General features: G+C 25.6%; 2 protein-coding genes across 2 annotated transcripts; one reads left to right on the forward strand and one right to left on the reverse strand.

The window, feature by feature from the left end:
• Positions 1-6,991: 6,991 nt before the first annotated feature.
• Positions 6,992-9,264, forward strand: LOC132917286 (protein THEM6-like). The gene has a single exon (XM_060977960.1). The coding sequence runs from the start codon at positions 7,397-7,399 to the stop codon at positions 8,183-8,185; it is 789 nt and encodes a 262-aa protein (XP_060833943.1). The 5' UTR covers positions 6,992-7,396; the 3' UTR covers positions 8,186-9,264.
• A 19,611-nt stretch (positions 9,265-28,875) lies between these two features.
• On the reverse strand, positions 28,876-40,563 carry LOC132918706 (sialin-like). Its single transcript, XM_060980128.1, has 4 exons — positions 39,992-40,563; positions 31,708-32,058; positions 29,572-29,930; positions 28,876-29,090 (listed from the first exon to the last, which is right to left on the reverse strand). The coding sequence occupies exons 1-4, from the start codon at positions 40,561-40,563 to the stop codon at positions 28,876-28,878; spliced, it is 1,497 nt and encodes a 498-aa protein (XP_060836111.1).
• Between the last annotated feature and the right edge of the window lie 20,385 nt (positions 40,564-60,948).

Raw genomic sequence — 60,948 nt, forward strand, 5'->3', positions numbered from 1 at the left:
GAGTTTCCTATATATTTAGGAAAGTCAAGAAACTGTACATTAAAATAATACTTTTAAAACCTCTTTTATCTGTAAAATGAATAAATTACACAAACGTTTATTTTTTAACAAGAGTATTGATGGATTTAAATCGAAATTCGAAGGAGTAGTTTTTAAGTTATTAAACATTATGTTTTTAGTAAAAGTTTTTAGTAACAGTTTTACATAAAAAATATAATATAGTGTATAATAGTGTATTAACTACTTGTTATTGTGCATTTGATGTACACATAGTTTATTTAAATAAAAATATGCACGCTGAAATAGTGAATTAATTTGTTATTGAATAACAAATATAATAATAATAAAATATTGTATTGGTAAGCATAAGGGCGTAGATTTTATTAACGATGTTTTGAATTTTGATCCTCCTCGTTATAGAACGATTGTTTCGTAAGTTCAAACTAATTGGAAGAATTAGATTACCTACTTTAGTTAGTTAGTGGTTACCTAACTCCGCATCATTAACAACGGTAAACACAATAAAAATTAATGATTAAGATTGCCATAATAATGTAGTAATATAGATGTAAATTATTAAAAATTAAAAAAAGATCATTATTGTTAAGTATAATTTTTCATCCGGAGCCGCCAAATGTACCGAGGTTGATCCTCTAAAGATTGTTTTATTTTATTTATGAGACTCCAGCTTTAAATAAATTACTTTGAAGAGACTAAGTCCATGCAACTAGCAAGATTCTCTCGATTACGGCCTAACATGTTCATTATTACGAAGGTTGTAATGTTGAAATAAATGTATTTATAAATATTTATCCATGTATGAACTATTATTAAATATTTATTATTGTTTAAAATAAGTAGTGTTAGTGTTAGTGTCGGTTTAAAATCATGGTTGTTATTATTACGATGAAATATATATATATATATATATATATATATATATGTATATTGTATATAACACGAAACAAAAGTTATCAATGCAAAAATAACTTAGCAATTCGGGTAATGTGATGACTGATGACTAATGTATATCTTTTAAAAAAAAATGTATATTATTTTGAAAATCTTGCGTTGTCTATAGTAAATTATATTACTTCAACTTTTATATTTTAAAAGTAAGTCACAGAATATCGAGTACTGACTATTTTGGCAAATTATATTGAGAAAGTTAGATAATGTATTGGAAATACTGAATATTAATAATGATAAAATCTCGTTCAATGAATAATTCAGAGCAAAACTGTTAGAATTAATTTAGGACAATTGAAATGTTTTTAAATAGGTAATCATAAAAAAAAATGTTAGGCAAGATAATAAATTTGCATAAAAACATAAAAAAATTTAATATAATCTCACTAGTTCATTATAGGTATTTGATTGGCACATCATAAATTATAACTTAAGAATTTAAACTAAAAATCTATACACGATATAATATAGATATATTTTACATGTTGGGGCAATTGATTTAATGTATCCATGTAGGACTCTCATTAATTCAAAATAACTAACGTTTTTGAAAATATTATTTTTAAATATAATTTTTAGCCGTTACAAAACAACATTTTTATAAAAAAAAATATTTTTATTTCTCATTTTGAAGCAAAATATTATTTGAAGTATTTTGACCAGTAAATATCAAATTTTGGACAAGTAGTTTATTAGTTATATAATTACGTTATAACTTAAAAGTATTTAAAGTTTATATAAACGAAATAGTAGATCAACATTTGCGGTACTTTGTACCACTTCACTCCGCTCATAAAAACTTTAAATACTTATAACTAGAGAGCGGATTATTATGTTTTAAAATATTTTTACTGAGGTTTTGTAATATAATTTTGACGAGGGTTTTTCGATGTTTCATTTAACAATAAATCTGTATAATATAACATAATTTTATTTCACATAAAAATGCATAGTTAGACGTTAGAGAATATTTTATACATGATGACAATATATTATAGGAATATTTTTTCTATTCGAACAATAAAACTCAAGAACCAGTAATGTTTTAATATATACGTACATCTTAACTCTGTATTGATATTGATGGTTTTTAATTTTTGTGTATTATTTAATATATGAAAATACAAAAATCAAATAGGCATCAGAATAACCTTAAAATAAATATGTGATAAAAATATTATTATACATATTTTTTAAGTATTAAAAAATAAAATAATATTCAAGTTGAATACAATGAAATAATTACATTTTTATCATCGTGATAACTTTACAAATAATAATTAGATAACCTAATTTTTTGAAAGTTAAAAATTTTTATTGGCTTTTAAATAGGAATATGCACAAACACTTATAAAAATAAATAGTTTAAAAAAAATACTTTCTAAATCCAATATAAATGATTTTATATAGAAAATCTTAGTTTTAAAAACAAATTATTTTATTTGACTTGTTTATTTTGTTGGTATTACTTAACCTAAATATAACTATGTTGGTCAACGTTTAAATTTTAAACATATATTCAGTGTAAAAAAGGGTAAAATTATGAATCATTTGATATACAGTAGCATTTAAGTGTTAGTGTAATGGATGATGTTAATTTAAATTTAATGATAAATCATTATATACGATGAAAAACTATTCTGAGCTAAGATGATCTAACTTTTGGGTGAACAGGGCTACAAAACAATTATCTATTTTAATAATGTTGAAATTTTAACAAATATTCATATTTTTTTCCCGATTATTTTAATAAGTAGGGATTGAGAATTTTCAATTTTTTCCCTCAAGTAGCTACCATTTTTTAAAGGAAACCTTCATCAAACTATCAAAGTTGTCGACCAGTATTTTTTTTTCTAAAAGAAAAAGTGTCTCAAACACAACAAAGTAAAAAAAAAAAACATCAATATTTGTAGAATCAATATATAAGAACCACTACGCTTAGAATCTAAAACAATTTAAAGCAAATGGAAATTTTTCATTACCTTTTTAATTTTTAATACACAGCTAATATTAACAGGATTATTGTGTTATATATTTTCTTTCATGATAATCCGCGGTTAAATATCCTGTTGAAAGATGAAGATAAAATTATTTTGAATTTGTGTAATATAGAAGTATTTATGCATGTTGTCAACAATTATTTGGTTTTTGTTTGATTTTTATAAAACATGTGATCACATGTTATATGAAGTTTTTAATTTGAGGGGAGTTATACATTTATTGGTTTTACAATATTATGTTTTTTTTGTATCTATCAGCATTTGGAACCGTAAAAATGCTTTTAATTATAAAATCGATGTTACTAGATTATTAATTTTTAAAACCAGAAACGTTATTTTATTGTAAAAGCATATTAAATTTAAGAGTTAAAGAATATTAAAAAAATACATCTTTATTTTTCTATATTTTTACTACATAAAATCGTCTTATTTTAATATTTATTAGAAATTACAAATATAGTCTCTACTTTTATAACTCATACACATTCAAATTTCGAAGTACCTACTCGAAAAAATATTCTGCTTTGAAATAAAATATTGTATGTTTTTATAGTTACTATAAAAAAATTATAGCTATAAAAATGGTTAAAACTGTAATATTATGTAATATAATAAAATTTTCTTTTTTAATATCAGTATTTAAAAAAAATGATTGTCTTACTTATACGTTAACAAAACATAATTAATTTTATATACGTATTATTCTAAAATAACATTGTTTGGTAGTTTACCTATAAGTTTATAATCAAAATAACAAGGCAACTGATAAAATAGAACCTTTTACTTTTTTTTTAAATTTTTGGGTTTAAATGTTATGAACTAATTTGATAGGTACTGTTTATTAAATAGTAATATTTGCTTATATATATAACACATAAAACATTTTTAATATAAATGATCGTGTTAGATTTAAATTTTTCTATTATGTAATTAAAATTAATTTTTCATAATGTTTATTTTAATTAATGATATTCTGTCATGTAATTGTTCATAAGTTAATATTTTAATATCTTCAGAACTACATTTGATGTGTTCCATAAATAATTACTTAAAATTTAATGAATCAATAGTGAGCTAATGGTTCCTAAAACATAATTTAGTGGTTCACAATATTGTTTTATTAAATTTTAGTGAACACCTATAAATTAATTAATTTGTTAGACAACTCTGCACTTACGATGTATAACTTTAAGTTTGAAGAATAAAACTACAAAACGCGAGGACAAATAAAGGGAAATACAAAAATATTATTGTATACCTATTACCAATATATAATATAATATAATGTTAAAATAATAAATAATATTAGGGAAGATTCGATATCAAAATTCGATTCAGTATTTGTCTAATACACACAGAATATAAAAATGTAGACGTGTTTTTACCAAATGTATCAATTGATCTAATGAAGCGATAAGAAATCTGAAAACAAGGTTTGATAAACAGATTTGAATTTGTTACTAAGTCTACGTGGAATCGATTTTCCCACATTTTTTTGCTTATTTTTTTTCAAAAATTGAAATATGACAATTTTTATTTATACTTTTTTAATAAAACTTTTTGTTGGATTTAAGTTGATAAAATCAAAAATGTGGGATAGTTGATGTCTAGTAGACTTAACGATCAATTCAAATCTGTTTTCAGATTTATTATTACTTCATTAGATCAAACAGTACATTTGACAAAGAACACGTCTACATTTTTATGTTTCATGTTTCGCGTGTATTAAATAGAGACAGAAAAATTCGGTATATCGAATCCTCTTAAATTATTATAATACAGTATTATATATTTTCTTTAGATAATTTCTTTAAAATCTTAGATATTTAACTTATTAAAAAGCAAGTCTTGCTATTTGTAATATATTACGCTGCAGTATGTATATTTTCATAGTCAGTAGCTAAATTAATGATTCATTTAAATGCAACGTAGCAAAATCAAATTTAATTAACTATTATTAGGTAAATATAAACAGTTATTTGCATTTTTGCTACAGGTATCAGGTATAACATTATTGTTTTGCATTATAATACACTACAAAGTTATAAATATTTCAATAAGGTATTCGAGAAAATTAGTATAAATTAATAATATTTAGAACAATTCGTGAAATTACAACTTAAAATACATAATATTTGGAAAATACAACATTCGATTTAAAAAAAAACTTCATTTTATTTTTTATTAAGTTTAAGGGGAATGGAATAATGTTAGAAGATTTGTTTTTAACACAATATTATGTATTTTGTTTTTAAAGACAAAAAAAGAAAAAACATTTTATACATTTTAAACTGAATAAAGACATTGTTATTGTGAAATTCAAATATTTAAACTTAAAACAGTTTTAACTGGAATTTATGTTTAATTCCGATTCATAACGTCAATTAATAATTGGTTTTAGTATTTATACTTATATATCTACAACATAGCCAATGTTAATTAATATTAAGTATGTTAAATGAGTAGTTTTGATTACGAATTAATTTTAAATTTAATATTTGTTTGTATTAAAATATTAAATTCATATTTGTACTTCATAAATCAGTTGTGCTTATATAGTTATGTATAGTTACGTACAGCAAAATTTTATTTAGCTTAAGTTTTGAATTTAATTTTAAATGATTAAAACCAAAAAAATAAATTTACTTAAGTTTACTATACTTATTAATTGTTAATTTTGAAAACAACTATTAAATATTATATGATTATTTAAATACATAATGCTATTGAAGAATCAAAGAATAGAAATATTGTAGATAAGTATAATACTGCTAGTGAGTAGATACTATTGCTGTTAAATTACTAATTGTTCTAATCAAATAAAAATAATTTTACTAAACAAAATAATTTCTATGCTATTAATAAACATTTTTTAATGTAATTACATATTATATACAGGATGATTTTTTTATCAAACAACACTCATTATTTCAAAAAGTATTAATGTTTTTGAAAATATTTTTTTACATAGTTTCAAATTGTTAAAAAACAACGTTTTTATTAAAAATTTATATTTTTAAATATTTTTATCCTTATAATTTTTAAGTTTTTTACTTTTTTGAATGACAACATAGTGTTTTAATTTCAAATTCCAAAGCAGAATAATTTTCTGAGTATTTTGATACATACAATTTGAATTTAGGGCGAGTAGTTTATGATTTATACGTATTTAAAGTTTAGTTGCGCGGAGTGGAGTGGTACGGGGTTACCCCGCAAAATGTTTGTCCACTACTCCGCTTGTCAATACCAATGTGATATTGGTTCAGATCATTTTGATTCTATTAACTGGTCGATTCCATAAAACATGTTTCTTTATTGATGAGTTTATATTTATATGTATGTTTAAAATTAAATTAAAATAAAGTAAAGAAACTACCTATTTTTGATTGTACTTGAGAATCTACTAATGTCATTTTCATATTAACCTGAAATTAAAATCCCTATTCAATTAATATAATAATATGTATATGATTTTTAATTATTTAAAATTAAATTTAATAACGATGTGTGTATATTGTACTTATAACTTTTGGAACAACTGAAAAGTATCGTTTTCACCATATTATTTTTGAATCACCGATTGGCGGTGGCTTCAACTCTAAATGGTAAGTAGTGCCACCGCAGTTTTGCAGAGGGGGGACGGGCGGAAAAAAATTAAAAAAAATACGCACACAAAACGTTTTATAAATCATAATGCAATATTCACCTCCGACTTGTCAATAAACATATAAAAAAAAGGCAACGTTCTGGGTAAATTGATATTCGGCTGGCGTACGAGTGTTTTTTCTACTTACTAATTTCGATCGTCACACGATCGTCTTCTGTCGGATCCAAACGGGGACTCATACGCACACAATGCGATACATGTTTAGAGAATATTTTTGCATTTTAATTCGTGTGATCCACGATCGTCGGTTTCCACTCAAGTCACGCGTCGTCTCTGAACTGAGCGATGGTTGTAATAATAATAATAATAATAATAATAATTTTATACTTATTTATGAACTCTAAGTGAATATATTTTTTTCGGCATTCCGTCGTCCGCGTCCGGTATGACCGGTATTATCTAGTCGTATTATGATATTATAGTTGTGTAACACTACAAACATTTCTTTTACCCGTACAATAATTATCGCGATTCGGTTTACCACGCACGCGCGTTCGCGTCTCCCGCGCATAAACTCGTCCGGTGGGGCGTAGAAACAACACGAAATCGCAGCGCCTCTGCCGCCGAGTCCGTCCGATTATTGTCGTCGGCCGCACGCGCGAATTCCACTCAGTATCGCGCGGAATTCCCGTTCACCGCTTCTGGTCGATGCTATCCCCGGATTCCCGTGACGCAAAAACAGCAGCAGCAGCAGCAGCAGCAGCATAATAGGTATATACAGGTATAGCTGTGCGGGACGGCCGCCAACACCACGCGGGTGATGATGTCTTCGTTGCTGTCGTCCACGACGGCGGTGCCGGCCACTTCGACGGCCTCGGCCGCCGCAGCCGCGACCGGGACGGGCCCCACGGCAACGGTGATCGCGCTGACGGCGGCTTGCGCGGCGCTGTCGCTCATTTTGGTGGCCATGTGCCTGTTGGACCTGCCGTACTTCTTCCGGTCGCTGTTCAGCTACGTGTCGGCCACGTGCTTCAAGAAGAAGCTCCGGGCCACCGACACGGCCGTCTACTCGTCCGTGTGCCTGACCTCCGACCTGGACGTGTACCTGACCCACATGAACAACGCCCGGTACCTGCGCGAGATCGACCTGGCCCGCATCGAGTTCCTGCTGCGCACCGGCATATGGCGCGAGCTCCGGCGCCGCGGCGGCCTCATATTCACCATCGCCAACAGCGTCCGGTACCGGAGGTTCGTGCGCACGTTCAGCCGGTACGAGATCCGCACCAGGATCGTGTACTGGGACGACGTGTCCATATTCTTCGAGTTCCGGTTCGTGTCCAAGGCCGACGGCTTCGTCCGGGCCATCGTGTACAACCGGCAACAGGTGGTCGACTGCAGCGCGGACGAGCTGATGCGCACCGTCGTCGGGGTCGGTGGCGGCGGCGGCGGCGGTGGCGGCGGTGGCGATGCGACCGCGGACGCCAAGACGGCGGCCGAGGGCGCGTTCCGGCGGCCCGAGTGTCCCATCGAGATACACCACTGGATACAGTCCAACCTCATGTCCAGTGCCAGTCTCAAGGCCGAGATTGGCGACGGCGACCCGCTGTAACGCGTTTGCCGTTCGCGGGGGGGGGGGCGGTCTAGTCCCGCCGCCCGGCCACGGTACGCCGCCGCGGGGTAGAGCAATAATATACACGTTCGGGCGCATTTTCCCCAGACCCAACAGAGACGCGGTAATTCCGCGTGACGTCTGTGGAAGACACCGCGTCACGCGAGCAGGTCGGCTCAGCGGTCTCCCGAAGACGCGTGTCCGTATGTATTTATTACCGCTTGTCGGCATCAGATGAGTATACGCCCGAGAGTGCACTACCCATTACTATGTTATTATCAGTATACATTCGAGTTGATACGAAAGGTGATATTATTTATGTTGTAATAAACAACTTTTTTCCATTCGATACTATTTTTCACGTCCAAATTTATCGTGTTATAATAATTAGATACTCATCCCGATATTCGATACGATTGTTTTCCCGTCATTTTTTCCCGTTCAATCTCGAATTCTCCTTCGCCGCGGGTATCTCTTTTTCAAAATAATTTTTACACCCAAACGCGCGTCCATTCATTTTTACACCGTAACGTGTTTTCAGAAAATAATGCGTCCAAACGTGTTACGCCCATACGGGGCGATAAACTGCTGCTGCACCTGCATCCAGCGATGTACACCTCGATGGATCTCTCGCATGCAGCGCGATTGTATATTGATTGTTATCGCCGCTTTGAATGCGGAATCGATTGGTTTTTGTTGTTTTTTTTTTTGTTTTTAAATATTTTAAAGTCGTTATCGACTGCTTGGAGAGAGGTTCACGCACGTATATTGTATAAAAGATAAAACAATTACGAAAAGATCACATGACCGTTCGTATACCAATCGGGACCGCATTATAATGTCATATACCTATGATGATTAATATAATATTACATGTTATTATACTCGTCTGTTTTTTGTACGTTCTAGTCTCATTTTCTGCCTTTTATGTACTTAATACCATTTTGATTATGTTCAAGTACGCTTGTATATTATATTATGATAATAATATGAAAATAACGACCTCCATTTACCAAGCGATGTGTATTTGACGTTAATATAGACAATAAAATATATATAATTTTATTTTTACAAACCTACGAGTATTGAGTTTTATTTATTTAATTACCTTGTGCATTGTATTTTTACTGTCTAACTTTACTGTATAGGTACCATGATTGACTTGTTTTATATATCGTAAAGAAAGTATACTTTTGTTATTTGTTTTATTTTATACAGCATCAAACTAAAATATATATCCTACCACGATGGGTTGCGAACAAAACAATGAACCGTACTATTAACTTCAATTAAAGTCGTTTTAAAGGTAAAGTAACTTCAAAAGTCAAGTATTATTATTTGCTCCGTAAATTAATTACCGTTGATTCTAAATGCATAACTTTGGGGACATTTATTTTTCAAAATAACCTTTGGCTTATAAAATAAATCTAATTTTGAACATTATTTATCTAGACCGTCGTAATTCGGCAAAGTCCAGTCCAACACAATAACTTCTCATTGAAGTTGTGATGCATTTAGGTACATTTTGTAGTTCTGTGTTAAAAATGTTTTATTGTTTATTGTCCATAATTTAGCGAACTACGAATTCTTCGTTTGATCTAACCGACATATTATCATGTATTTAGTACCTACCTATCTAGTTAGTAATTTATTAACGGTATTCATCTATATATATTATGATATTTTATCAATCATTGTTATTATATTTTACACTACTACTATGCATTAATGTGATATTCATATCACTATAACTGCTAATAAATAAAAATATTTTCTATATTGATATTAGTTATCAACATTTAAAATCCAATTTAAGTAAATATTTTACGAATCTGTCTGCCTATACTTTATAAGTATGAATTATATACCAATTATATACCAATGTATGTAACAATTTAAATTAAATTGTTTGAAATATTAGAATTATTGTACAACAAATGTTCACAGATAATAGCATTATCATCATTGCTGTTACTATTTATGAACATTCCATACAAATTCCATCTCTAATTTCTAAACTGTTAATTTATTTTACTTCTCCATTTCCATTGTTATTCTATAACGACATTAGGTAAGTACGTGTACTTTATCATTATTGGCATCATCGAACAATTGATATGCAACACTGTCAAACACGTTCTAGAATATATTTTTAATGTTTTAGGCGTGTATAAACTATGAATACCTCTATACAGGATTTAATTAAAAAATAATTCAACAGCCTTTTTAACAGTCTTAATGCCACATTGTAAGTTTTTATGTTGTATTTTAACGAAAAGATTCATGCTTTTATTAAAATAATAATTATTTAGTGAAAAACAAATTACAATATTATTGTGATGCCGCAAAACTATTTTTGACTGCGAGTTCTGATATATTTTAGAAAAGGTTTTATCTTTATACAATAGATATTTATGAGATTAAACATTTTTTTAAATATAGGTTCCAGCTTAATACTAAGGTTTTTACAGACAAATATTTAGACATATTAACTAATATTCCTATAATTGTATCTGTATTCTGTACAAAATATAAATCGTATTACTTACAAATTATAATATCGTATAATACGTCGAGTACCACTTACGTCAATAACAAGTAACAACTAATATAGTCTCAAAGTACTTATGACGTATAATTTTATAATACTATCATAAAATATAAAATTTTAAAATTGTGTAATTAAATTATCTATAAAAACCCAAATTAAAAAAAGTTTATGTATTATATTATGTTTACTGAATATCTATTTTGTCATAGTAATAAAAGATAGATTAAAAGTGTTCATAATAATATCAATTATAATATCAATGTACTTATATTGTAAAAGATATAATTAGAATTTGTTAAAAACCTTGCATATACCTCCTAATGATTTCCACAAATTTTTATGTTTTTAATATTAACATATCATCGACAATATATTAGCAGTGTGTAAATAAATATAGCTAAATCAAGTAGAATTAGTAATAAATCAGTAAATCAGCGTTTCTCAGTGTGGCTCGTGAGTCAATTTTTGGTGGGTCACGAACAATTTTTTGAATTATGATATCAATGCTGTTATTAACCATAATAAAAAACAAGCACACATTTCGCATACACCTCATTATTAAGAGTACATTTGTAAAAATATATTGATTATAAACCTATAAAATACTAAATATATAATAAAAATGTATACATATTTATATAATACAAATTTTGTTTTTTATAACTACTTTTTAAAAAGTGAAACCATGTGGGTCTCGAAAGATTTTTCGGGAAAAATTTAGATCGCAGTACTAAAAAGATTGAGAACCACTGCAGTAAATCATTGAAACATGGTGAATTGTAGCGTATCTATTAACAATATATTTTTAATTTTGGTTTATTCCTATAGATATAACTTTTACATTTTTAACACTATCTAATTATAACAATAATTGTTAGGAAGTGTAATAGGAATATGACTCACCTTTAGATATTCAATTTTTATTTGTTTCATTTCCATATAATAAAATTTTAATTATTATTGAATTATAATATTGTAAAATAACTTAAAAGTTAGAATATTAAATATATTTAATAATACTTATTAATTAATAACAAAATATTTAGTAGATACAGTACTTGTATTTTCTATGTAATTAAAGAGGATTTTAATTATTTTCTATTTCTTTTCAAATCAAATTAAAAGTGTGAATTCAAAAATCTCTTGTGTCTTTACCAAAACATCTTAACACAATTAAGACTTTGGATCGAATAAAGAATCTGTTAACACTAGACATAGTTGAGTTAAAGTTGTAGGATTTTATTTAATTACATTTATTATATTCTAAAACTTTATCCAGTATTATACTTTAAATATTTCAATACACGACAGCAGCACTTCTTTATCTAAAATTTCTATAATGGTTTTAAAATGTAATAACCAAATTATAATCTTATTTAAATTATATATTTACATATCTATTGGAGAAAGAAATTAAGTTTGTTGAGTTTGACCAAATTTTTAACTAAAAATCGAATAAATCTCTGAAATATCAACTATGATAAACAATTAATCATAAAAACAAATTAAACTACAAAACTTAAATCAGAATTTATTATTACCACTATTAGACACGTTGTAAATAATTGAAACATTCTAGTTGTCTATAGAGAATAACAGATATTTTATTTTAACAATAAAACTAGGTAGTATAATTTATAATGTTAAAAAGTATTACAATTATTAATAGCAGCATATAACATTATGATTTATGAATAATACATGTCATCATGTCAATATCGAAGTGTAGAACTAAACGTGATCAATCGTTAAATATAATGGTGTTTTTTGTTTGCGGATTTACAATTATTAAAGTAAATAATATAGTTATACTATATGACACATTTTGTATAAAACGTGAATAATAAATATGCATGAGACATGCATTTGAAATACCTATAGAGTATAGGTTCGAGGAAAGTATCCCATTTTCAATCTGTTTATTATTTTATTGTTGATGATCATGTCACATCAACGAAATAATAGAAAACATATAAAAATAATTTCTGTTGCAATTTCACGACTTGCGAGAACCGAATCAATATGGCAGACCTATTATTTAATTTTAATGCTCGTTCCGTGTACGCGTTTAGTTGCGGGACACTGATAGGCAAACCGCAGACTTCGACAATGCGTTGTGTGGTTTTTAAAAATTATTGTCATCTAAAGTTGTGTGTCGAACGGATACAAACGCAAATTAATAAGTCATCAAAACAGCCTTTTGAAATTCTAATGTAATCATTGACTGTTTTGAATAATCAATTATTATGATTTGTGTTCTGCATATACTATTAAATAATAAATAGTAGCTGTGGATTGTTCTACGGTCGAAGCGCATAATTTTTTTTAAAATTATTCAAACAAATGTTTTTTTCTTATAATACACACATTTTTTTTTTCAATTAATAGTAAATATATACGTTTTATTCAGAATTGACTAAATTTAAACTATATCCCAATTTAATAAAATACACCCTGCACGTTCCACAATGTAAAAATAATTGTTTAAAAAAAATATATATTTTATGAAAATCTTGTTGATTGCTTAGGTATATGTATAGTCTAATTTTGAAAAATATTTGGACAAACAAAATGTTGTAAGCAAATGAATAATTATGGATTAGTGTATTGAATAATATTATGAGTATAAATATAGACTAAATAAAAAATAAAACTGAATTACAATTTATAATACATTGATCATTTTAATGTTGTACCTATTATTAAACTATTATTACGTTTGTTGACTTTTTTATGATATGTATATGATTTCTTTTCTTAAAAGTTTTATTTTGTTGAGTTTTTAGTATCAACCTATAAAGTGTAAATAGCAGTTCAGCTTTAAAGTGAACTAAATAATTTAATTAGTTCACGATGAAGTAGATATAATAAGAGTCAGCTTTCGATCGACTAAATTGTTAATAACAAATTGCCTTTTATTAAACTTATGGAATTTCTCGGACCGTAAAAATATATATTGTCTGAATGTTTTTAAAATAAAGATAAAACAATTAATAATCCCTTGAAAAAAAATTTACACTTTAATTTATATAAAATAGTTTTCGTTACTTGATAATGATAATTTTAAATCTAACTGGGTTGTAATTAGGTACTAGTAAAGCATTGAATGTGAAGTTAAAATTAGTAATAATTAATGATAATATTAATCTATACTAATAAAATCGTTCCGTTAGTTTTGCAGTTTTTTAAGTATAATATACATATTATGCACACAGTGTAACACTGAGATATAATAATTTTAAATTAAAATTAAATTTAAATGTGTCAAAATATTGTGGTACACCCAGTATATATATAGAAAAAGCAACATAATAAACCCTAGCTATTATTATTTTAAAAATATGAATAATTTAAATACTAATGATCTTAATGGAAGTTGAAGGGCAAAAACATAATAGCAGCTTTTAATCGACGATATAATTAACAGTCTCTTGTTATGCCTAAATATAAAGCTTAAATTTGGACTACTTTTAAATTATTCCTATGTGCCCTATGCCTGTCATTAAGCAATTGATGCAAATTTGAAACAACTATTTTACGCTAGTATCAATTTTTTTTTATTATACTTAATAATATCAAATACTTTCATTATAATCTGAAATTTTAGTATATATAGTTTTCAGATAAAAATTCAGTAAAGTCATAAGAGAAGACAAAATTAAGATAAATTACATCCGCGCGTTAGTGATGTATGTTATTTTAAGGGTGATGAAAATGACGGTGTAAATATTTTCACCGATCGAGGACATAGAACAAAGGCGCTCTTGATAAATAATTTCAAAAACTTTTATTTATTTAATTAAGTATTCCAACCCGACTAATCCATCCAACGCTTAAAAGTTACATAAACTTAAAAGTTAGTTACATTAACTGCTTTTGGTGAGATATTGAATACTATGAATTTTTCTACGACTTATGATTTCCATTTATCATATTCAGCTTTAATTCGCAGATAACCAGGCAATGCGTATGATATACTGTACATCAGTGGTTCCCAATACAAAGGTGATAGAGAGCCCCTTGAAATCCACTGGTCAAATTTAGGGGGTTAACAGTCGTGTTTGATCGAATGAAGAAGCTACGGCCAATCGTTTATGATGTCAAAGACGCATATGCGTAATAGGATATAATAGTGTTATGTAAAAATATAAGATATTTATAATATGTTAAATAAATAAACATATTGTACAAAATAATAATTGATTAAAAAAATGTGTGTACAATTATTAAAATAAATCATAAATAAATGATGGTTTTATCCATTTTCAAGGTTTAAACAAAATTGTAACGATTACTTTGCAAGAAGCGAGGAACTTCCATTTTATCGAACATAAAAAAAGGAAACTCGTTCAATTCAAGTTTTAGCAAGGGATTCACGGTTAAATGCTAATCGGGAAACACTGCTGTTTTGTATACAATATACATTATATCATTACATATTATGCTGTGTATAGTGTGTTCTGAAGACGCCCGAATTATTTCGTAACACATGGTTGGAATAAAATTCATCGAGGTGGAATATATTTTTATCATTAACTTATTAGTAAACTAAACTTAAATCGAGAATATTGTGAAAGTAATAAAATAGTACTTTACGAAACAAACATTACGTCTCGGTATGTATATATATATAATATACTTAGTATCAGTGTAAGAGTGTAACAAATATGTTACATAATTTATATTTTGGATCGTTAGCAATTGGTTCACGTTCAACGAAAAGTATTAGATAAACTATATTACTTAAATTAATGTTATTGTTTTTATGTTTAATGAAAGTTAATCATTTTTATTTTAAGACACGTTATGTCATAAACAGAATTTTAGTTTAAAGAATTCAACGCACTTGTCATTGAATACTAATCAATATATATATATATTATATACAGCATCTTTAGTAATCAATTTAACCGTAGGTATTACGTAATAATAGTTTATAAAATAAAATGTTAAAAATTAGTTGTACCATTTACATATTGTTAAGTATAATCTTCTAGATAGTATAATAAACAAATATAATATCATGTTATAAGTATATTAGTCCATGAAAAAAATTGCGAATCTTCACAAATGATTTGAGTACCTATTATTTATTTGATATGAATAATAATCAAATTATTGTACATACGTATATGTAATGTTTAAATAACATAAAAATGTGTCATTTTTAATTTTAAATAAATCCATTGTACACAAAATATCGCAATTTGTATTTTGTAGTTATCATAAAGTGTAAAACTTCGTCTATATCGTTTGTGTTTATTATAATTAATAACCGTAAGCCCGAAACGAGTTTAGAAAAAAAGTATTTAGATTTATTATTATGATATAATCAAAAATGTATTAAATTAAGTTATTAAAAAAAAAAAAAACATACAGACAGAACTCTCATTATATTTATATTTTTTTACACGTCTCACTGTTTTAATCTCTAAAATTAAATAGTCAATGATCCAGTAATCGTGGGTAAGAAACACATATATTATTAATAGGTGATAATATTATTATTATACTCATAAATTAAAAAATAAATGATAAATACCTATACCTAATTTATTTTAATGTAGATAAAATATTGCAGATGAATAGAACTCTTTCTCGCAAAAATTGTTTACAAGCAGTTTTTCATTGATGATATTTTTTTTAAACTTGTAAATTGTATAATTTGTTTTTAATATTTAACGGAATAAAATATGTTTCTTATAAATAATAAATTAAATGAGATAATATTCAGCCAAAAAATCGGACTATAGGACATTAAAAAAAATAAAATAACAATAACAATTATATAATTTGGTAGTTATATAGAACAATATAATATCTGTAATTTGTTAACAATTGAATTTTAAACGCTGAGACCATATTAATGTTTAAAGATAAGTTTTTTCATCTCATATATTATACACCTAACTGTATTTAGAAAACAATAAATTATTGTTATTGTTCGACGCCCAATTAACAACGTCAGTGTCTCACATTTACAGTATTGTAAATGTTCGTATAATAATACAAAAAGAATATACAATATTCTGTTTAATTTTTAATTTTTAAATATGAAAATTAAATTACATATTTTTGTTGATGTTACTATTACTACCATACAATCTTCGGAAATGAATTTCATCAAATCTAATAATTAAGAAGTCGACTAACGGACGAATGTAAAAACATATTATGTGTGGTTTTTGGAGTCAACGGTTAAATACTAGTATTACTTGTATTAAATACTTATTTGTTTACTAACATAATACAACAAATACATTTAAATTAATAGATTTTTTTTTTTTAATTTTTCTTATTTATATACTTAAATAATGTTTTTTTAATTTAATGACACGCAAGAAAAAAAACAAAAATGATGTAATTTTTGGCACATCACGTTAGGAAAATATGCCACCTCAGCCCTATACAGTAATAATGTAATATCTATGTTTTCGACGATGAAGCTGTGCACTAAATAAAATGATAGATATGAAAAAAATTATGATTTACTATTGATATCAACTAACTATAGAGAATATTAGAGGTAGCACACCAAGAATTTTAAATTGTTATGATCCATTAATATAGTGTTACCACTTATTGAATAAATCATATACGTAATATAATGTTCGTACATTACCATTGTTAATGTTATAAATTGTAATAGTAGCTAGTTTACAAGATGCATATTATATAGTACAGTTTTTTTTTATTATAGGTATATGTGTGTTTTAAGATACCTCCGTAGATATACAGAAGAGAGAGTTGTGTTAAAATTACCTTTTAGATTCCGAACGTTTACCGTTATTTTTTTATCTAACTTTTTAGATCATAAAAAATGTTTTAGATTTGATCTAGATGGTAGGTACTTTAGTTTAACCTTTTAAAGTTAAAATGTGTGCAATTCATAGTACTTTCCCTAATACTGTGAAAAAATAACAAAACAACAGTGTGAATATAGGAATATTTGTTGTAATATACCAATTATTAAACAAAGATAATTTGGTTTTTTTATTAGAAATTAATAGTCATTAAAATGTATTCATAGTATTATTTATAAACATTTCTAATTATTGATATCTCATAAATAGCTATTTCCACTACGGAAATAAGAAGTAACACTTCGTTATTATTTATTATTATAGTATATTATAGGATCGATGGTTATACGGATTCCGGATTCGTTATCTGTGATGTTTTTTTATCGTTAGTTTGAGTATCATTATACTTAATTAGAGAGACGATGGCCACGACCGGTGAAACAGTTTGGTTCAATTATAAATGATAAATTACTTGCGTCTATATACAACCGTTATTTACATAGTATATAATATCTAGAAACATTATTTTTCAGTTATTTTCCTCCCTTTAACTTGATATTCAAACATAGAATTCGACTTTGAATTTTTTACTTACAAAAGGGTACCAGATTTTAGAACATGATACAATGTAAGATACCTATGTAGCTATGTATATTATAAACAAAAATCAAATTATACTAAATAACTTATATCTTATACCTTTCTAATCAATTACCATAATACAGTTAAATATACTAAATCGAATTAAACTTAATCCTTACTTAATAAACCATATTTTATGATTTTCAATCACGAAGATCTATTTGATGATGGTGCTAATAGATGGGGTACAACAGGTCACTGAATATCTTCAATGATATGTTATAAGATATAATTTAAAAACTAGTTGTCCGAGTTACGATTTTGGTACATCAACATTTTTAAAAAAAATATTCAATATATTCACTGTACAGAGGTCCCAATTTGAAAGATAGAAGTTTGCTTTTCTACAGTTTTATTAATTCCGTTGCAACTATTGTAGCAGAGGGTTTTTGGATTTCGGTTTTAAATATCACCTCAATATTCGATTTCGAAGTGTAATATATCGTTAATGCACTAACGTAATATGTATTACTTGCGCGTCTTGTAGCAACGGCTAAATGTATGTGGTTCAGTGTTTTTGACAGACATAATATTGTAATTAATATTATATAATAGGTATATACTATATGTATATGATATAAATATTATTTATTACTCACAGCTTGTATTTCGTCGTGGTGATACTTAATTAGTTTTGAAGATGGAGATGAATATTATTATTGCACTAGTCATCCATTTCCCCGATGACAATATTTTTATAATCGAAACTGCGTGTGTGTCGGGAATACATTTTAGTTCACTGCATATTATTATAAATTAAGTGTACTACGTTAAGGAATAAAATACGGGTAGATCGTATATCGAGTAAATATATAAAGTAAAGAAATACAAATGTAAGAAATAGGTAAATTTAGAAAGTAAAAATTACTATATAATTTAATTTTTATAGTTTTTTATTGTATTTCTTGTGGTTCCTACCTATGTTAGATATGGTAGAATTTAATGTTATATTAAATTTAAAGGGGATGAAAACATCGTTGGATATTTGGAAAACATATTTTAAACGGAGAATATAATAGAATAAATCACATTTCATTTAAAATAAGGTATGTTCTAAAAAAAAAATATATATATACTATAAATGATTTTTAAAACTTTTATAATTTGTATTTTAAATTGTTTGACCTAATTTGTTCAAAACAATATTTTTCATTAGTTAAAAGCTAACATATTATTAGTTTATTACTGAAATACATAATAATATAGTGACAAAGTCTAAAAAGTAAAAATGATATTACATCCGAGTCTTTATTTCTCAACTATTAATAAATTAAGTAATGAATACTTATTACTATTATATTACTATGTTTATCGTAAATCATATGATTTTGAGAATTTTAGTAATTTGTAAACAATTTTTAACTTGTATGTATATTAACTTATACGTAAAATTGATTTAAATACTTATTTTTATTAAAAAGGTTTTTATATTCGTCTTGCTAAAAACTAATAATAATTTAAAAGAAGAAAAATAAATTATTTGTATAGTATAACTTAAAAGTTACAGCTATTTTCAAAAATGTAGTTTGAACATAATTATATAATATATTTTGAAGTCAATTATTTATTAACAGTAATACAATTCAACTATAACGGGTATCTCATTAAAAAATAAAATAAAACTTTTTACAACCTAACTTAAATTTCTACTTAAATAGTTATTTTATTCAAAAGCATTATTACGCATACTTAAAATTCTAAACGATAATTAAATAAAAAACTACGTCTTATAGTTAATATATTTAAAAAAAATAAACTTGTGATTTGATTAGGTACCTACCTACCTATACCTTACTAAAATTAAAATATATTAATTTTTATAATTTTATTTATTAGCAATTATTGGTTTCAGTCACGTTGAAAATACTGAAAATTTATATCCCATTTATTAGTAAAAAAATTTTAATTCACGGATGGCATACTTGTCGTGCTGCAGATGAAAAAAATATGTGTAGACTGTAAACAAATAATGAGATCTATCTTCCGATCCACAGATATATTTATCTTACGTCGTTCGGAGACTTACTACATTTCGTAATGCGAAGCATATTAAAAAATATTTAAATACCTATTATATAATATAATAATATGTTTACAAAAATAACACTCGAATTGTAGCCTTTCCATATTATTGCCGGTATATACATCATAAATATTAGTAAGAAGTAAATTGTTTATAAGGAATCAAATATATTTAACAGTATAATGTTTTTAATATTAATATTATAACATCTAATTTCGAATGTCATTTATACATTTAAAAACTTTTAAAATTGATTTTTTATTACAAAACTGTTTGCATTTATAGTAATAACTAAGTATAATTATTTTATGCTTCTCAAAGTCATAACAATGCATAATTAAGATTTTGTTAAATATAGCTACCCTACCGTAAAATTTTACCGTTTTATTCACTTCTTTATACATTTTTTGAACTTATTTCCGAAAGAAAAAAAAACTACTCGTTATCTTTAAGTCAATGACTCCATAGAATAAACTAAAATTATGACATCATGATATCATAGGTACATATTACATGTTATAGAGTTTGTATAAATAGATATTCTTGAAATTTTCAATATGCACACGTAAACGCAGAGTATTTTTTTTCCAACAATTTGCACATGTTGGTGTGATGTTATACACACGTTAATTGTAAATATAAAGTCAATACAAATGTTTCGGGATGTTAACGATTCGCTCAGAAACTTGTTTATAAAACGTTCCAGTGACACAAGGACACAGGTGTGCCGCTTCCGTATTCAATTAAAAAAAAAAATTTATATAATAGAAACAATGTATAATATAGACGCCTAACAGCCTATAAGATGAATTATACGAGGATGTCCTTCATGAGTGGACCTTCAATCGGAAATCGAAAATTTACAACTTACGACACGCTGAATACGAATAATAAGTCCGATATATGCTACAAACTTCAAACTGTTTACTTAAGCAAAAGGTAAATATTAATATACTTTTGGAACGCATTTTGTTTGCGATCATCCGGTTATAATATTGTGAGTAGAATGTAAAAATTAAATCAAAGACACAACAATATCGTAAACCAATTGTGACAATTACTTGTCTTATTGCTTTAAAATTACAATTTTTTTTTTAAAACAAATTCTATTAAGCCGATAGCTTTGGAGACAAGAGATCACATAACATTGACTTATTGTGTAATAATCGATTTTTATACATAGATAATGATTTATACATTAGTTTACAAGTAAATGTGATTTTATATATATTTTAATCACGTCACTCAGTAACTAAGTACGTACGCATTTATTTTATATGTAAAAAAAAAAAAAATAAGTAAATTTATGGTGATTACGTGAGTAAATCAATAGTTTATACACATTTATATGTACACTTAAATTTATGATTCTGCACAAATTTTTATGGAGACGAAGTATCGTCAGTACTTTCAGTTCATTTTAAACCTAAAAATAAGCAAATCGTTAAAAGTGTAGTTTTCGTATTATGTGAAAAAAGAATTCACAGGTTTAATACCTATAAAATATTTTGTAAAGATCTTATATGTTTTACATTGAGAAGATTTAAAATTATAGGTTTGCTAAACTGATATTATAATTGCACAATAATAAATAGTTGGTTAACCGTGATATTGTATGCATATTATTAAGCTACCTATAAATTGTATGGAAATCAACCAAATAAGTTTTATTATGTCGACAGGTCAGATATAATTTTATTTACTGTTTTAAACGATAATGCATAGAATGGGATTATATTATTATACTTACTGCATGTATGTGCATAAGAAATCTAATTGCAAAGGTGGGGTGGGGCTTATTTCCAGAGTGATTAAGAAGATAAATTATTTTTGGTTGTAAGCCCGGTTCAATAACTCCTCAATTACTGGTTAGATCTGCCTGTGATTAGATTAGAAAATAGTATTTTTATTTTTAAACTCGTTTCATACTCATTTAAGGGATATTTTTATTGTATTTACGTATTTTATAGCCTGGAGTTATCTATTTTATGTAAAGTTTCATTTGTTCGATATATTTTCTATAAGTCTATCACTTCGAATCATTACTTCAAGAATTTATTTTTGTTTACATTGTAAATTATATTTTTCATGGTGTCAAGGCGTAAAAATAATAATTGATTGATTGATTGATATAATTTTGTTTTGTGCAATGGATTTTGCTGTTGTGAAAACAAAACTTTCGGATAAATATAATTTAAATTTAAATTGTACACATTAATGAAATTTTCGTTTTTGATATATTCTTTTGAACCATGATTTATTTTCATATGGCTTAAGTTATATAACATAACTTACATAACTCATATTGTAAATATTATGATTATGGATAAAATAAACTTATATTTTTTTAGGAAAATTTATAAACTTTATTTTATATTAAACCTTCGTTGTATATCATATGATAATATCTCATGCTTATCGATTATCAAAAGTTCATGAATTTGATTTTGCTGAAAAGTATAAGATTAATGTAAATTATTATTAGGTATAATAACGAGAGCAAACAAAAGTAATCGAAATATCGCTCAAAAAACCACATGAAATCGCGTATATATTATATATATATATATATGTATTTTCTGGTATGTAAATAGTTATTAATCTTCACGGTTTGATAAATTTGCTGAATCGTTCATTGCCGTACGAGTTTTCATCGTATGATTGGTCAGTTTGACACATGTGTTTATTTTTTTTTTTTTAATGTTCGCTTACGAAGATCTTTGAATACTATTTAACGTCGTGCACGTCATAACATGTGAATGGTAGGTATAAATATTATCATCTACCTATGTGTAGCAAAGTTGACAGTTTTTCGTCCTATTTTTGAGAGGTAAGAAAAAATATATATTGTTGATGACAAAAAAAAACCAGTTAAGATGTAGCGCGTTGAAGTATAATCATTTATACCGATGATTGATTGAATAAAAATATAATATATTTTAAAAATCGATTTCAAACTAGGAATATCAATTTGAGTGGGCTCTGGGAAAGTTATTTTTCTCACAAAGTAAACAGTGTTAAAATAAAGTGACAAGAGCAGACGTTGTAGAGAGTACAAAGGAGATGAATTGTTGTTTATATGTATATTATATATATATATATATATACATTTTATTCGTTTATACGCATACGGCCCGGAAGTTTCATGATAATTGTTCTTTACTCCACTACATCGTACTCAGCTGTGAATTTAAACAGCCGTCGAGTTTCTCACTTTTAAATAATAATAATTAACCCTTTAATATTTCCGTAATCTTTGTGACCAAAGCTTAGACGCTGACGCATAATGAAAAACAAATATAGATGTATTTTCACAAAAATCGCGATATTGCATATATTATTTAAAAGGTCGTAAGTTCTTGTCAGATTTAAGATAGTATTTGGAAAGAAAACTGAAAATGACGATTATTATGACTATATCAAAAAAAGATATTATTATGAAATGTAATTTTAGTGTTATAAGCTGAAAAACTATCTCCACTAAGAATCTTTTTCGTATACGTTCCGATATATTATAGAATTCAAATTTAATACATCCATAATAATTATTACCCACCCGACACTAAGCGCTAAGCGGTATCCACTTGCCCATCTTTTTTTGTTTATTTAATAATGAATTTAGTAGAGTTATGATTTTTGAATATTTTTGAAATACTTAGACAATATTCTCAAATTCTTGAAATTGTTTGTATTACTTGAGTTGTATGTCCTTTAGTTATTAAATAAGAAATAGTTTTTTAGTTATTAAAATTTTCATATTAGAGATTAATTCCTTAAAAATGGTTTTACAAAAATATCAAATTGATGTTATATACTAGACCTTATATTTATTACAGATACTTGGACCATTTTTATAAATTATAAATGTTAATAGGTTAATATTAATTACTAATATTTTTAAACCACTATATAGTTTATTATATTCCAAACTTTCATTATCATGGTTCTATTATCATTAGTACAAAATGTTGAATAGCTCAAAAATCATTCGTTCAAAATTTAATATTTTTATTCGAAAAATAACCAGAAGTTACATGGCACTCTTTGAGTAGTAAAACAAAATCTTAAGAATTTTAAAAAAGGTCTTTAAGTACATTTAAAATTTATAAAACTTAGATTTAGAATTACTGAAATATTGAAGAAAAAAGATGGGCGAGCGCCAAGCATGCTAGGTGAATCACTCTTATTTATTATAATATATGTATTTATAATTTAACTAAACAAATTATTTTATTTACTTAATACCTATTATACGAATCGATTGATACTTTTATCTTATAAAAAATATAGAATCACAACAATTATTGTTGAATTTTCACCAGAATTATGTATTAAAATTCTTTTAATATGCCATGCACAAATCATATAGGTAGATACATTTTTATATTTTTATGTACCCTTCAACTGTTTGATATATTGACGTGCAAACGATGTAATTATAATATTTTGGTGCAGCTAAATAGACGATGTGCAAACGATCTATGTGCCCGTTGATTATATATAAATGTATATTATAAACAATAAACATTACATAATAATATTCTCGTTGCGAATAATAGGGCGACGTGTGGTGTACGATGATGGATTGGATTTATGCAATTTCACCCCTCCGCAGGTCATTTCCATCATGATTTCGGATCTATATGTGTATAGTGTTATCATCATTGCTGCGTGTCTCATGAACTGACAAAATTCAGACGTAGGACATCTACTGATATGACGCGTGGGTGCTCGCGGCGATCCTTTCTCTATAGCAGTGGGATCAGTTGGTCGGATGCCGGTATACTGCAAATAGCTACGACGACGGTCGACGACACAATATTATAATATAATATCGTGATCACGATTCGTGACACATACCATTGAGATTACAATATGTACTCATGGACATCTCTTTAACAGATTACTATTCACTATACATAATATTGTACGTACATACAAATATACAATATTTAATATTATAATATTATACTATTTTATATTAAACGCATTTTGTAGATATAATGAACGGACAACTATTATACTACCTATCTATTATAATATTTACAAACAGCGTTGAATCCTTGAATTATAATATATATATTATTGAATCGACGTCGTTTATAAATGGCTCATACAACGTACATAGGTATATACAGTGGTAAATATGGCAATATTTAAAACCAATATAACTATACTTCAGTAGTTAAGTACTTAAGTACAATGATTAATGCTATAGTTCTAAAAGATACTTAAAGCGGTTTAAAGTAAAAGGAAGTATTAGAAAGTCTTTAAAAATAACTTATAAACAAATTGAACTTTTTTAAATATTAAGTATTTATTAATTATTGTGATTTGTAATATTAAATAAAATACTACAATTATTCTAATGTCAACTGCTATTTTGATATATTATAAAGTGCAATAAATGAATCACTAATAAGCAATAAAATATAAACAGGTAGGCAAGTAGTTACAGTTTTTTTTGTTGACATTTATTGAAACGAAAAAACAGACAATTATCCATGTATATAAATAGCTAAAAAGAGTTATACTATTCTGATAATTTTATCGTAAAAAGAAAATGATAACATAAAAATTTGGTGAAAATTTCAAATATTTAAGGTAATTCGTTTTTGAGTTACCTATACCAAAAAAATAAAATCGATTTTGTGTAAAAAATCTGTTTTTACTTATTTTTTTTTCGATTAAAAAATAAAGTATTGGGCATTTTTGTTAGTTTTGACCCCCTCCCCTCCAAGGACCAACTAGATCCATTTTTTTTACCAAAAACCACCCCCATTTTTTTAAAAATCGAAGCATTTTTACTACTCCAAAAGATGATGACAGACAGAAAAAAAACACACATCATTGTAAAATCAATACATGCATCGCTCCCCTCAGAATCAAGTATAGTCTCATAAAGTTTCATCACGAACATTTATATATTAACGTAATAAGTACTCTCTTTTTAAGCTCAAAAATTACTTTTGTTGATATAATTGCTTAGAGAAGCTACATTTAAAAAAAATGTATATCTCAGTGGTAAATTAATATTAAACCAAATGACCGTAAAAGTAAATTAAGGAAAAAATACATTATTTTAAATGGTCACGTCGACAAACATGGAGTGAAATAAAAAGATAATGGTATACTGACTACTGGTAGTAATATCTATTAGTTTTTATTGAATAGTGAAAAAATGTGTTTTATATTTCATGTTTTATTTATAATCAAATGTTAATTTTTCAAGTGTAGTAATTTTATGTGTTTGCACTTAAGTTGTTTAAATGATCAATTCATCTAGTAGGTATTTATTTCAAAAATAACATTTTTATACAAATCACTTCAATTTGCATATATATTATTGTATTTTTCACTAATATAATTTATTATTCGTGTTTACAATACAATGATAATGATTAATGGGTAAAATAAAAAGTATATTATTATGCTGAATATTTTATTTAAAAAATGATTTGACAAATATATTGATTTTAGATAATGTAATTTGGTATAATATTTATATTGTACAAAAACTAGGAAGTTACGTTATTACTAATTAGTAATTTGTAGTATTTTATAGACTACTTGTCTATTTATCGTGTATACAGAATACAAATACACAAAAATTGTTGTGTGTAATACATCTACTACATCTATTACTTCACTCATAATATAAAATAAAATAAATGTTCATTTGACTTCTTTATTATTATTTTTTGGTTTTTATTGACATGATGACCTAGCTAAAATATGTATTTTGTAATGTAAATATATACTTTGTTATTATTATAATCATTTGATTAAATTATTGTACTGTAAAAGTCCTATCCTTCTCTTTTTAATAAAAATAAAGTAGAAGGATATAAATGGAAAGTTTTAAACTTCATAATTATTTTCTCATAATGTTATAAGAACTATCTTTTCTTTAAAATTATAATCAAAAAATGATAATACTATTAAACATTACGCCTAAAAATGTATTGAATTATGCAACACAATGGTCATGTATAGATAAAAATCAGTATGACTGATGCTGTATAGCTAGATCATAATAATATTTTAATAATAATAAAATACGTATTTTACATATAATAATAGCTACTGTCTAAACCTGTATTTATTTGTGTGCTATAAACATAGTTACTTTTATATTTTAGAATAGTCATATGAAATACAGACAAGATTTAAGTATGGCCGAGTTAAAGACATAAAATGTGCTTGGCTTTTTTCCATTTTACTACAAAATATATTATTTTCTTATTAAGATAATAAACATACTATGTATATACTATGTAATATATTATACTATTTGTGAAAAGAAAATTAAAATATAAAAGTTTGTATGACTTGTATTTTTGTGTTTTAAATATCAAGAATATAAGTACTCGTAGTCTTATTTAAATATTACGAGTATATTTATGATTATTTTTACTATAAAAAAAAATTTAAAAAAATTAGCTACTTATTTTTTCAAAGAATATTTATAATTACAATAATTATATGTATATTAATGTGGATTTTTTGTATAAATTATTATTTATATAAAATTGTTTGTTTTATAATTTTAGTATACAAATATATAATTAAAATATTACTATAGTTATGTCAAATAAATGACTCAATAAGATAATTAGAATAATATTATATCTGTAATATAATTAACTACAGCATTATACTACATAATATACAACTAATTTGCCAAAAATTAATTACACATAAGAGATAATATAAATTAAAGAAACTTTAAGACATGGATAAATATTTCTGACTCAAATGTGAGCATATATAATTGGAACATAACTGTTAACATAACTTATAGATAAATTCAATTTTAAAGAATAATTGTATGATGATATTTGATATTAAACAATTATGCTTAATAATGTTAAAAGAAAATAAAATTTTAAAAATATCGCAATGGTTTATTGCAAATACGATATAAGTTAATGTTCTTACACCGATGTGAAATAACGTGATTTAGAGGGGTGTTATATTATTGCGAAAACTACCTGAAATCTGAATAACTGTTATTCGATAAAGGTGGACTGCCAAAAACGAAAAGAATAATTGGGTACCCATCCTGGAAATGTTCCAATACATTTGCGGTTAGGTATATAATGATATTAAAGTTTTATTTTTCATTACAAGCAACGTGTTTTTTTTTCTGATAGTTTTGACTTCCATCGTTTTGGCATTCACCCAATGTTTACAAAAGTTCCTTAAAAATTGTTCCAAGTAGCATATATTATTAATGTGTATTAAGCTGTAAGCAAATATGATCGCCACCAACGTTTTTTGACGATAAAGTTATTCGTGCAACAAATTAAGTTCAAATGTAACATGACTGTTGTTAGCGTATATTTATTATTGTAGTTTAATTGTAAAAATGATGGTAAAGATATTATTGCGATCACAGAATTTAAAAAGAAGTGATTAATGTTCTAATTTAAGTATTAGTATACGGTTTGATTTTATACGCAGTCTTGTATTTATAATAATATGCTAGGTACCTACGTAATGAAAATGATAAAATAATAATTACATCACAATCAATCCATTAGAAAAACTTTTTTTTTTAATAAAAATTAATTTTTTAAAATTATTTTTAGATACTCGAAGATTTTTTTCATATGCAGATGGTATATCGTCGTGAACATCGTGGTCCACACGGATGATTATTTTGCGTTTACGGATGTACGTATCTTTGATCCCAGCATTGTTTTTGTGAGGAGCCAAACAAAAGAAATAGTATGCTACACGCAATTGATAAGATGATAGTCCCCTGAAATGTTATGCTCCAATTCATAGTGTTTGCAAATATATTTCGAACCAACACTAAATCAATTATATTGCCCATGGAGTAAAAAACATCACACATGGCTATTAGACTTCCTACATAACCTGAAATTTAATAATAAAAATACAATGCATTTTTTAAAAAAAAAGTGATTAATGATTTTAAAATATAATAATCATATTTTTTAACATGAGTGTGTGAAGTACGTGTGACACAGTACGTGTGTGTACGTGTGTAAGAAAAAAAGACGTAGACAAAAAAAAAATAATGAAACCATGTGATTACTTTTTTGAGTAAAACGTTTATTTTGTAATTATTTGTGAATAATTGATCAGTTTAATCGTGTATCATAATAGGTTAATATCAATTAGAATTGAAGATTTTAAAAAATTAAAGTTAAAATTAAATGGTGGTTATTAATTTATTATCCTGAATATTTAAAAAAGCAATTACGGTTAAATAGTTTTTTATGGAAAAGATAATAAATTTAAGTTTATAGTTATTATATTATATAATACATATAGGTTACGGAGAGATCTTTAGAATAATGTGTATAATTCAATAATATTGTGTTATAGAACAAACCAGGACACAAGTCTAGAGAATTTATTCGAATGCTGCTTCGTTCGAAGCCCAATAATATCACAGTCATTCTTATAAATGTTCTGGCCAACGACACGTCACATTCTGCAAACATGACACCCAAGAGCATTATCGGTGATCCTATTAACACAATTCCAACATACAGCTTTCTGACCTTTATTTTCGTATTCGTGTCGACATTCGTCATCGACGCGGCCGAGATTCCTGCGATTACAGACGTAACCCAACTGATTAGCCAAGACACAGATACTTGTATGCCGGTTTTCACAGCATCGCCGCCTAGGACATTGGCACCGTAAATCGGTAATCCGGTAGTGATAAAGCTGTATAAAAATCCGAGTCTAAAAAAATAAACGTGCTTGAAAAATATAATGCAATAATTTATTAACATACGATAGCAGTGATACATTTTACAATAGTATAATAACTGTGTACCTATCTACGATGTATGTTGTATGTATGTTGTTGTTGTTTTAAATATGCATAATACAAACGTACAAAAGGATTCGATTCCGTCTGTGTTTTCTATTAAATTAGATCTATCTTTTATCGACTATATCAAATATTTTAGTCGTCTGTTACAACTTTTGAAAACATATTATTTCAATGCTCAATAAAGTTAACTTGAAAAAAACTTCGCAAAAATTGAATTCCTAAACTCTACAAAATAAAGATTTATATTTTAAATATAAAGCATTTTTCAATCGTGAATAATAATGGAGTGAAAAATAAATTGAAAAATGTAAGAAATTCTTTTTTAAGTAAATTTAATGACAAATTTAAAACGAAATTTTATCGAATGAATAGGTTAGCCGATACAATTGCCAAAAGATTGATAATTTTAACGATAAACAAATAACTAATATTCGTTTTGTGCTTTATTGACATGTGCATGTACGTCTGTGAGTGATCCAATATTTCTTTTATACATAGTCACACACACTAATGATCTTTTTCTTCCGCGATTTTATCTACATTGTGCTTTCTGCGCACCATTTAAACGACCCACATACACACATTTAGAAAACTACCCATATTGAACTCCTTAAAAATGGTCGGTTTCGAATCCCTTTAAAATGTATTACATTACTATTTCAGTTAGATAGAAAAATGTTGTCTTTATCTTAAACATGACTAGTATTTTAATTAAGTAAGCCATTATTTTTAAACTTTTTATATATTATTTATCATTTTTTTAAATTTTAACCAAAAAAGTGTAAACATACATTGAAATATACACAGGATTTACCATGTATATTTATATTTTATTTTTTAATAATGAATTAAAAAAAACTTTTTATTATACTCAAGGGCCATATTTTTTATTATTTTGATTTTTATATAATTTAATAAGTTTTTTGTGGCAATGTCACTTTTTTCTTATGAGTATATCACTATGTTTTTTTTATAAATTGTCAACCAGAACATTTTTTTGGAAATATTAATGTATCTAAACCGAAAATCGGACGAGTAGTTTTTGAGTTTTCAATTTTGTTCATCAAGAATATTAATTATACAATTACTGATCTATGATATTGAAAATGCTAGTTATTAATACTAATCTATTAACATTTTATATTTTGTAAAAAATTTCTGAGTATAAAAACACTGAACAAATATTTAATCTATTTTATAGATATATTATATTATACATTTTTTAAACCATTTACTTATAAGTTTATTATTTTTAATAACTCATAGATAATTCATTAAAATTTTGATTTAGATAGTCAATATTTTTCAAAAAATGTACGTGCATAATAGTTTATAGTGAAAAGTTGGTTGTTATTTGAAAAAAAGTTTGTTTGGCAACAAAACACTCCTTAAAGTTTATAAAAACCTAAGTAATTGAAAATAATTAATCGGTATTTATATTAAAAAAAAAAAAAAAAAAAAAAATCAAGAATAGTTAATAATATTTGGAGGATAACAATATACGACGTACACAGTAGAATACAAATCGAAAACCGAATACGCAGGAATATTAAGACTTGACTTACGTATCCTGTATCCTTTACTTATACTATCCGACTTATTCGATATCTAATATTTTATTTAATAAAAACGTAACGATATAATAATATAATATCAAGTAACAATAAATGTGACGTCCCGTACCCGAATGATGCGTTTAGTAGACTGATGAACGGCATTGATCGTATGATCACGGTCCACGCCGTCGAGATGAACGACACGGACTTAGGGAGGTCGCTGAAGTCGTTAATGTATGGTGTCAGATGAATCATGGTCCCCCACACGGCGGCCCAGATGAATCCGATGACGGACAGTGTTATAAAGCTGCCGTCGAGCGATACGTTAGGTATGACTATTCCGCTGTATAAGTGACCGAAGAAGCCGCCAAACACTGTGCCGGAGAACATGAACGTCGTGTATAGGATTCTGTTGGTTTTTGGTACGATTTTGCCGGCTAATATCCCGCCACACGAGCCGGTCGGCCCGAACGCACACCTGAACATCGAAACCGGTGATTGTACATCACAATATATAACAGTGATCGCGTCGATCGAGAAATTAAAACAACGTAATATCAGAGTGATCTTAACGACAAAAGAAAATAATTTCGAAGTGAATATTGTGCATAAATATTATCCACATATTATTGTAAATCTTATTGTTATACTGCGTTGTCCTTATCTTATAAGTAGTTGATTTCTATTTTCTACGCAATCGTAAAATCCAGTTTGACTGTCGATATTATATAAATTGTTTTTGTTTTTTTTTTCCATCGTAAATCAACTAATATCTTGGAAAATATAAGGAATTATATTTAATTACCTTTTTTTATTTTTTTTATGATTTATTTATCGAAATTGAAAATTCCATGTAATTCCTGGGTTATTGCCAAGTTTGTGAAAAATTAATCACCCTGTATAATCGATTTAATGCTGTTAGATGTGGGAGGTCGTATTATCGTTTTAAGGAGATTATTTAGATAGACATAATAGTCTTATGTGAGTTAATGACTATAGGTTGGATTAGATTGTGAGTGAGCTATATATTTGTTTCTTCCAACATCATAACGTTTTTGGCTGCAACGAAATTATTTCTCTACGATACCAGTTTTGTGTACACTGATATTATTTTTTGGACTAACGTTGAAACGTTAGATTGTTTCAGATTGGAATCGCTACTTATTGCTTGGCGACATTAAATATTATCGTACTATATGTACACTGCTAAAATGCTTGGGCAATGAAGAGTAATACTCTGGAGAATCTAGTGTATTTAAAAGGAACGAGAAAGTAAATCAGCAAAAAATGTACAAATATTTGTGCGTAATGTATTTAAGTATAATAGGTTAGGTATACATAAAGTGAATATTTTATGATTATACATTGGAAAGGATTCATATTTCATTTAATTACTAAAACAATTATTTATAGAACATGAGTTTTAATTAATTTAGTAAAATAGAATAACATAGACACATAAAATTCATATTATGTAAATTAATTAGGTACAATGTTAAGGTTAATGTGATTAAGTAGAAATGGTAAAATAATATTGTTACCAAAATGTATAAAAGATGAACCTAACTTTCAAATTTAAATCCAGAGGTTATATTTTCTTTCAGACTATATTTTAGATTTTCGTAAATATTATATCTGTTTAGGTACTTTCTTGAAAAGTTTTTAATCGCCTAATTTAAAATTGGGATTTTACTTGTTTGTTCTAATCGTCTACTATTTTAGTTAATATATTCTTTTTAATCATAAAACAAAAAAAGTGTAACAATAGAAATTTTAACAAGGGGGTATTATATTTAAAAATCTTTTAAAATAAAATTGTCTAATCGGTTCCCTTAACTGTAAACCAAATAAATTATTATGACTATTAGTTTAATTAGATAAATAACCATACAAAATGTACACATCATATGCTGGTTTAGTTAAGGGGCCGCTAAAACAACATTTGTTTTCTCTGTTTATCTCCCGCATAATATGGGAACAAAGATATTTCGTATTTCTATGATTATGACTCTGGTTAAATTCAGGGCAAAGGCACTTATCATGTATTTGATAAAGAAGAATATTTCCTGTGCATTGACCGGATAGATTTTTAATATTTACATTTTTGAATAAGTTATTATTGGTTAAAAATAATCAAAATTATTTTAAATTAAATCAGGCTTATATTTATAAAAATGTAAATATTAAAAATCTTTCCAGTATTCCGGCCAATGCACAGGAAATATTTTTTATAAAATATATGATAAGTGCCTTTGGCTTAAACTGAACCAGAGAGTCGTAATCGTGAAGATACGAAATATCTTTGTCCTATACTATGTGGTGGGAGATAGTCAGAGAAAAGAAAATGTTGGTGTAGCGGCCCCAATAGATTTCATTATTTTATAACCGCATGAGCTATTTTATCGTTGGTGACTAGTGTTGAACGAAAATGGTAAATATGTAATAAGAAAACTGCATAAAATTTGCACTGTGATTATCAAACGATGGCCCATTTAGGAATTGAGTACATTACACAGTACTAGTAAAATGCTCGAATAATAAAAATAAAAGTCGAGATGTAAACGTCGTTGTTTCAAAGTTTTAAGATTAAGAATTTATAAAAGAAAGAAAAGCTGTGTGGTTTACGTTTGAAAAAATCTACTGATTTGCGTGTACGTGGGAAGGATTGTTGTAAAAAGTTAAATATATAAATAAGTTGTCAGAATAAAGATAGACATATTATTGTAAAGTAACATAATATTTTTTTTCTTTAACTTGATTGGAATCGATATTTATGTTCAACAACCATTGTATAATTCAAACCTCAACTAAATTTTGTATATTATTTTAACATTATTAAAGTTATGAAGAAATGCAATTGAGAATTTTTTAATTTAGTATCAAACAATACTTTAGATTTTAATTTTGTACAATACACTTAACTCAAAGCAAATAAGAATTAAAGGAATTACGTAGATATTATATTATATTCAATAGGCAGTATACAAAATATATTTATACTTAGAATGGATTTATCTTGGAAATTTGTACTAAAGTATATTATATTCATAAAAATTATTTTCACTTTTTGCTTATTATAAATGTTTCATTAACTTGTATTTTTTTTTTCGTAAAATAGTATGTTGAAGAATATATAAAATAAAAATTTAATATGTATGCAGTAAAATTACATAATTTTGTAAAAAAGGAAAGATAAAATCACATTACTTGCGTATAATTATATTACGAAATACTTATTTTTGAATATTTTAATATAAAATAGGTAATTATATATAATTATAATAGGTAGTAATAAAAGTTATTTCCAACTTAATTTGATATTTTTAAAATAAAAATTTAATTTTGATTCCTATATTTATGTGAGCATTGTTGGTAAATAATAACTACAATCTGTTTTCATACAGTAAAAATAAAACCAAATTGTTAATTGGTTATTTTACATTTTTTACACAAATTATCTATTTTTAGTACATAAATATTTTTTTTTTACATTAGTTTATCGTTATCTTTATCCATATCTACACTAAACTTTGAAAATTTAAACATGAGTATAATAAGTATGTAATATAACAAGTTATAACCCAAATAAATCACAATTTTTATGAGTATTTCACATGCAATTACTTTAGATACTTACATGTAAAAAAAATTGTTTTACTAAAATAAAAAAACACTCACAATTTTTATGTTACATAATATTGTTAATGTTTCTACTATCAACTATTTTTTGATTAAAAATAATAAAACATATTATAATATACACCGAGTTTAATGGTACTAGAAAATATATTGTATTAAATGTCAATTAATTTATTAATAATATTATTATGAATAGTAATTATTTTATTTTTAAATAAAAACTTAATTAATTTACAATATGGTATTCAAGATTTTCGATGAAGTATAATTATACAGATTATGCACTAATTGTTGTTTATTTTTCTAGTACATTAAGCCGAAAATTTCAAATAAACAAACGTTTTGATCACAACTTTCTAAATTTTTCATTGATACTATTAAATAATTAAATTTATTATGTAAATAAAAAAATGATGATTATTTAAAATTATATTTAAGTAAGTACAGTATAATATACGAGATAAACAAAATAAAATAGAGATACACTATGTTTAATATATATTTAAATTCGTCGACGATAATTTCATTCGTTTCCACATATTAGCTTTATTTTATTGCATATAATTGTGTTTCAAAAATTATTTTGAATTTAGATCAATAGTTTAACTATATTATTAAATAATTTATCTCATATACAAAAATTATATTATTATATTATAATTGGTTTACAATAATTTAAAAAACCTACGAATGATTAATCCATAACTAATAGAGTTGAGTCATTCGACGCATGTTACAATTTTAAATTGTATTCATTATACTATTTGATGGGCTACAAGAAATTTAAATAGAAAACAATACAAAATGCAATGTTATAAATAACATTACATTCATCAAAAAGTTTTATTAGATAAGCAAGAGTATTTAATCGAGACAAGTATATTTGTCAAATATAATTAAAATTTATGAATACTATAAAAAGAGCATAGGGCTAAAAGTTCAAGGAAAATGAAAATAAAGTAAAACTCTTAATAATACTTGTTTATATTTTAAAACTATTAGTGATTTAATCACTCAAAAAACAGAATATAAATATATTATAAAAAATCATACTTTTGAATTTACAGGGTTATGAATACATTCATAAAATATAGCCAAACGTAATGCAGAATTTAGAAAATGTCCAAACGTCCAAACACATTAAAATTTTTAAAAGCTTGCACAAACACATACAACCCATATCTCACTATAATTTTTATAGTATTTGAGGAAACGATGACTGAGAATTCAATAAATATTTTCACTCACTCAATAATGTATCATAATACGATACGTGATATTTTTATACAAAGGTATTCGTTGTAAGAGAAGCGAAATATTCACTCGGAATCAATAAAAAAAAAGCCGACTAACTGGGATAAAGGATTACGAAAAAAACAACATTTTCGAAACAGCCGCTATAGCTATTTCGGCAATAGCGCTTTTTCGAAATATGGTAACGACTGTAGATTTTCAGTCGAAAAATGCAAGAGGACACGTCGTACGGTGGCGGTGGCGAAGTCGGGTGTAAATAGGATGTTGATATTATGCTGTTTTATAAGATCGAATATACAGCGTGGAAAATGTCACGTTAATAATATTATAATACGTTATGACATTGTAATACAATGCGTACACCTAATAATAAACTGAAGGTGTCTGCGGGCGCCTCGGGATCGTGCTTGGCGGTCTTATCCAACAGCGCCAACGGGACCGTATTGAATTCATCGTTCGTCGCAGTATTCCGTAACGAAAATTTTTCAACCGAAAATAATTACGTTATTATATTATTATCATTATTGCCGTTGTTGTTGTTCGTATATATAGCCCGTATGGGTAATAGAATACGTATCGCGCGACGTTAAGATTGGTGTAGGTAACGTAACTCGTAGTTGAATAGCATCGTAAAATCTTATTAAATTTGTGTTTGTTCAACCGTTCGCGTTGGTACCTACACTGCAGTATTTCCTCGTTAATACAAACTCGGTAAACACGAATTATTGGATAATGTAAACTTTTTTTTTTCGGAAAGCTCCTCTTAAATATTTTAACGAAGGATTTTTTTTGATTTGTCTATTTTACACGAGTTTTTGCTCATCTGGTTCGACGTTGATCGCTCTCGTCTAAATGAATTGCTCTGTCGGTCAGTTTAAATTTATTCTGTTATTGATTTATTGTGTTAAGTTGAAATAGACTTAAAGAGAATTAATTTTTAGAGCGTATTCATAGATTTTTTCGAGTTTTTAGTACAAAAACAAATAGTTAAACATTTACTATAAAATAATATAATATATTAGAGGTCATTTATATTCAGCCCTTATAATAACAATGTATCTGTGTAGTTTAGGTTAGACTGTTAGAGTAAGGTCAGGTTAATAAAATAGTACAAATCAAATGTTTTTTAGTGTTTATACATTTCAACGATAGAACAATAATTCGAATACGGCGTCATGGATAGGCATTTCATGGTCACGGCGGTCGTTGTTCCATTCATTCAATAGCTATAAATGTATAATATTTTAAGTGTGTCTTTTATACACTATACAGGTTTTACATACAGGTTAATATAATGTGATTGATAAATTAAGTATGGTGAAATTAGTTTGAGCTATTTAATAATTAATAATAAAATATTATTTCAATGAAAATCGCATTTTCATAACTATCTATAATGAAATGACGAGCGTTAACACAAAAATGCACGTGTCTGTTTAATCGTTTAACTTTCTATATTAACTCAGTTCATGAAATGGTCAAACTTAAAACTCGGATGAACTGTTTAAAATAAATACAAAAATAAAACAACTTAATAATATACGATACATGTTTTAGTAAATTGTTTTAATTTTAAGATAAATTGATATAAATCAGATACTACACATATTATTAAAATATGTTGATAAAAATGTATTTAGTTGTTTAACTTTTACAATCATTATTTAACATATTTATTATTATTAATTTATTCTTAGAAATTTACAAAACTATAAACATTTGTTTTATGACAAAATAAGAACAAACATGCAGTTTATGAAAATATTAATAAAATATACACAGTATTTATGCCATTACAGCAGATGATGGTTGACTAATGTTAAAAAAGTTATCGTGAATTGATATTAATCATTATGATATACATTAGAGTGCAACGATATATTTATATAATGCAATTTTTAAGATAAAGATTTACGTGGCTAGTGAAAGGCGTAAATACAGAAGTCGGAAGTCCTGTCAGACGCAATGTGCTTAGTTTATTATCTAACAGCTTTGTTGATGACTTTTTAAGCTGTATGTAATCGTATTAAAATAAAATATAAATTAAACTTATAACGTATCAAACCGATACATCAATGTCTTTTAACATATATGTGGAGACTCAATGATTGACTATCTCTTACCACCCACATTTATATTAAGTATGTTAATGAACACCACATCATAATATTGTAATTGTTCATTTATGAATATTGCATCCAGTGTATAACTAAAAATAACATTTTCTCAACCCATTAAAAAGACAGAATTTGACGTGAGTATCAAATTCATAGAATGAGCAAATAATTATATCTGTATTTCTAAAGAACATTTTATACGATAGATATTAATGGTATTATGATAGAATCTTACAGGAATAAAATGCGAGCTGCAGGCTGCCTACTTTTGATATATAGTGGTTGGTAAGTTAATGAAAACAATAATTAATTTTAGTTAGTAAAAAATAAGAAAGACAATAAAGAAAGTTAAATTATAAGTTATTAGGTAGTTAACAAACAATTAATTTAAATATAAAAAAAAACTTTTTTTAAATTACAATTTAGGTCACAGATTGAAGTTATTGTTATTTAACTTTCAAATTTCTTTAATACAAACTAAATATTTAGTTTTAAATGTATTCTACTATTACATATTGTTGCAAAATAACCATAGTGGTTCATGCTATTGTACATTAGTGTCAACTAGATTATTAAATAAAAGAAAAATGTATTTGTTTATTTATACATAATATTATTGTAAATATAGTGATTTAAAAACAGATTGTAACGTTTTATTTTTCAAGGTGAATATGAACGGAGTGACCATGTTTCCAAATATACTTCACAAAATTATATTTCGTAATTTTCTTATCATAAAAAGGAGAAACAACAGGTTTTTTTTCTTCAATCATTTAAATTTAAATTTTTGGAATTGTTTAAATACGAGTATACTTAAAGAACACAATAAATATGTGTATTTTAAAATTCTTGTGATTTTATTTTTCTACTTAAGAGGTGTCCCGTAAAAATTTAAACTTCTGTTTTTCAAATGAGAAGCCTCGTTTTATTGTAAATAATTTAGTGAAAAATTTGAAAACTTTTGGGTGTCAAAATCAAAATTTAAACAATTTGTTTTTGAGTTATTACATTAACTCTGCGTAGTATAAGGATAATAATTAAAATGTTTATTATAACGGGTTTCGAAGATATTGGTGGATTATTGTAATTTGAAAACACGAGTTTCTTTCGTCACTGGATACTCTTCTAAGAAAAATCTTAAAATTTAAAAAAAATATTACGGTATTGAAGTACACTAAAAATTAAATATATAATTTTCATGTATAGTATTTTGAAATTCAAATAAATCAGATTTTCGAGACTTGAAATATTAAAAAAAAAAAAAACCGGGGTAAGCATGCTCGGCGAGTGGTCCTGTAGTTCAATAATGTGTGTAGTGCACGACACGCACACGAAAACGCCCCCATAGTGCGATGTACCGCAGAGGAACCTGACCTACGCGCCAATCTCAATCGGACTTACCCTTGCAGGAACCTGAGGAACGTGACGGCCGCCCAACTCTCGTACTGTACGAACGCCACGGGCACCAGTGCCATCGTGGCCGCGGTGACGGCCACACACCACAGCATTATGGACCGCTCGTAACCGCGGCTCGAGTACACGCCGCCCGGGAGCGTGGACACCAGCGTGCCGAAAAAGTACGCGCCCATCGTGGCCGCCTGTTGCCGGATCGTCCAGTCCAGACGCCTGGCCACCGCGGTCGTGGAGTTGGCGCCCACGTCCAGCACGGCGCCCGGACACAGCGGCCGGTCGACGGACGCCGCCACCAGCGGCACGTTCATCATGACCATCATCGAGTACGTGAAGTGTAACCGGACGGTGAGCAGGAACGAGTACGCGAGGAACACCATGGTCAGCCAACAGTTGACCGCGCATCTCTTCCGGCGCTGTCTCAGGTCGTACGATCCGATCACGCTGACGTTGATGACGTTGTTTGCGTTGTTGCCGCCTCCGCCGCTGCCGTCGCCGTCGTCGTCGTCGTCTTCGTCGTAGTTTCTGTTGTTGCTGTACAATTGTGGTGGCACGCTGAACATCGGAATCGTAATGATAATATGTATAAATAATATTATGACGTGTACGTATTGTCGTTATATCGTTATCACGGCGGCGAACGGGCGGCAGATCGTCGTTTGATGATATTTAAATGCAAAATACATCGATACGTTTCAACTGAAAAATCACCACAAAGTATATGACGCATAATACGATAATATTATTTCGGCTTGACACCACACTGGTGGACGGGCGTCGTCCCTAGAACTCGGATCGTAAGGGGAGACGCGGGGCCGCATCGTAAACACGGTCTTTGCATACTGTCGAGTTTTGTTGATTAACGTACGACATAAAGTAAATATTTACAAACACGGGTATGTTCGAGAGGACTTCGTATACGTACACGCGTCGTCTTTGATCTCGCCAACGTATAATATGGCACAGTATTCTAAGTTCTGAATAATCCGTTTTGCTCTGTTATTTTTACTATTATAGCGAGTTTTTTTTTTAAACTCTGAGCGGAGCAACGGTTAAACGTATTAAACGTTTAAAATATTTCGATTCTTTTTGAGGCTTGATATTTTTGATTTTTGATTTTAGATTTTTAAGGGTCAGTCATGTTTGATATAAGATTTTATATACATTTGGCATGTAAAAATATTGAAAATACAAGAGCAAAATTTTTTTTTTTTTTTCCGGTCATTCGAAGATAATATTTTAATGAAATTTGTTAAAATCATGAACATTTGCTAATTATTGTTTGTCAGTTGAAAATTTAAAATTCCTTACAAATAGTTAATAACGAAGAAAAAAAAATACAAGGGTAATTAATTTTTTTATAGGCATTTTAAGTTCAAATTTGGACGAAATTGCATATTTAAACAATAAATAACAATTTTCATTATTTTATTAGAATTCAAAAAAAATATATTCTTGGAGACATAACTTGTTTGTAATTATATTTTCTATACATGATGCCATTTTTTCGATAACAATTAATAAACCTACGGTATTAAGAATAGTAAAATAAATTACTTATAAATTTGAATAGTAATATCTAAAAATATTTCACGAAATATACTATATTATACATATTATATACATATAGGTGGAGGATAGACTGTCTCCACTCAAATTCGTTTTTCGCATAGAATGATATCATTAAATTTAAATTTAACACATCAATCACAGTGACCTATTATATACATATTGTACAGCAGAATGGTTCCATAGCTTGCTCGCCTTTATACTATAAGTAAAAATAGTATAGACCCTATTATTATTATTATTAAACCCTCGTAAGAATTTTAAAATTTGAAGTAAATCTAAATAAATTGTTTAATATTTAAAAAATTTTAAAATATTAAAATGTTCATAATATTAAATATAAATATAAAATAATCAAAAAAGCTTAATAAAAATGATTCCAATATTTTGAGTTAGTTAGACGACACGCGCAGATACGACGTATCCTTATGAAGTTATGAATAGACAGTATTGCCTTCATAAGGTAATAAAAAATTATATATACATAATATATATTAAAATATAACATTTGTATTGTGTTGTAGGTTTTGATTTTTCAAATACCTATTTTAACCTCTTCTCGAATTAACGGAACATTTTTTAATTTAAATCAATATCGGCCATTATGGTATTATTACTCGAATTTCAACCCTTATGGGTAGGGGATATTTTCTATTTTTTTATTGTGTCACGCTGAGAATTGATATAATTATAAATACGCTTTTTTTATTACACTACATTTTATGTATATGAAAATTATATTTTATATAAAACCACAATATTATTATCAGTTACAGATACTTATTATTTAAAAATTAAATAAAATAAATATCAATTTTAAATATTAAGAAATGTATGCTATTATAAAAAACCTATTGCTGATCGAACCTTTAATTTATGACAACATTACTATTGAAATTAATTAGAATTTATTGAATATTTATTTCATTATCTATTCTACTCATGATTAAAACATAATTATACATAACTTAAAATTTAAAGTAGGTACATAATAACGATATACCTAGTTATAATAATGTTTACTTTTTATGAGTGTCTAATTACTTATAAACGGTTATACATATTATAATCGATTTATTTATTATTTTCATAATACATCTTTTTTTAGCTTGAATAGGTATAATTGATAAATACAATATTAAATCAATATGAATAGAGAATAAAATTGTTTTGGTATAAATGGTCTCATATGCTACTTACTGATGTAAACGTTTTATAAATATGTATTTTTTAAATTAAAATATCGTAAGGAATAAGTCAACTTAAGCGTTTTAGTATCTCTCTTACACAATAGAATGTTTTAAATTTAACATGGAATAAGTTTTTACTTACTTCATAGTTATATACATATTTTGATCATGTATTTATTAATAAAAAAACTTTCAAATTTTGAAACTTTGTCAATGTATTTTTATTTTGTTATAGTAAAATAGTTCTAAGGCAATAATTTATGAAGTATTATGAAAAACAACATTTCTTGTAGTATATAGACATATGTTAAACTTACAAGGATAATAAATTTATTAAACAATTTTTTACCCAGTGTAATTATTTCAAATCAATGCATATAATTTTAATTGTTATCTGTTGTTTATAAATCGAATGATGCTATAAACTAAAATAGTTTAAGTTAAAATAATCAGTCAAGCTCGACATTTCTATCAGTTTTTCTCTTATAAATTGTATTAATAAATAGTATAGTGTTATATTTCAAAGTTATAATTTCAATAATTTAATTTAATATAATTATAAATTATGGCTTGTCAATAGTTTACCAATGTCACTGACCACTGCAATATAATATATACATACATATTACATATAGCCATATAGGCGAGTAAGTTATGTATTAAATCTACTATAATTATACGATACATAAAAATCGAAATTGAGACGAGTAGTTTATGAGTTATAAGCATTTAAAGTTTTGGTGAGTGGAGTGGAACGAGAATAGGTACCCCGCAAAATGTTGGTCTACTAGTCCGATAATATAAATTTTAAAACTTGTACAGTTACACATAACTCATTAACTACTTGACCGAATTTCGATTTTTATATTTCGAAATATTCCCAAGTATAACATGACATTAAAAATGTATGCAGTAATTCTAAAGGGCAAAAAACTTAAGAAATATTAAACATTTTTGTTTTTTAACGTTTAATTTTGACTAGAAGTTATGTAAAAAATATATTTTCAAAAAGTTAATATATTTTGAAAGAATGAATGTCTTTTTATAAAAGAATCATACTGTATATAATATAGTGTATATATACTTCTACCATATGAATATTTTATGGTGACTTCTATAACATTGTCACAAACAAAAAAAAATTGCCTAGCTCCTTTGAATATTTATTTGAAGCTATAGTTATACAATTAATTTATTGGCATCCATATTTTATGGCTTGATATTGATTTTTATATAATATGATAGAAATGCCAAATAAATACAAATAACATCATTTGGAAACGTTTGATGTGTGTTTTATTAATCATACAAATTATAATGGTTTTTATTTGTATATATATATAAATGGTAAATTTATTTAATTAGTTTAGACCCATTAAATTTTAAATTATTGAAAATTTATTTTAGTTGAAATTATTTATGTATACTAATATGTTAATATTTTAATAATATTTAATGTTTGTAATAGTATAATATCAAAATTGATACTGTATTATTTCGAAAGAGCAATAAATAAAAAATGTGGTGTTGTGCATTTAAAAATAATAATTTGTAAGTTTTGAATACTAATGCGTAGGCTATGGGTTTGATGAAGTACTTAAGTTGAGTAAAAGTAAACTTTATAATAAACTACTATAATATGTAATAAAATAAAAAAAATAATGTGTTATATAGTTAATAGATATAATATTTTTCTATTGTGTTGATATTATAATTTAATAATACATTTTATGATAAATAAATTTAATATTTCAAGAAATAAATTTTTCTTTTAATTAAAATAATAAAAAATTGTCATATATTATGTAGTTAAATATTCATTCAAATATATTATAATATGTATTTAATATATAGTCATTATCATGGGCGAACTGGTCAGTCAGAAATTTTAAAACTTTGGGTCATATTCTACCAAAAATTAATAAATATAATAAAATCAATTAAAATTTGTTTTATATTTTCTTATTCCTATAACAATTTACTTATAGTTGTTAAAGAAAAAACCACTGGCATTGCCCAAAAATACACAGCACTATCAACTCAATTACTAGTTACAACAAGTTATTAAGACGAAATATTTCTTAGTTATTATTCTTACCTGATCATTTATAATATGTTCTGACTATCCAATGGAAAATAAACACCATTCAAAACTGTTGTTTCATTTTTAATTTAAATTAAATAGCATTTCATAGTCGTATTGAAAATAAATTAAATATTGGGTTTGGTATAGACTATAGACACGATATATAATGTTATTCCGTTCATAATTTATGTTATTTTTTATTTAGAGTGCGGCTTAGGTATAATTTCATAGTGAAACAATCGGAAAGAAAATAAAATAAACTGATAACAAAAATAAAATAGATAAAATAGGAATTGTGTGTTACATATTTCTACGTCCATTAATTTTCGGTATAACCATTATGTATTAATTGATGTATTATCCAATTCATCATAATATTATTAGATGCATGTTTGTCATTTTTCATTTATCCTTAAAAATGTTGGACTAAAATTATATAATACGGATGACAGGCCAGTCCGCGTTCCACTACTAGCTGACCGAGGCAGACCACCCCTAGTCATTATTAAGAACTATAAAAATTAATGTCAGCTAAATATTTAATTAAAGGTATTTCAACTTAGTATTTTATCAATTTTCTTTTGTTATTACATTTTTATAATTATAAAATATACTTAAAGAATGTATTTGGTGCATAATGCTATGATAATATTAAAATAGGTTTTTTTTTATTTAATGTAATGTGAATATGTACTTAATGTAATATATTTAATTAGGTAATAACTTTATCCATTTGGACATTTTGCAAATGACTTTGGTACCAGAGACAAAATTAAATTCAAAATATTGACAAAGGGAAATTATATTTAATTACTTGTATTATATAAAACATTAAATCAATAACTTATTACTTAACTATAGAGAAAATATAACCATGTAAAAGTTATAATGCTGCAGAAAATGTTTGTTATGGTGTAAGATAATAATTTGACGTAGGTATCCATCACCTTAAATTAATAATGAAAACTTGACTTGTCAATAATTACTTTTAAAGTTTTTCAATAAAATAAAATATACAAAACAATACAGTTTGTGTATTTGCTAAAATAATTAATATTGACATTTGACATACACCAATAGTTTTAAGTATTAATAATATTTAGTAAATCAAATCATACCGTGTTCCTTGATTAATATTATTATGGATTACATCTTAATGTTTTATACATTCTATTTATAACAGCACCTCTAAATGTTTAGTAATATAATAAGAAATAAGAATTTTTTTAAAACAATAGATAAATCATCAAATTTCAAATACATTTGACATTATAAGTTATATCATTTGATAAAGAAAACAAAATTATTTTACGAGTAGGTATACTAGTAGTGAATAGGTGCTAAATAGATCGAGACGTGAATAGATGACTACTTAATCCTATCGGCTATCGTACTCAGAATATTCCAAGCTTGTAACTCGTTGAATTGTTTGAATATATTTCTTTTAATACTTTAACCAACCATACTAATATATTTCATTGGTAAAATACTACTTATAAGTCATAATAAAAAATGTTTAGTTTATTAAATTATCTGAAATAGAAGTAATAATTTAAGTACTAATAAACCAAAGAACCATAAAATGATTTAAAACAAATTAAATCTAGAAATTTAAATGAAAGTTAAAAATGATCAAGTTTGTATTTATAACTTTATGATGGTAATTTTCAAAGTAATTGATAGGTACTTCCGATTTTAAGACATCGTATAGAAAACTGCAAACTATTTATTCTAAGACCACAATAAATTTACAAACAATGTACTAACAGAAATGTATTTAATGGGTATTAAAAAGTAGATCCAACTTTTTATGAAGTTATGTTCTTTAATAGGTACCTACTTTTTTTTATTTAATCCTTGAATTTTGGATAGGAACTACACAATACAATACAACAATTAAGTAAAGACGTAATATTGTTTTTATACCTGCCATTATTTTTTTATTAAATTTGTATTACTTATAAGCACGGTATATTATAATATACCGTGCTTATAAGTTATAAAAGTTTAACGGCTTTAAATGAAATATTAACTAAAATATTAATTATTGATTGGTACCTATAATAAGGGGTAGCATTATAAATTAGTTAACCATGTATAAATATGGTTATAATATTTTGATATTTAATTTCGTAAAATATGTAATAAAACTGTGATAAGTTGCACAAAAATGATGATGGATAAAGACTATAAAACTATTGATGATTGATCGTGTTATGCATACAAAGGGATTTTCTTTTACAAATATTTCAGTATTTGTTGTTACAACTAACCAAACAAATAAAGCAGAAGTAGATAACAAGTTAGTTGAAAAAATATGATATATTTAAAAAGATTTTAAATGTTCATGAAAATAGAAATAAAATAATATCTAAACACGATCAAAAAATAAAATACTTACATATAAACATTTTTTTATACAATAAAACCAATGTTAATACAAACAAATATGTATATAATATTATAATAATGTGTATATAAAGGTATAAATATTATGATAAGTTTAAAAGTAGAATATAATAATATGATATATGCAAATAACAATACGTGCTTTTGAAATATTTGTAGTATCACAGTTTTACTTTTTTAGCATATTATACAATTATACAGATATTCAAATGATAGTATCATTAGTAATTTGGTTTAAATACTAATAAAGTTTCAAATAATGAATTTTTATAGAAATATAATAGATTAATTAATCCAAAATACACATGACACGATTTTCATTAGGCAATTTAATAAAATATTAGGTAACGTTAATGAGTTGAAATTGTTTACGTAAATATCTACATTTCTATACTTAATTTTTTAAGAGAAATTATTTTTATATCATATTAAATTTTTAACATATTATGTTAAAATATTCTAAAAAGTAATATAAAAATAATAATATCCATTTATCGAATTAAAAAGAAAAAATAGTTAACTTTAATACGATTAACATAGAAGACATATACACTTTTGAATCATACATGCTTACATTCTACTTACATACATACTCGCTCACACTTAAATTTACTATATCTTCTTCTTTTTAATAAGTTTTTCGAGGAACAGTAAACGAGTATAGGACTAGGTCTAGTTCTTAAGACTATCTATTCTGCAGTATTCTTTAAACAAATATTCACAATTTATTTTAATACCAAATATTGACTTATGTTTTTTTTTTAAATTAAAGTGTCAGTTTAAAATCGAAACACAATCATTCGTTAATGGTAGTTGAAAAAATTAGACACAGATTATGTTCAGAGTATATTTTAAGTATAAATGGAAAATCGGATCACAATCGAACTTTAATTTATTGGTACTCGATAGAGATGAATTTCTTACTTAATATTATACATTTCTACGGTAAAGCATTACATCTAGAGACTGGAATTGAATAACTCGAAGTATTATTCCAATTTCAAACATTCATAAGTGTAATATAATATTAATATAAATACCTCAAATTAAATGCATTGTGAATAAACAGTATTATTATATAGAAATTATCCATAATACTGACCAAATAAAATTACGTATTGAATCATTATGAACCAAGATTATTTAAGATTTAACGTATAGAAATATCGATCATCGATCCAGGCCCAGTTAAGATATCTTCGCAAGCACGTGGAAATGCATCTACAACGGTGCCCGTAGAGTGTTTACAGATAGATAAAACTTAAGTACAAAGACAAATAATATATTAATACATAAAATAACAGGCTGTAATAGAGAATAACCATAATTTTATCTATATTATTACACAAAACAGGATCCAACAAGCAACCTCAAAAACCCAGAGCCAACACATAATACGGGTACATGGCGTAAATCGTTGACTTTTGTGTCCTACACAATATGTTAATATTTGTTGCATTACCCCACAATACTTATGAAATAAATTTAAAAAACACACTCACATTCACGTCTATGTACACCCTATCACATTATTTTATAATTATAAATTAATCAATATATAATATACGAGTATATGCACACATTTCATGTTTTTACGTATCTAGATTTAAACCTGTATTCGAATATACAGGCTTATTCAACAAACATGCTCATCCATTTTTTTATTCAATTTTTGGAATTTTTAAATATATAAGAATGAATGTATAATAAAATTCTTGAGATTTTTGTATTTCTATATTTTGAACAAATTTCTATTTTCCAAATCAGAACCCCTTTTCTTCTTTAAATTATTTGGCAGATAATTTTTCTGAAAATGTTGAGCTTTAAAATCAAAATCCGAACGAGTAATTTTTGAGTTCTTTTTACTTTGAGCACTAAGGATAATAGGTCATTGATAATGGATTTGGAAGATATGATGATTTAAAAATAACAGTAATTAATATTAACCATTAACATTAATATTTTATAAAAATACTATACAATTTATAGACGTGATATAATATAAGTAATTGGTACAAAATTACGTCTTTATTATATTTTTGTAAAAAATTTTTTTTTTTTAGTATACATTTTTTATAACTGAGAAACTCATTCGAATTTTAAATTGGGTAGCTAGATCAACATTTCAAATAAAATTATCCACTAAATAATTTATAGTAAAGGAGGAGGATTATTTATTTGGAAAAATACGTTTCTATCAGCACAACACAACTTTCAAGACGTATAAAACATAATTCAATAATTTGAAAGTTGATTTACATGATCATATTTAAAAATTCCTAAAATCATAGTTTAAGCAGTTGCATCATTAAAGAAAAAGAGGGAGTGATCATGCTTGGTAAATCACCTTGTATTAGTTATTATATTTTATACTTGTATACACATAACTTGATAGAATTTTATAAATAAATATTATAATCTAATATACTATGTATTTTTTTGTATATATAATAATTAGATATGAAATAAATGGCCAAATGTTTACGATACAAAAAATATTTTTTAATTTACAATTAAATTTCTACTTCACTTTAATGTTATGATATAAGTGTGATTTAAAACTTACCATATCAAACAATGTTTCGTGGGTCAATACATAAAAAATAAAAACAATAAACTTTTATTTATGAATAGATTTAGTTACTATAGGTATACATTGTATTCTATTAGTTATACCGTTATACGTTTCGTATCCACGCACAATGTGTATGAATAATGCATTTTATAATTTTTTATGCCGGTTACTATAGCTCATTATAAATATTATTATTACGTTAATAAATTTAATTATTAAAGTGTGAATTTATATTTAATAGTTTTATTTTTAAGTTTGATAATACAAAAAACTATAGATAATTAATAGTTAATAATAAAATATCAAAATTAATATATTTTAAATAACTTACTTTTGATATATTATGATTTAGTCGATATAGGTATATTTTGATATTTTTATTATGAAGGAACATAAGGGAACTAATTTTAAAGTTCTAACTACCTTTAAAATGTGTCCTAAACATTTTCTTCAAAAGGTACGTTCATACTCTCAAGTCTTTAAATTGAATCAAAATAATTTCCTCAGTTTGTTAAAATTTTTACTTTTATAACGTTTCTTATCAATTAAAAGTTTCAGTTTTTATAAATAATGTTATTACACTAATTACTTAACTTAAATTTTTCCATTATCAATATTCGCTTACATCATAGTATAGAAGATATTCCTCGTAGAATCTTTTTTTTTGTTTTTTGAACAAGCCTTGCAGGGACGTCAGAAAAATTCTAGAAAGTATCATACAAATTAAAAAAATAGCGTTTTGAATAAATTATGGCATGCAAATTAAAATTACAGAATTAAAATTTTGTGGATTTGAAAGAATATGTCTTAAGTTATACAAAACAAGAAAAATTGAATAAGTCCTGTAACATAATTTGAATTCATGAAACCATTAAACAAACAAACAAAAAATAATAATACATACGTTGTCAAAATAAGTTCTAAATTTTACATAGGTCAATGAAATATTTGTGAAACAATGTATTTCATAATAAAACTTAGAAATATAAAATTGTTGTACATAATCATAAAAAAATTGTTTTTTCATGTAGATGATACATATTTCACATATGATATACAATATACTTCATAGCACATAGATAGCAGCAATAAATAATTTTAAAATAACAAAAATACATACTCTATACTGTAAATTTATAATATTATATCCAAGATACAGAAAAAAATTCAGTAGTAGATTTATAATCTCTAAATCTGCAACAGTTGTTAAGCTGGAATCAATAATAGAAAAATATGATATAGTTGCAACTGTAACTTTGTTAAAATCATAATAGTTTGACGAAACTGTCACCGTGAGGACAATGTGATTACAATGCCAGTGTAGAGCTGTCAAACTACCAAACGTGATAGTTATTCTTATGTAAAATTATTTTTTCATAATATACTTGTAATATTTTTTTAAGCCATTATTTACTTGTACCTTAAAACACCCTATTTTTGCATACCTTAACAAAATCACGTATACGCTACCGTTTTCTACATTGGTTTAGAAAAGGTAACAAAATTATAATTTTTAAGTAATAAAAATTATAAGTTTAATAATGGAACGCTAAGAATATTATACGTATTAATTATGCATAATTATATTTCTATAAATTTATTTACTTAGCTCATGACGTGTTGTTTAAGTTGGTTTGATGAGAGATTTTTAGCGTACTTATATAGTTAGATCCCAAGCTCTCCTCTGATAACGATACTGGTGAGAATTAAATTTAAGTCATAGTATTAGCTCTTTTTTACCAAAACCAAACATAGTTTATACTAGAAAATGAGAAAATACCACATCGCAACCAGTAAATTATTTATTTTTTAAAGAATATTATACCTTTTGAAAGTCATAAATCACATTTTTTATGCTTTTATATTTTCTTTAACATTTTAACACAAAATCTGAATTATTCATAAACTGTAAATGAGGTCTCCTTAAAATCGTATTTGTAATATGATGTTTCATCACTTTCAAATAATGATATAACGTATATCTAAGCTATTATAATAGCGTGGACAAATATATAGATTTATTAGAAATCAAATGAATAAAACGTAAATACCATGTTATTTATTAATTATAATTTATTAACGAATGTGATAATAATATTACTAAAATACTCGTATAATAGATTAAAAAAAAAAAAACAGAAGTTAGTATTTAAATTAGTTATTATGAAGTATATAAAATAAATATATTTTTTTCGATGTTCTTTAATACATTTTTTAATAATCTTTATATTTGACCTCAAATCTTCATTAACCTGGAAAATATATATTATATTTTGTATCAATTAGTAGTAGAACAGTAAAAAGTTTTGGACGTTTTATCAAAATATCAATTAGGTTTTATTATAGGTCAAAAATATACATAGGTATTTTCCTACACATTCATGATTAAAATATTTTAATTAGTGTTGTGTATGTTTATTGTTTAATATTTCTAAGATCTCAATATGTATAAAAGTAAGGCGAAGTGAAAATAACTCAAAGATAGTCTTTGATTCTGTTTGACATAAATTTGGATTAAATCAAACCTAAACATACATAGGTAAGCTCTTGAGTATGATATCCATTCAAATTTCCAATGATATCAAAAGTAAAAAAAAAAAAAAAAAAATTATATGATTATTGATGTTTAAAGAAATAATATAAGTATAGAAAATTAAAATGATTTATAGTCTTATACGTTAAATAATAAATATACTTAATAAGAAATGTTAATAATTGTATTTTTTTTTATTAAACAACTTTAGAATTTGTATATTTTTTTCAGTATTCATGAATTATATTCTTGAATACATGTTAACATTTATAATAATTTATATACGTATATATTATATACAAACCATGAACAATCTAATTTGTGATTTACTAACATTAAATAACTTTCGTAGTATGTACCTAATATACTACTTTTACTCAGAAATTTCAATGTTATTGTATTGAAATAGAAGAAGTATTTATCCGTTTTACACAAGAGCAAACTGCGCACAATAATATAATGATGTCATTTTAGTTGAGTTTACACACGATATTTTTTTACAATTCTGAAAACCAAAATAAAAGGGGGGATTTATTGTTTGTTTGAAAAATATGCTCCGTAGATATTTTATGTAACTATAAATTAGCAAAGGTCATTCTATTTTCACTCAGAAAGTCAGAGCGGTTGTGCGTGAAGTATTATTTTTTGTGAATTATCTTATTCGATTTTCGAGACGGTTATTTTCCGTGATATTATCTACGCAACGGGTAAACTTTTCTATTGTAAGTATTTTCATATATTCAAAATAATATACTTGGTTCGTTTTAATATTTTCAAGAAAAAAACGTGAGTGTATGTGAAATATTTCTTAGAATATAGAGTGATACGTATTACTCTGTGCACAGTTTAAGTTAATACGAATTTTATTGTCAAAAAAATCATTTCAGTAGATATTATATTATTTATTATATAAATTTAATTAAAAATGTGTCAATGACAAAATTCAACTAATTTACCAATATTGGAAACAATGAAGCTTTATCAATTTAGTTACGTAATAATGTTACACGGTAATTTAAAATATTATTAATTTTATAAAAATAAAAATGTATTTCCTTATTAAATAACCAATAAATGTAAAATGAAAACTGATTTCTTATAAAATTAAATATATTAATTTGAAATTTTTACACGATAAAAATAAATTAAAATAATAATAAGTATATTTTACGTATTTGATTAAACATTGGAGATGAGAATAATACAATTAATTAATTAATTATATAAAATGATGTAACGTTGATATATAGAATTTATAATATTTAATTAATTAAACATTTACAACGGTTTTTTTCCAAGACTAAATAATACAAAAATTTGAAGTAAAATGTAGATACATTGTCTTTGTAGTTGACAATACTATTGTGTTCATGTATGTATGTGTGCAATAAATTGCGATTTATATTATATACCAACTACGCCGCTATAATAAGTCACAATTTCTATTATTTTTTAATTTTACTCGTTTTGCCCTTTGACGTGTATTTTTATGATTGATATATTTTACTGTTGTGATTATTGATTACTTATGTTAATTATTATGATATTACAATATACTTAATATATTGTCATGATGCAAAAGTTGTAATCATAAATCATAATATGACACATAATGGAAAACTATAAACAGTATCTCTATTTTATTTTATACAAAATATTTGTGTAATATTGGAATATTATTCTACCATATTTTAGAAACTATTTCAAATAAACGATAAAAATTAATAATTACTATATTATTCATTAAACAAGATTAAATTAGTATGTAATGTAGACTTAGAGAACACGCTTTGTGAGTTTGTGACCAATTATTTAATTCGCTATACTATATTCATATACGTAAGTATAACTAAGATGCTTATTTTATTAATCATCAAATTGAAAAGAAATGACGTTCATTTTTTAGTAAGAGAATTGATTTTATATTATTTAAAGTTTAAACTCATGTTTTTATAACTTAAAATCGACGTATGATGTATTTACACACATTACATAATATGTATTATTTGATATTTGTTTACATTATATAATATATTATTAAATCTAAATATTTTTCTACTCTAAACACTCTAAATCTTTATCAGATATGAGTTGATTCATTAATTGTAGCATTTTATTACGAATATATTTTAACATAGTATCATTATATTGACGATATTTTATTTACCGAATGCTTGATTTTCTGTAAAAAAAAAAAAAAGAAAACGAAAAAAACATTGTACTTCTAATAAAAATCACAAATAAAATATTATAATATTATACATCATTGACACGCTGGCTCAATAATGTGAAAATATTTTAGGTTAGGGGGTTCTATCGTGTCTTACGTGTAATATAGTGTACACATATTATATAGTTTACTATAAACGTGTCTGGAATATCACAGCGGAAAGTGTAATCACATATTTCGAAGTCACAGATTGTCAAACCATGGAATTTAATATTTCCATAGACTTTGGTGTCATATACAATGTAATATGAAAGTATGTTGTACGTGTATACTGTTTTCCGAGTAGGGAAACAGTTGAATTATTATTGTTGTTATTATTATTGTGGCATGTGTTGCTTTCGGACGGCGGAGTGATATTTTTTTTTCTACGTGTATACGGATTTTTTTTTTCTAAAGTTATATATTTTCTAAAGAACAATAAAAAGGTTGGCCAACAAAGGAAATACACAAAAATAAAACACGTTTTACTTCTTCATAACTTTTTGGCGAGTCACTTGTATTCTTGAGAGTTATCTTTATAAATGTTAGTTGAACAACGCTATAGATAAATTATTGTTGTATATAACTACGCTTCATAGTAAAATAGCTGTACAGTCTTTCAAATTATCATTTAATGTTTATAATTTTAACATTAACTATATAAATCGTTATGATTGTGATATGGCTATAGGTACATTTTAATAATTTAATGCTGAAACTTAAGAAACATTGTGTTTTTAATCAAAAACATTTTCATTAAACTTATTCAGTTATTTATTTAATGATGGTAATTTAATGCAACAAGCCTGACAATGTGCTTTGGTATAAACTTCTAATACTGTATAGTGGAATAGTATGTATTAAATTAGTTTTTTTTATACAAAGCGAAAGTATTTATGAGTTTTAATTATTTTATAAATAAAACACATATACAATAAGGAAATACAAGTATAAAATGGTATATACTTATAGTAATTTTTGGTTTTAAAATTAGAACAAGCTGAAGACTGAAGAGTGGCATTCGATATTTATTTTATCGTCTACGTGCATACTTTATATACTACGCTCTACCTGTCTCTTTTCAAAAAATCATATTTTTTAAGTATTTAATAACAATTAATTATTCAACTATTAAAATATTAAACAATAATACGTAGTATCATAAATTTACTAGTATGATTTTTAAACGTACAAAAATAAAAAATATCGTGATTTTTTGAGTTTAGTTAAATCAAAAAAATGAAACTACAAATCATAATAATAATAGTGATTTTATAAAGTAATAATTATTTATCATCGTATTTCAAACAATATTAAAAAAAATAAAAATAAATATTAATATATAGTACAAAAACAGTTAGGTAGGTATATATAATATCCCTGTCAAATATATTCAAATTACACTAAACGATGATATAGGAGTTATTTTTTAAATATACTACATCTAGTTAATTTTAAGTCTTACAATTTTTATTGTTTTCCTATAAATTTAAAACTTTATAAATTGTATAATTTTGTATAATTTGAAAAATAGCTGTTAAAAATACATTTCAATGATTATTTAATGTTAAATACGTATTTGAAAACTGCTGTGAAGAGCAATTTCAGCATAATATCTCGTAAATTAAAAAAAAAAAATTGGAGGTATTTTTGAATTTTTTGACTAATAAAATAATATAACTTTCACTGGAATAAAACATAATATTTTGGATAAAATTTAAAAACTAGTTTTAATCAAACTGATAAATAAGTATATTATAATATATTATAATTGTGTCGGTAGAAATAAACAATTAGACGGTGTAAACAATAACGAAACTCGTTTTAATGTCGATATAATTATATTTTATTTCAATATCTTAGTTTTTAATTCGATAAAAAAGTGTAACTTAATTTAAGAGATATTTAAATTGATTTATTATATAATAAATATTCATTAATTTTTATTTGGTAATTTAGGTACTTTTGAAATAAAATATTACAATATAAAGAACATGGTGGTTATAATAATATTACTAATATATGATATTTATTTAGGAACTATATTTAAAAATCGGGATTTATTCACTTCACCCATTGTAAGTAAAATAAATTGTTCTTATTGTAGTATAGGCTGCACTGGAGCTTTTTAGGGTATGGCATAGTGAAAATGCACAAGACTCGTCAGTTGGATTATTATTAAACAACAGAAGGTAGACAATGACGAAGCTATTAATCAACTAACCAAAAACGGACTTGAAGGAAGGGTGTATACTGTATACATAAATTATATTGCATTTTGAAATGAACTTGCTTATTAAGTTCAAAAACAGCTTACAAAATTCTCGAAGTGAATCGTAACATATAAAACATAAAATATTTACTTTTATTATAAATTTGTTTTCGGAAAAAAACTTATTTTCGTACAAAATTAATAAAAGACTATCCGTCGATTTTATAATAAATTTATGAGCGCTGTTAATGTAGAACAGTGTTTCATAGTTTTTTTTATAGAAATTATTTCAAATTTTCTCTGAATTTAAACTAATATCACTGATTTTTTTAAAATAATAAAACAATTTGTATACAATATACATTTTAGTGTTAATAACTGATGGATTATAGTCTTAAATGCCTTAAGATATCAACAAATTCCATCTTTTTTTTTTTTAATGTACATGACCTGTTATTTTATCTCCAATGTAAATTATGATAGGTAATAACTTATATTTTCAGTATGTACTTTTAAGTATAATAATTAATATTATATTCTATATTATAAACCTATTAAATAAATAAATTATCAATTTAATATTTATTAAGAAAATAAATATAAATACATGTACATATATTTAGTGACTACATAATATGTTGAAAAAAAATCATATTTATAATGTTTAACTATTTTTAATTTTGAGTATATTATATTGTTACTTATTATTTGTCGGTATATTGTTGATAATATAAAATAAATTTATTATTTTGTATTATATATGGATAGTTAAATGGTCTACAAACTCATATAAATTAATTTTATTTTATTTTAATATCAATATTTTAAAATATAAAAATGATATTCAATATATTAATATAATACTATTTAGTTCATAATTATAATATATTAGGTAGAGTGATGATAATATAATAAATATAAAAATATAATATTATAATTTTAATAATTTATGATTATCTCAAGGCGTATGCAAATGCACAAACACAATTTATCTACCAGTTATCAGCCCCGACTAGTCAAAGGAAGTACAGGACCATAATCGTATATTATTTTCAATAAAATATGATTACAATGTTTATGACATTTCAAATGCTTGCAAATAAAACCAAAAATATTAAAAATTAATCTTAAAAATTATATTTAATAATCATCTAAAATCTATACGATTAATGTAACCGATATTAATTGTTCTAAATTTTAAGTAAATTATTTAAAAATGCTCTTACAAATTTACACGTTATGGAAAATGACGTGTAAAAAATTTTTTTAGTAAAACCAAAAATGATGCATTTATAGCTTAAAATACTCATGTATGTAAAAATATGCAAAATTAAAACCGAATATAACTGCTTTTATTTCATATCAAAAGGTTTATAATGGTGTCTGTAATGTATGCAACTAAAAGAACAAACTTTTAAAAGTCATGAACATCCTTAGCCAAGAGTCAAGACGTCATGTTCTTATGAACGCATATGAAACAGTACACGACGGCTACCTAATCGATTTCATACTCATAAACCGACAACGTTGGCAACGGCCAGACAGTCGGTATTTCGTGTTCAACTAATAATGAAACGTGCAGTGTGACATACCGTGACAACCACGATGGCTACCTCATCGATTCTGCACCCTCAATACGCCTGGCTGCCCGATAGCAGAAAGAATCTTCATTATTGAGAGCCTATATATTAAGAGATTTAACAATAACCTAATGCGCCCTAACTGGCTGAAGCTTTATCACTAATTAATGAATCCCAATAATTTTCTGTCTGGAACAGGATCAGTCATCATCAGATAAATAAAGCTAACAATTAAAAGTTGTTTTATAAATTATATCTTTAATAATAGGTTCTAATTATTAATACTTTCAAATGTATAATTTGCATTAAGCTCTTCTAAATAATTTATAATTTATTTTATAATATTCATCACATATCAGAACTGTGATTGAACAGAAAATAAGATGTCAGCATAGGATTTAAATCAGTGATAATAAATTATTCATTTATTTTCCACGAACTGGCTGTTTTTTTATATAGTGATTTTCAAAATTTGAAATTATATTTATTTAAATACAATTATGCTTAATATAGTACATAGTTAAATTTATAATGGTAAATATTTTGTTTTAACAAATACTGTAGTGTAAAGTAAATTAAAAGTGATTTAAACAATCATAGGTAGTTAAGAATAATAATAATAAAAAAAATATTAATAATTATATTTTAAAATCAACACATTTACATATTGTTATTATAATGAATATAATATAATTGTTATAAATTATAGATTATAATAATAATTATGATATGTTATATTATTATATTCAAATAGCAGGTACAATTTGAATTTTAAGCCATTATTTTGGAAATAATTTAACTTGATATATATATATATATTTTTTTTTTTATAGTATTATAATATGACAAAAAAATAAGATTTGTAAGATTAATATTTTAGTTGACTTTGTTTTTTTTATTAAATTATTTTTTTAAATTTAATTAGTCATTCTGTTATTATCTAACATTTCTTATTTTGACGTTTAGCAGTTTTTATTCACATTTTAAAGTTAATGCTTTATAATACTTTGTACTATAAACTTTTTGCTCTGCGTATAATTTATAAAATGTTCAAAACAGTTTAAGGTAATATTTTAATCTGTTTTCTCGATATTAAATATCATAAAAGTAAGTATAATATGAGAAAAAATGTTAGCTTTTATATTTATGCTAGGCCGTCTGCTTAAGTACACGGGCATTATTATTATATTCATAATATCTAATATTTACTCAAGTTAAGAGAACAAATTTCAGATGGGAAAACACAAATCTCACACAAAAGAACAAAACTGTTATAAATCGACTAAGAATCGGACTCACGAGGTTTACTCGTGGATTTTTCGTGTCAAAAGAAGTATTCTCTATATGCGAAGTATGTGGTACACAACTCGCAGTAAAACATATCTTAACGTTATATCAACGGTACGAATAAGAGCAAAAAACCTCAACATGACCGAAACTCTTGACGCCTCTCTTCGACACAACTTGAAATAAAATAAGAAAATTCTTACATTTTTAAAACTAACAAATATAAATATATAATCCACAAAATATATAAGTATATAAATATAACATAATGTAAATATTTTAAATAAATATGACTAGTAATTAAGACATTGTAATTGTAACTAATGGTTATTGCTGCCGAGATGTAATAAAAATCAATAATAAAAAAAAAATAATAAATCAAGTTGAATAATATAATATTAGAAAAGCAAATTACTTGTAATTTAAAAAAAATAATTGACGTAGTCTTTTACATAAAATCAACGATTTTAATAAATTCGTGGTGGTAGAATTCTATTACGAGACCAAAACTACAGTCTTAAGCATTTTTGCTTTTATTTTTATGCTGGAAATATAAATAATGGTAATAATGGGATGAAAACACAGTAGTGCGTGCTAGTCGAGATATGCCGAAAAAGTATTTTTTGGTTAAACTTAACTAATATACTACTCGTGTTATCTCTTTGTCACATAAATTGTATTTTAAAAATATATTTCCGACCTTTAACAAAATATATGATGATTATATAAAACAACATGATTATCGATTATATTAATAATATATGAGGTAACGTCTATGACCCGGGAAAAGCTCAATGTTCCCACGTTCCGACGTAGACTATTTTACGTTAAATTTTCGGTCACAGAAGTATTTTAAATATCCAAATAAAGTAATGCGACCAGGATTTTAGTTTGGAAAATAAGTCATTTTTGAAACCTAAACAATAAAACAATATGAAAATAATAAACATAAATATGTTGTCGATGTAATATACATTAATAGATTATCACTTATTATATGCATTTTTAATTAAATCTATGGTTGTAAAATGTATATATATTATATATATATATAATGTATATTATTGTTTATATTTAAACGTGACGCATATACTATACGTCTGTTGTATTTATAATACCTTTTCAGTACTTAAATTTATCTTTATTGATTTCTCAAAATGATTTTATAAAAATTGGTAAATATGTTGTTAAAAATAAACGTTTGTCATTACTATTTTCATAGTTTTTAACATTTTTTGGTGATTACGAAATCCATTGAGATTTAATCATAATTAGTGGATTTTTGTCATTAGTTAGTT

The sequence above is a fragment of the Rhopalosiphum padi genome, chromosome 1 (assembly GCF_020882245.1).
Source record: "Rhopalosiphum padi isolate XX-2018 chromosome 1, ASM2088224v1, whole genome shotgun sequence".
In the NCBI taxonomy this organism is placed as follows: Eukaryota; Metazoa; Arthropoda; class Insecta; order Hemiptera; family Aphididae; genus Rhopalosiphum; species Rhopalosiphum padi.

Excerpts from the sequence above, each read along its gene's own strand:
- LOC132917286 (XM_060977960.1), top strand. The coding sequence starts at position 7,397 with ATGATGTCTTCGTTGCTGTCGTCCACGACGGCGGTGCCGGCCACTTCG.
- LOC132918706 (XM_060980128.1), bottom strand. The coding sequence starts at position 40,563 with ATGTTCAGCGTGCCACCACAATTGTACAGCAACAACAGAAACTACGAC. Across the intron at positions 29,931-31,707 it reads CTACTAAACGCATCATTCGG|ACTCGGATTTTTATACAGCT; the intron begins GTACGGGACGTC and ends TTATTTTTTTAG. Across the intron at positions 29,091-29,571 it reads TTCTCTAGACTTGTGTCCTG|GTTATGTAGGAAGTCTAATA; the intron begins GTTTGTTCTATA and ends ATTAAATTTCAG.